Below are 72089 nucleotides of genomic sequence, written 5' to 3'. Positions count from 1 at the left end.
CCTCTATGGGCTTCCAAATATCACTTTGCCAATTCCACAAGAACTGTCTTAGCGAAAGGCTTCTTGAGGGGAAAGCTGTAACTCTGTGAGGTGATTTCACAGAACACAAAGAAGTTTCTCAGAAAGCTTCTTTCTCTTTGTTATCAGAGGATATTTCCTTTGACCCTATAGTCTTCAAAAGGATCCGAAATATCTGTTCTCAGATTCCACAGAAATAAGGCAAGCAAAGAGATCCACGAAATACAGATGTAAGTTTGTAAGTGGAAGTCACACATCACAGAGTATTTACTCAGAAAGCTTCTCTCCAGATTTCATCTAAGTATATTTCCTTTTCACCACAGCCCTCTATGGGCTTCCGAATATCACTTTGCCAATACCACAAGAACTGTCTTAGCGAAAGGCTTCTTGAGGGGAAAGCTGTAACTCTGTGAGATGATTTCACAGAAAACAAAGAAGTTTCTCAGAAAGCTTCTTTCTCTTTGTTATCGGAGGATATTTCCTTTGGCCCTATAGTCTTCAAAGGGATCCGAAATAGCTGTTATCTGATTCCACAGAAATAAGGCTGGCAAAGAGATCCACGAAATACAGATGAAACTCTGTGAGATGAATTAACAGAACACTAAGCATTTTCTCAGAAAGCTGCTTTCCAGAGTTCATCTGAGGATATTTCCTTTTTCACCTCAGCCCTCTAAGGGCTTCCAAATATCACTTTTCCAAATTCACAAGAACTGTCTTAGCAAGCGGCTTCTTGAGGGGAAAGCTGTAACTCTGTGAGATGATTTCACAGAACACAAATAAGATTCCTAGAAAGCTTCTTTCTCTTTGTTATCGGATGATATTTCCTTTGGCCCTGTAGTCTTCAAAGGGATCCGAAATATCTGTTCTCAGATTCCACAGAAATAAGGCTAGCAAAGAGATCCACGAAATACAGATGTAACTCTGTGAGTGGAAGTCACACATCACAGAGAAGTTTCTCAGAAAGCTTCTTTCCAGATTTCATCTGAGGATATTTCATTTTTCACCATAGTCCTCTATGGGCTTCCAAATATCACTTTGCCAATTCCACAAGAACTGTCTTAGCAAAGGCTTCTTGAGGGGAAAGCTGTAACTCTGTGAGATGATTTCACAGAACACAAAGAAGTTTCTCAGAAAGCTTCTTTCTCTTTGTTATCGGAGGATATTTCCTTTGGCCCTATAGTCTTCAAAGGGATCCGAAATATCTATTGTCAGATTCCACAGAAATAAGGTAGCGAAGAGATCCACGAAATACAGATGTGTAACTGGGAGTGGAAGTCACACATCACTGAGCAGTTTCTCAGAAAGCTTGTTTCCAGATTTCATCTGAGGATATTTCCTTTTTCACCTTAGCCCTCTATGGTCTTCCAAATATCACTTTGCCAATTCCACAAGAACTGTCTTACCGAACGGATTCTTGAGGGCAATGCTGTAACTCTCTGAGATGATTTCACAGAACACAAAGAAGTTTCTCAAAAAGCTTCTTTCTCTTTGTTATCGGAGGATATTTCCTTTGGCCCTATAGTCTTCAAAGGGATTCGAAATATCTGTTCTGAAATTCCACAGAAAAAAGGCTAGTAAAGAGATCCACGAAATACACATGTAACTCTGAGAGTGGTAGTCACACATCACAGAGCAGTTTCTCAGAAAGCTTCTTTGCAGATTTCATATGAGGATATTTACTTTTTCACCATAGCCCTCTGTGGGCTTCCAAATATCACTTTGCAAATTCCACAAGAACTGTCTCAGCGAAAGGCTTCTTGAAGGGAAAGCTGTAACTCTGTGAGATGATTTCACAAAACACAAAGAAGTTGCTCAGAAAGCTTCTTTCTCTTTGTAATCTGAGGATATTTCCTTTGGCCCTATAGTCTTCAAAGGGATCCGAAATATCTGTTCTCAGATTCCAGAGAGGTAAGGTTAGCAAAGAAATCCACTAAATAAAGATGTAACTCTGTGAGGTGATTTAACAGAACACTAAGCAGTTTCTCAGAAAGCTTCTTTCCAGATTTCGTCTGAGGATATTACCTTTTTCACCATAGCCCTCTATGGGTTTCCAAATATCACTTTGCCAATTCCACAAGAACTGTCTTAGCGAAAGGCTTCTTGAGGGGAAAACTGTAACTCTGTGAGATGATTTCACAGAACACAAAGAGCTTTCTCTGAAAGCTTCTTTCTCTTTGTTATCGGAGGATATTTCCTTTGGCCCTATAATCTTCAAAGGGATTCGAAATATCTGTTCTCAGATTCCACAGAAATAATGCTACCAAAGAGATCCACGAAATACAGATGTAACTCTGTGAGATGAATTAACAGAACACTAAGCAGTTTCTCAGAAAGCTTCTTTCCAGATTTCATCTGAGGATATTTCCTTTTTCACCATAGCCCTCTATGAGCTTCCAAATATCACTTTGACAATTCCACAAGAACTGTCTTAGCGAAAGGCTTCTTCAGGGGAAAGCTGTAACTCTGTGAGATGATTTCACAGAACACAAAGAAGTTTCTCAGAAAGCTTCTTTCTCTGTGTTATCGGAGGATATTTCCTTTGACCCTATAGTCTTCAAAAGGATCCGAAATATCTGTTTTCAAATTCCACAGAAATAAGGCTAGCAAAGAGATACACGAAATACAGATGTAACTTTGTAAATGGAAGTCACACATCACAGAGCATTTACGCAGAAAGCTTCTCTCCAGATTTCATCTGAGTATATTTCCTTTTCACCATAGCACTTTATGGGCTTCCAAATATCACTTTGCCAATTCCACAAGAACTGTCTTAGCGAAAGGCTTCTTGAAGGGAAAGCTGTAACTCTGTGAGATGATTTCACAGAACACAAAGAAGTTCCTCAGAAAGCTTCCTTCTCTTTGTTATCGCAGGATATTTCCTTTGGCCCTATATTCTTCAAAGGGATCCGAAATATCTGTTCTCAGATTCCACAGAAATAAGGCTAGCAAAGAGATCCACGAAATCAGATGTAACACTGTGAGATGAATTTACAGAAAACTAAGCAGTTTCTCAGAAAGCTTCTTTCCAGATTTCATCTGAGGGTATTTCGTTTTTCACCATAGCCCTCTATGGGCTTCCAAATATCACTTTGCCAATTCCACAAGAACTGTCTTAGCGAAAGGCTTCCTTAGTGGGAAGCTGTATCTCTGTGAGATGATTTCACAGAACACAAAGGAGTTTCTCAGAAAGCTTCTTTCTTTTTGTTATCGGAGGATATTTCCTTTCGCCCTATAGACTTCAAATGGATCCGAAATATCTGTTCTCAGATTCCACAGAAATAAGGCTAGCAAAGAGATCCACGAAATACAGATATAACTTTGTGAGATGAATTAACAGAACACTAAGCAGTTTCTAAGAAAGCTTCTTTCCAGATTTCGTCTGAGGATATTTCCTTTTTCAGCATAGCCCTCTATGGGCTTCCAAATATCACTTTGCCAATTCCACAAGAACTGTCTTAGCGAATGGCTTCTTGAGGGGAAAGCTGTAACTCTGTGAGATGATTTGACAGAACACAAAGAAGTTTCTCAGAAAGCTTCTTTCTCTTTGTTATCGGAGGATATTTCCTTTTGCCCTATATTCTTCAAAGGGATCCGAAATATCTGTTCTCAGATTCCACAGAAATAAGGCTCGCAAAGAGATCCACGAAATACAGATGTAACTCTGTGAGTGGAAGTCACACATCACAGAGCAGTTTCTCAGAAAGCTTCTTTCCAGATTTCATCTGAGGATATTTCCTTTTTCACCATAGCCCTCAACGGGCTTCCTAATATCACTTTTCCGAATCCACAAGAACTGTTTTAGCGAGCGTTTTCTTGAGGGGAAAGCTGTAACTGTGTGAGATGATTTCACAGAACACAAAGAAGTTCCTCAGAAAGCTTCCTTCTCTTTGTTATCGGAGGATATTTCCTTTGGCCCTATAGTCTTCAAAGGGATCCGAAATATCTGTTCTCAGATTCCACAGAAATAAGGTAGCAAAGAGATCCACGAAATACAGATGTAACTCTGTTAGTTGAAGTCACACATCACAGAGCAGTTTCTCAGAAAGTTTCTTTCCAGATTTCATCTGAGGATATTTCCTTTTTCACCTTAGCCCTCTATGGGCTTCGAAATATCACTTTGCCAATTCCACAAGAACTGTCTTACCGAAAGGCTTCTTGAGGGGAACCTGTAACTCTGTGAGATGATTTCACAGAACACAAAGAAGTTTCTCAAAAAGCGTCTTTCTCTTTGTTATCGGAGGGTATTTCCTTTGGCCCTATAGTCTTCAAAGGGATCCGAAATATCTGTTCTCAGATTCCCCAGAAATAAGGCTAGAAAATAGATACACGAAAGACAGATGTAACTCTGTGAGATGAATTAACAGAACACTAAGCAGTGTCTCAGAAAGCTTCTTTCCAGATTTCATCTGAGGATATTTCCTTTTTAACCATAGCCGTCTATGGGCTTCCAAATATCACTTTGCCAATTCCACAAGAACTGTCTTAGCGAAAGGCTTCTTGAGGGGAAGGCTGTAACTCTGTGAGATGATTTCACAGAACACAAAGAAGTTTCTCAGAAAGCTTCTTTGTCTTTGTTATCGGAGGATATTTCCTTTGTCCCTATGGTCTTCAAAGGGATCCGAAATATCTGTTCTCAGATTCCACAGAAATAAGGCTAACAAAGAGATCCACGAAATACGGATGTAACTTTGTGAGATGAATTAACAGAACACTAAGCAGTTTTTCAGAAAGCTTCTTCCCAGATTTCAGCTGAAGATATTTCCTTTTTCAACATAGCCCTCTATGGGCTTCCAAATATCACTTTGCCAATTCCACAAGAACTGTCTTAGCGAAAGGCTTCCTGAGTGGAAAGCTGTAACTCTGTGAGATGATTTCACAGAACACAAAGAAGTTTCTCAGAAAGCTTCTTTCTTTTTGTTATCGGAGGATATTTTCTTTGGCCCTATAGTCTTCAATGTTATCCGAAATATCTCTTCTCAGATTCCACAGAAATAAGGCTAGCAAAGAGATCCACGAAATACAGATATAACTTTGTGAGATGAATTAACAGAACACTTAGCAGTTTCTAAGAAAGCTTCTTTCCAGATTTTGTCTGAGGATATTTCCTTTTTCACCATAGCCGTCTATGGGCTTCCAAATATCACTTTGCCAATTCCACAAGAACTGTCTTAGTGAATGGCTTCTTGTGGGGAAAGCTGTAACTCTGTGAGATGATTTCACAAAACACAAAGAAGTTTCTCAGAAAGCTTCTTTCTCTTTGTTATCGGAGGATATTTCCTTTGGCCCTATAGTCTTCAAAGGGATCCCAAATATCTGTTCTCAGATTCCACAGAAATAAGGCTAGCAAAGAGATCCACGAAATACAGATGTAACACTGTGAGATGAATTTACAGAAAACTAAGCAGTTTCTCAGAAAGCTTCTTTCCAGATTTCATCTGAGGGTATTTCGTTTTTCACCATAGCCCTCTATGGGCTTCCAAATATCACTTTGCCAATTCCACAAGAACTGTCTTAGCGAAAGGCTTCCTTAGAGGAAAGCTGTATCTCTGTGAGATGATTTCACAGAACACAAAGAAGTTTCTCAGAAAGCTTCTTTCTTTTTGTTATCTGAGGATATTTCCTTTCGCCCTATAGACTTCAAATGGATCCGAAATATCTGTTCTCAGATTCCACAGAAATAAGGCTAGCAAAGAGATCCACGAAATACAGATGTAACTCTGTGAGATGAATTAACAGAACACTAAGCAGTTTCTCAGAAAGCTTCTTTCCAGATTTCATCTGAGGATATTTCCTTTTTCACCATAGCCGTCTAAGGGCTCCAAAATGTCACATTTCCAATTCCACAAGAACTGTCTTAGCGAAAGGCTTCTTGAGGTGAAAGCTGTAACTCTGTGAGATGATTTCACAGAACACAAAGAAGTTTCTCAGAAAGATTCTTTCTCTTTGTTATCGGAGGATATTTCCCTTGTCCCTATAGTCTTCAAAGGGATCCGAAATATCTGTTCTCAGATTCCACAGAAATAAGGCTCGCAAAGAGATCCACGAAATACAGATGTAACTCAGTGAGTGGAAGTCACACATCACAGAGCAGTTTCTCAGAAAGCTTCTTTCCAGATTTCATCTGAGGATATTTCCTTTTTCACCATAGCCCTCTATGGGCTTCCAAATATCCCTTTAACAATTCCACAAGAACTGTCTTAGCGAAAGGCTTCTTGAGGGGAAAGCTGTAACTCTGTGAGATGATTTCACAGAACACAAAGAAGTTTCTCAGAAAGCTTCTTTCTCTTTGTTATCGGAGGATATTTCCTTTGGCCCTATAGTCTTCAAAGGGATTCGAAATATCTGTTCTCAGATTCCACAGAAATAAGGATACCAAAGAGATCCACGAAATACAAATGGAACTCTGTGAGATGAATTAACAGAACACTAAGCAGTTTCTCAGAAAGCTTCTTTCCAGATTTCATCTGAGGATATTTCCTTTTTCACCATAGCCGTCTATGGGCTTCCAAATATCACTTTGCCAATTCCACAAGAACTGTCTTAGCGAAAGGCTTCCTGAGGGGAAAGCTGTAACTCTGTGAGATGATTTCACAGAACACAAAGAAGTTTCTCAGAAAGCTTCTTTCTCTTTGTTATCGGAGGACATTTCCTTTGGCTCTATAGTCTTCAAAAGGATCCGAAATATCTGTTTTCAGATTCCACAGAAATAAGTCTAGCAAAGAGATACAGGAAAAACAGATGTAACTTTGTAAATGGAAGTCACACATCACAGAGCATTTACGCAGAAAGCTTCTCTCCAGATTTCATCTGAGGATATTTCCTTTTCACCATAGCCCTCTATGGGCTTCCAAATATCACTTTTACAAATCCACAAGAACTGTCTTAGCGAGCGGCTTCTTGAAGGGAAATCTGTAACTCTGTGAGATGATTTCACAGAACACAAAGAATTTCCTCAGAAAGCTTCTTTCTCTTTGTTATCGGAGGATATTTCCTTTGGCCCTATAGTCTTCAAAGGGATCGTAAATATCTGTTCTCAGATTCCACAGAAATAAAGCTGGCAAAGAGATCCAAAAATACAGATGTAACTCTGTGAGTGGAAGCCACACATCACAGAGAAGTTTCTCAGAAAGCTTCTTTCCATATCTCATCTGAGGATATTTCCTTTTTCACCGTAGCCCTCTATGGGCCTCCAAATATCACTTTTCCAATTCCACAAGAACTGTCTTAGCGAAAGGCTTCTTGAGGGGAAAGCTGTAACTCTGTGAGATGATTTCATGGAACACAAAGAAGTTTCTCAGAAAGCTTCTTTCTCTTTGTTATCGGAGGATATTTCCTTTGGCCCTATAGTCTTCAAAGGGATCCGAAATATCTGTTCTCAGATTCCACAGAAATAAGGCTAGCAAGGAGATCTAAGAAATACAGATGTAACTCTGTGAGATGAATTAACAGAACACTAAGCAGTTTCTCAGAAAGCGTCTTTCCAGATTTCCTCTGAGGATATTTCCTTTTTCACCATAGCCCTCTACGGGCGTCCAAATATCACTTTGCCAATTCCACAAGAACTGTCTTAGCGAAAGGCTTCTTGAGGGGAAAGCTGTAACTCTGTGAGATTATTTCACAGAACACAAAGTAGGTTCTCAGAAAGCTTCTTTCTTTATGTTATCGGAGAATATTTCCTTTGGCCCTATAGTCTTCAAAGGGATCCGAAATATCTGTTCTCAGATACCTCAGAAATAAGGCTAGAAAATAGATACACGAAAGACAGATGCAACTCTGTGAGATGAATTAACAGAACACTAAGCAGTGTCTCAGAAAGCTTCTTTCCAGATTTTGTCTGAGGATATTTCCTTTTTAACCATAGCCGTCTATGGGCTTCCAAATATCACTTTGCCAATTCCACAAGAACTGTCTTAGCGAAAGGCTTCTTGAGGGGAAGGCTGTAACTGTGAGATGATTTCACAGAACACAAAGAAGTTTCTCAGAAAGCTTCTTTGTCTTTGTTATCGGAGGATATTTCCTTTGTCCCTATAGTCTTCAAAGGGATCCGAAATATCTGTTCTCAGATTCCACAGAAATAAGGCTAACAAAGAAATCCACGAAATACAGATGTAACTTTGTGAGATGAATTAACAGAACACTAAGCAGTTTTTCAGAAAGCTTCTTCCCAGATTTCAGCTGAAGATATTTCCTTTTTCAACATAGCCCTCAATGGGCTTCCAAATATCACTTTGCCAATTCCACAAGAACTGTCTTAGCGAAAGGCTTCCTGGGTGGAAAACTGTAATTCTGTGAGATGATTTCACATAACACAAAGAAGTTTCTCAGAAAGCTTCTTTCTTTTTCTTATCGGAGGATATTTTCTTTGGCCCCATAGTCTTCAAAGGTATCCGAAATATCTCTTCTCAGATTCCACAGAAATAAGGCTAGCAAAGAGATCCACGAAATACAGATATAACCTTGTGAGATGAATTAACAGAACACTTAGCAGTTTCTAAGAAAGCTTCTTTCCAGATTTCATCTGAGGGTATTTCCTTTTTCACCATAGCCGTCTATGGGCTTCCAAATATCACTTTGCCAATTCCAAAAGAATTGTCTTAGCGAAAGGCTTCCGTAGTGAAAAGCTGTAACTCTGTGAGATGATTTCACAGAACACAAAGAAGTTTCTCAGAAAGCTTCTTTCTTTTTGTTATCGGAGGATATTTCCTTTGGCCCTATAGACTTCAAAGGGATCCGAAATATCTGTTCTTAGATTCCACAGAAATAAGGCTAGCAAAGAGATCCCCGAAATACAGATATAACTTTGTGAGATGAATTAACAGAACACTAAGCAGTTTCTAAGAAAGCTTCTTTCCAGATTTCGTTTGAGGATATTTCCTTTTTCAGCATAGCCCTCTATGGGCTTCCAAATATCACTTTGCCAATTCCACAAGAACTGTCTTAGCGAATGGCTTCTTGAGGGGAAAGCTGTAACTCTGTGAGATGAATTCAAAAAACACAAAGAAGTTTCTCAGAAAGCTTCTTTCTCTTTGTTATCGGAGGATATTTCCTTTGGCCCTATAGTCTTCAAAGGGATCCGAAATATCTGTTCTCAGATTCCACAGAAATAAGGCTAGCAAAGAGATCCACGAAATACAGATGTAAAACTGGAGGTGAATTAACAAAACACTAAGCAGTTTCTCAGAAAGTTTCTTTCCAGATTTCAACTGAGGATATTTCCTTTTTCACCATAGCCCTCTATGGTCTTCCAAATATCACTTGGCCAATTCCACAAGAACTGTCTTAGCGAAAGGCTTCTTGAGGGGAAAGCTGTACCTCTGTGAGATGATTTCACAGAACACAAAGAAGTTTCTCAGAGGGCTTCTTTCTCTTTGTTATCGGAGCATATTTCCTTTGGCGCTATAGTCTTCAAAGGGATCCGAAATATCTGTTCTCAGTTTCCACAGAAATAAGGATATCAAAGAGATCCACGAAATACAGATGTAAATCTGTGAGATGAATTAACAAAACACTAAGCAGTTTCTCAGAAAGCTTCTTTCCAGATTTCATCTGGGGATATTTCCTTTTTCACCATAGACCTCTTTGGGCTTCCAAATATCACTTTGCCAATTCCACAAGAACTGTCTTAGCGAAAGGCTTCTTGAGGGGAAAGCTGTAACTCTGTGAGATGATTTCACAGAACACAAAGAAGTTTCTCAGAAAGCTTCTTTCTCTTTGTCCTCGGAGGATATTTCCTTTGGCCCTATAGTCTTCAAAGGGATCCGAAATATCTGTTCTCAGTTTCCACAGAAATAAGGCCAGCAAAGTGATCCAGGAAATACAGGTTAACTCTGTGAGTGGAAGTCAAACATCACAGGGCAGTTTCTCAGAAAACCTCTTTCCAGATTTCATCTAAGGATACTTCATTTTTACCATAGCCCTCTAAGGGTTTCCAAATATCCCTTTGCCAATTCCACTTGAAGTGTCTTACGTAAGGCTTCTTGAGGGGAAAGCTGTAACTCTGTAAGATGATTTCACAGAACACAAAGAAGTTTCTCAGAAAGCTTCTTTCTCTTTGTTTTCGTACGATATTTCTTTGTCCCTAGAGTCTTCAAAGGGATCCGAAATATCTGTTCTCAGATTCCACAGAAATAAGGCTCGCAAAGAGATCCACGAAATACAGATGTAACTCTGTGAGTGGAAGTCACACTTCACAGAGCAGTTTCTCAGAAAGCTTTTATCCAGATTTCATCTGAGGATATTTCCTTTTTCACCATTGACCTCTAAGGGCTTCCAAATATCACTTTGCCAATTCCACAAGAACTGTCTTAGCGAAAGGCTTCTTGAAGGGAAAGCTGTAACTCTGTGAGATGATTTCACAGAACACAAAGAATTTTCTCAGAAAGCTTCTTTCTCTTTGTTATCGGATGATATTTCCTTTGGCCCTATAGTCTTCAAAGGGATCCGAAATATCTGTTCTCAGATTCCACAGAAATAAGGCTAGCAAACAGATCCACGAAATACAGATGTAACTCTGTGAGTGGAAGTCACACATCACAGAGCAGTTTCCGGGAAATCTTCTTTCCAGATTTCGTCTGAGGATATTTCCATTTTCACCGTAGCCCTCTATAGGCTTCCAAATATCACTTTGCCAATAACAGAAGAACTATCTTAGCCAAAGGCTCCTTGAGGGAAAAGCTGTAACTCTGTGAGACGATTTCACAGAACAGAAAGAAGTTTCTCAGAAAGTTTCTTTCTCTTTGTTATCGGAGGATATTTCCTTTGGACCTATAGTCTTCAAAGGGATCCGAAATATCTGTTCTCAGATTCCACAGAAATAAGGCTGGCGAAGAGTTCCACGAAATACAGATGTAACTCTGTGAGTGGAAGTCACACATCACAGGGCAGCTTCTCAGAAAGCTTCTTTCCAGATTTCATCTGAGGATATTTCCTTTTTCAACATAGACCACTATGGGCTTCCAAATATCACTTTGCCAATTCCACAAGAACTGTCTTTACGAATGGCTTGTTGAGGGGAAAGCTGTAACTCTGTGAGATGATTTCACAGAACACAAAGAAGTTTCTCAGAAAGCTTCTTTCTCTTTGTTATCGGAGGATATTTCCTTTGGCCCTATAGTCTTCAAAGGGATCCGAAATATCTGTTCTCAGATTCCACAGAAATAAGGCTAGCAAAGAGATCCACGAAATAACGATGTAACTCTGTAAGATGAATTAACAGAACACTAAGCAGTTTCTCAGAAAGCTTCTTTCCAGATTTCATCTGAGGATATTTCCTTTTTCACCATAGCCGTCTATGGGCTTCCAAATATCACTTTGCCAATTCCACAAGAACTGTCTTAGCGAAAGGCTTCCTGAGGGGAAAGCTGTAACTCTGTGAGATGATTTCACAGAACACAAAGAAGTTTCTCAGAAAGCTTCTTTCTCTTTGTTATCGGAGGACATTTCCTTTGGCTCTATAGTCTTCAAAAGGATCCGAAATATCTGTTTTCAGATTCCACAGAAATAAGTCTAGCAAAGAGATACAGGAAAAACAGATGTAACTTTGTAAATGGAAGTCACACATCACAGAGCATTTACGCAGAAAGCTTCTCTCCAGATTTCATCTGAGGATATTTCCTTTTCACCATAGCCCTCTATGGGCTTCCAAATATCACTTTTACAAATCCACAAGAACTGTCTTAGCGAGCGGCTTCTTGAAGGGAAATCTGTAACTCTGTGAGATGATTTCACAGAACACAAAGAATTTCCTCAGAAAGCTTCTTTCTCTTTGTTATCGGAGGATATTTCCTTTGGCCCTATAGTCTTCAAAGGGATCGTAAATATCTGTTCTCAGATTCCACAGAAATAAAGCTGGCAAAGAGATCCAAAAATACAGATGTAACTCTGTGAGTGGAAGCCACACATCACAGAGAAGTTTCTCAGAAAGCTTCTTTCCATATCTCATCTGAGGATATTTCCTTTTTCACCGTAGCCCTCTATGGGCCTCCAAATATCACTTTTCCAATTCCACAAGAACTGTCTTAGCGAAAGGCTTCTTGAGGGGAAAGCTGTAACTCTGTGAGATGATTTCATGGAACACAAAGAAGTTTCTCAGAAAGCTTCTTTCTCTTTGTTATCGGAGGATATTTCCTTTGGCCCTATAGTCTTCAAAGGGATCCGAAATATCTGTTCTCAGATTCCACAGAAATAAGGCTAGCAAGGAGATCTAAGAAATACAGATGTAACTCTGTGAGATGAATTAACAGAACACTAAGCAGTTTCTCAGAAAGCGTCTTTCCAGATTTCCTCTGAGGATATTTCCTTTTTCACCATAGCCCTCTACGGGCGTCCAAATATCACTTTGCCAATTCCACAAGAACTGTCTTAGCGAAAGGCTTCTTGAGGGGAAAGCTGTAACTCTGTGAGATGATTTCACAGAACACAAAGTAGGTTCTCAGAAAGCTTCTTTCTTTATGTTATCGGAGAATATTTCCTTTGGCCCTATAGTCTTCAAAGGGATCCGAAATATCTGTTCTCAGATACCTCAGAAATAAGGCTAGAAAATAGATACACGAAAGACAGATGCAACTCTGTGAGATGAATTAACAGAACACTAAGCAGTGTCTCAGAAAGCTTCTTTCCAGATTTTGTCTGAGGATATTTCCTTTTTAACCATAGCCGTCTATGGGCTTCCAAATATCACTTTGCCAATTCCACAAGAACTGTCTTAGCGAAAGGCTTCTTGAGGGGAAGGCTGTAACTCTGTGAGATGATTTCACAGAACACAAAGAAGTTTCTCAGAAAGCTTCTTTGTCTTTGTTATCGGAGGATATTTCCTTTGTCCCTATAGTCTTCAAAGGGATCCGAAATATCTGTTCTCAGATTCCACAGAAATAAGGCTAACAAAGAAATCCACGAAATACAGATGTAACTTTGTGAGATGAATTAACAGAACACTAAGCAGTTTTTCAGAAAGCTTCTTCCCAGATTTCAGCTGAAGATATTTCCTTTTTCAACATAGCCCTCAATGGGCTTCCAAATATCACTTTGCCAATTCCACAAGAACTGTCTTAGCGAAAGGCTTCCTGGGTGGAAAACTGTAATTCTGTGAGATGATTTCACATAACACAAAGAAGTTTCTCAGAAAGCTTCTTTCTTTTTCTTATCGGAGGATATTTTCTTTGGCCCCATAGTCTTCAAAGGTATCCGAAATATCTCTTCTCAGATTCCACAGAAATAAGGCTAGCAAAGAGATCCACGAAATACAGATATAACCTTGTGAGATGAATTAACAGAACACTTAGCAGTTTCTAAGAAAGCTTCTTTCCAGATTTCATCTGAGGGTATTTCCTTTTTCACCATAGCCGTCTATGGGCTTCCAAATATCACTTTGCCAATTCCAAAAGAATTGTCTTAGCGAAAGGCTTCCTTAGTGAAAAGCTGTAACTCTGTGAGATGATTTCACAGAACACAAAGAAGTTTCTCAGAAAGCTTCTTTCTTTTTGTTATCGGAGGATATTTCCTTTGGCCCTATAGACTTCAAAGGGATCCGAAATATCTGTTCTTAGATTCCACAGAAATAAGGCTAGCAAAGAGATCCCCGAAATACAGATATAACTTTGTGAGATGAATTAACAGAACACTAAGCAGTTTCTAAGAAAGCTTCTTTCCAGATTTCGTTTGAGGATATTTCCTTTTTCACCATAGCCCTCTATGGGCTTCCAAATATCACTTTGCCAATTCCACAAGAACTGTCTTAGCGAATGGCTTCTTGAGGGGAAAGCTGTAACTCTGTGAGATGAATTCAAAAAACACAAAGAAGTTTCTCAGAAAGCTTCTTTCTCTTTGTTATCGGAGGATATTTCCTTTGGCCCTATAGTCTTCAAAGGGATCCGAAATATCTGTTCTCAGATTCCACAGAAATAAGGCTAGCAAAGAGATCCACGAAATACAGATGTAAAACTGGAGGTGAATTAACAAAACACTAAGCAGTTTCTCAGAAAGTTTCTTTCCAGATTTCAACTGAGGATAATTCCTTTTTCACCATAGCCCTCTATGGTCTTCCAAATATCACTTGGCCAATTCCACAAGAACTGTCTTAGCGAAAGGCTTCTTGAGGGGAAAGCTGTACCTCTGTGAGATGATTTCACAGAACACAAAGAAGTTTCTCAGAGGGCTTCTTTCTCTTTGTTATCGGAGCATATTTCCTTTGGCGCTATAGTCTTCAAAGGGATCCGAAATATCTGTTCTCAGTTTCCACAGAAATAAGGATATCAAAGAGATCCACGAAATACAGATGTAAATCTGTGAGATGAATTAACAAAACACTAAGCAGTTTCTCAGAAAGCTTCTTTCCAGATTTCATCTGGGGATATTTCCTTTTTCACCATAGACCTCTTTGGGCTTCCAAATATCACTTTGCCAATTCCACAAGAACTGTCTTAGCGAAAGGCTTCTTGAGGGGAAAGCTGTAACTCTGTGAGATGATTTCACAGAACACAAAGAAGTTTCTCAGAAAGCTTCTTTCTCTTTGTCCTCGGAGGATATTTCCTTTGGCCCTATAGTCTTCAAAGGGATCCGAAATATCTGTTCTCAGTTTCCACAGAAATAAGGCCAGCAAAGTGATCCAGGAAATACAGGTTAACTCTGTGAGTGGAAGTCAAACATCACAGGGCAGTTTCTCAGAAAACCTCTTTCCAGATTTCATCTAAGGATACTTCATTTTTACCATAGCCCTCTAAGGGTTTCCAAATATCCCTTTGCCAATTCCACTTGAAGTGTCTTACGTAAGGCTTCTTGAGGGGAAAGCTGTAACTCTGTAAGATGATTTCACAGAACACAAAGAAGTTTCTCAGAAAGCTTCTTTCTCTTTGTTTTCGTACGATATTTCTTTGTCCCTAGAGTCTTCAAAGGGATCCGAAATATCTGTTCTCAGATTCCACAGAAATAAGGCTCGCAAAGAGATCCACGAAATACAGATGTAACTCTGTGAGTGGAAGTCACACTTCACAGAGCAGTTTCTCAGAAAGCTTTTATCCAGATTTCATCTGAGGATATTTCCTTTTTCACCATTGACCTCTAAGGGCTTCCAAATATCACTTTGCCAATTCCACAAGAACTGTCTTAGCGAAAGGCTTCTTGAAGGGAAAGCTGTAACTCTGTGAGATGATTTCACAGAACACAAAGAATTTTCTCAGAAAGCTTCTTTCTCTTTGTTATCGGATGATATTTCCTTTGGCCCTATAGTCTTCAAAGGGATCCGAAATATCTGTTCTCAGATTCCACAGAAATAAGGCTAGCAAACAGATCCACGAAATACAGATGTAACTCTGTGAGTGGAAGTCACACATCACAGAGCAGTTTCCGGGAAATCTTCTTTCCAGATTTCGTCTGAGGATATTTCCATTTTCACCGTAGCCCTCTATAGGCTTCCAAATATCACTTTGCCAATAACAGAAGAACTATCTTAGCCAAAGGCTCCTTGAGGGAAAAGCTGTAACTCTGTGAGACGATTTCACAGAACAGAAAGAAGTTTCTCAGAAAGTTTCTTTCTCTTTGTTATCGGAGGATATTTCCTTTGGACCTATAGTCTTCAAAGGGATCCGAAATATCTGTTCTCAGATTCCACAGAAATAAGGCTGGCGAAGAGTTCCACGAAATACAGATGTAACTCTGTGAGTGGAAGTCACACATCACAGGGCAGCTTCTCAGAAAGCTTCTTTCCAGATTTCATCTGAGGATATTTCCTTTTTCAACATAGACCACTATGGGCTTCCAAATATCACTTTGCCAATTCCACAAGAACTGTCTTTACGAATGGCTTGTTGAGGGGAAAGCTGTAACTCTGTGAGATGATTTCACAGAACACAAAGAAGTTTCTCAGAAAGCTTCTTTCTCTTTGTTATCGGAGGATATTTCCTTTGGCCCTATAGTCTTCAAAGGGATCCGAAATATCTGTTCTCAGATTCCACAGAAATAAGGCTAGCAAAGAGATCCACGAAATAACGATGTAACTCTGTAAGATGAATTAAGAGAACACGAAGCAGTTTCTCAGAAAGCTTCTTTCCAGATTTCATCTGAGGATATTTCCTTTTTCACCATAGCCCTCTATGAGATTCCAAATATCACTTTTCCAATTCCACAAGAACTGTATTAGCGAAAGGCTTCTTGAGGGGAAAGCTGTAACTCTTTGAGATGATTTCACAGAACACAGAGGAGTTTCTGAGAAAGCTTCTTTCTCTTTGTTATCGGAGAATATTTCCTTTGGCCCTATATTCTTCAAAGGGATCCGAAACATCTGTTCTCAGATTCCACAGAAATAAGGCTAGCAAAGAGATTTACGAAATACAGATGTAACTCTGTGAGGTGAATTAACAGAACACTAAGCAGTTTCTCAGAAAGCTTCTTTCCAGATTTCATCTGAGGATATTTCCTTTATCACCATAGCCCTCTATGGGCTTCCAAATACCACTTTGCCAATTCCACAAGAACTGTCTTAGCGAATGGCTTCTTGAGGGGAAAGCTGTACCTCTGTGAGATGATTTCACAGAACACAAAGAAGTTTCTCAGAAAGCTTCTTTCTTTTTGTAATCAGAGGATATTTCCTTTGGCCCTATAGTCTTAAAAGGGATCCCAAATATCTCTTCTCAGATTTCACAGATATATGGGTAGCAAAGAGATCCACGAAATACAGATGTAACTTTGTGAGATGAATTAACAGAACACTAAGCAGTTTCTAAGAAAGCTTCTTTCCAGGTTTTATTCTGAGGATATTTCCTTTTTCACCATAGCCGTCTATGGGCTTCCTAATATAACTTTGCCAATTCCACAAGAACTGTCTTTGCGAAAGGCTTCTTGAGGGGAAAGCTGTATATCTGTGAGATGATTTCACAGAACACAAAGAAGTTTCTCAGAAAGCTTCTTTCTCTTTGTTATCGGAGGATTTTTCCTTTGGCCCTATTGACTTAAAAGGGATCCGTAATATCTGTTCTCAGATTCCACAGAAATAAGGCTAGCAAAGAGATCCACGAAATACAGATGAAACTCTGTGAATGGAAGCCACACATCACAGAGCAGTTTCTCAGAAAGCTTCTTTCCAGATTTCATCTGAGGATATTTCTTTTTCATCATAGCCCTCTATGGGCTTCCTAATATAACTTTGCCAATTCCACAAGAACTGTCTTTGTGAAAGGCTTCTTGAGGGGAAAGCTGTAAATCTGTGAGATGATTTCACAGAACACAAAGAAGTTTCTCAGAAAGCTTCTTTCTCTTTGTTTAGGAGGATTTTTCCTTTGGCCCTATTGACTTAAAAGGGATCCGTAATATCTGTTCTCAGATTCCACAGAAATAAGGCTAGCAAAGAGATCCACGAAATACAGATGAAACTCTGTGAGTGGAAGCCACACATCACAGAGCAGTTTCTCAGAAAGCTTCTTTCCAGATTTCATCTGAGGATATTTCCTTTTTCATCATAGCCCTCTATGGGCTTCCAAATATCACTTTGCCACTTCCACAAGAACTGTCTTTGCGAATGGCTTCTTCAGGGAAAGCTGTAACTCTGTGCGATGATTTCACAGAACACAAAGAAGTTTCCCAGAAAGCTTCTTTCTCTTTGTTATCGGAGGATATTTCCTTTGGCGCTATAGCCTTCAATTGGATCCGAAATATCTGTTCTCAGATTCCACAGAAATAAGGCTAGCAAAGAGATCCACGAAATACAGATGTAACTCTGTGAGATGAATTAACAGAACACTAAGCAGTTTCTCAGAAAGCTTCTCTCCAGATTTCATCTGAGGATATTTCCTTTTTCACCATAGCCCCCTAAGGGCTTCCAAATATCACTTTGCCAATTCCACAAGAACTGTCTCAGCGAAAGGATTCTTGAGGGGAAAGCTGTAACTCTGTGAGATGATTTCACAGAACACAAAGAAGTTTCTCAAAAAGCTTCTTTCTTTTTGTAATCGGAGGATATTTCCTTAGGCCCTATAGTCTTCAAAGGGATCCGAAATATCTGTTCTCAGATTCCACAGAAATAAGGGTAGCAAAGAGATCCACGAAATACAGATATAACTTTGTGAGGTGAATTAACAGAACACTAAGCAGTTTCTAACAAAGCTTCTTTCCAGATTTCTTCTGAGGATATTTCCTTTTTCACCGTAGCCGTCTATGGGCTTCCTAATATCACTTTGCCAATTCCACAAGAACTGCCTTTGCGAAAGGCTTCTTCAGGGGAAAGCTGTAAATCTGTGAGATGATTTCACAGAACACAAAGAAGTTTCTCAGAAAGCTTCTTTCTCTTTGTTATCGGAGGATATTTCCTTTGGCCCTATTGACTTAAAAGGGATCCGTAATATCTGTTCTCATATTCCACAGAAATAAGGCTAGCAAAGAGATCCGTGAAATACAGATGTAACTCTGTGAGTGGAAGCCACACATCACAGAGCAGTTTCTCAGAAAGCTTCTTTCCAGATTTCATCTGAGGATATTTCCTTTTCCACCATTGCCCACTATGGGCTTCCAAATATCACTTTTCCAATTCCACAAGAACTGTCTTAGCGAATAGCTTCTTGAGGGGAAAGCTGCAACTCTGTGAGATGATTTCACAGAACACAAAGAAGTTTCTCAGAAAGCTTCTTTCTCTTTGTTATCGGAGGATATTCCCTTTGGCCCTATAGCTTTCAAATGGATCCGAAATATCTGTTCTCAGATTCCACAGAAATAAGGCTAGCAAAGAGATCCATGAAATACAGATGTAACTCTGTGAGTGGAAGTCTAACATCACAGAGCAGTTTCTCAGAAATCTTCTTTCCAGATTTCATCTGAGGATATTTCCTTTTTCACCATAGCCGTCTATGGGCTTCCTAATATAACTTTGCCAATTCCACAAGAACTGTCTTTGCGAAAGGCTTCTTGAGGGGAAAGCTGTAAATCTGTGAGATGATTTCAGAGAACACAAAGAAGTTTCTCAGAAAGCTTCTTTCTCCTTGTTATCGGAGGATATTTCCTTTGGCCCTACTGACTTAAAAGGGATCCGTAATATCTGTTCTCAGATTCCACAGAAATAAGGCTAGCAAAGAGATCCACGAAATACAGATTTAACTCTGTAAGGTGAATTAACAGAACACTAAGCAGTTTCTCAGAAAGCTTCTTTCCAGATTTCATCTGAGGATATTTCCTTTTTCGTCACAGCCGTCTATGGGCTTCCAAATATCACTTTGCCAATTCCACAAGAACTGTCTTAGCGAAAGACTTCTTTAGGGGAAAGCTGTAACTCTGTGAAATGATTTCACAGAACACAAAGCAGTTTCTCAGAAAGCTTCTTTCTCTTTGTTATCGGAGGATATTTCCTTTGGCCCTGTAGCCTTCAAATGGATCCGAAATATCTGTTTTCAGATTCCACAGAAATAAGGCCAGCAAAGAGATCCACGAAATACAGTTGTAACTCTGTGAAATGAATTAGCAGAACACTAAGCAGTTTCTCAGAAAGCTTCTCTCCAGATTTCATCTGAGGATATTTCCTTTTTCACCATAGCCCTCTATGGGCTTCCAAATATCACTTTGCCAATCCCACAAGAACTGTCTTAGAGAAAGGATTCTTGAGGGGAAAGCTGTAACTCTTTGAGATGATTTCACAGAACACAAAGAAGTTTCTCAGAAAGCTGGTTTCTCTTTGTTATCGGAGGATATTTCCTTTGGCCCTATAGTCTTCCAAGGGATCTGAAATATCTCTTCTCAGATTCCACAGAAATAAGGGTAGCAAAGAGATCCACGAAATACAGATATAACTTTGTGAGATGAATTAACAGAACATTAAGCAGATTCTAAGAAAGCTTCTTTCCAGGTTTTATTCTGAGGATATTTCCTTTTTCACCATTGCCGTCTATGGGATTCCTAATATAACTTTGCCAATTCCACAAGAACTGTCTTTGCGAAAGGCTTCTTGAGGGGAAAGCTGTAAATCTGTGAGATGATTTCACAGAACACAAAGAAGTTTCTCAGAAAGCTTCTTTCTCTTTGTTATCGGAGGATATTTCCTTTGGCCCTATTGACTTAAAAGGGATCCGTAATATCTGTTCTCAGATTCCACAGAAATAAGGCTAGCAAAGAGATCCACGAAATACAGATGAAACTCTGTGATTGGAAGCCACACATCACAGAGCAGTTTCTCAGAAAGCTTCTTTCCAGATTTCATCTGAGGATATTTCCCTTTTCACCATAGCCCTCTATGGGCTTCCAAATATCACTTTGCCAATTCCACCAGAACTGTCCTAGGGAAAGGATTCTTGAGCTGAAAGCTGTAACTCCGTGAGATGATTTCACAGAAAACAAAGAAGTTTCTCAGAAAGCTTCTTTCTCTTTGTTATCGGAGGATATTTTCTTTGGCCCTATAGTCTTCAAAGGGATCCGAAATATCTCTTCTCAGATTCCACAGAAATAAGGCTAGCGAAGAGATCCACGAAATACAGATATAACTTTGTGAGATGAATTAACAGAACACTAAGCAGTTTCTCAGAAAGGTTTCTTTCCAGATTTCATCTGAGGATATTTCCTTTTTCACCAGAGCCGTCTATGGGCTTCCTAATATCACATTGCAATTTCCACAAGAACTGTCTTTGCGAAAGGCTTCCTGAGGGGAAAGCTGTAAATCTGTGAGATGATTTCACAGAACACAAAGAAGTTTCTCAGAAAGCTTCTTTCTCTTTGTTATCGGAGGATATTTCCTTTGGCCCTATTGACTTAAAAGGGATCCGTAATATCTGTTCTCAGATTCCACAGAAATAAGGCTAGCAAAGAGATCCACGAAATACAGATGAAACTCTGTGAGTGGAAGCCACACATCACAGAGCAGTTTCTCAGAAAGCTTCTTTCCAGATTTCATCTGAGGATATTTCCCTTTTCACCATAGCCCTCTACGGGCTTCCAAATATCACTTTGCCAATTCCACAAGAACTGTCTTTGCGAATGGCTTCTTGAGGGGAAAGCTGTAACTCCGTTAGATGATTTCACAGAACACAAAGAAGTTTCTCAGAAAGCTTCTTTCTCTTTGTTATCGGAGGATATTTCCTTTGGCCCTATAGTCTTCAAAGGGATCCGAAATATCTCTTCTCAGATTCCACAGAAATAAGGCTTGCAAAGAGATCCACGAAATACAGATGTAACTCTGTAAGATGAATTAAGAGAACACTAAGCAGTTTCTCAGAAAGCTTCTTTCCAGATTTCATCTGAGGATATTTCCTTTTTTACCATTGCCCTCTATGGGCTTCCAAATATCACTTTGCCAATTCCACAAGAACTGCCTTAGCGAAAGGCTTCTTGAGGGGAAAGCTGTAACTCTGTGAGATGATTTCACAGAACAGAAAGGATTTTCTCAGAAAGCTTCTTTCTCTTTCTTATCGGAGGATATTTCCTTTGGCCCTATTGACTTAAAAGGGATCCGTAATATCTGTTCTCAGATTCCACAGAAATAAGGCTAGCAAAGAGATCCACGAAATACAGATGAAACTCTGTGAGTGGAAGCCACACATCACAGAGCAGTTTCTCAGAAAGCTTCTTTCCAGATTTCATCTGAAGATATTTCCTTTTTCACCATAGCCCTCTATGGGCTTCCAAATATCACCTTGCCAATTCCACAAGAACTGTCTTTGCGAATGGCTTCTTGAGGGGAAAGCTGTAACTCCGTTAGATGATTTCACAGAACACAAAGAAGTTTCTCAGAAAGCTTCTTTCTCTTTGTTATCGGAGGATATTTCCTTTGGCCCTATAGTCTTCAAAGGGATCCGAAATATCTCTTCTCAGATTCCACAGAAATAAGGCCTGCAAAGAGATCCACGAAATACAGATGTAACTCTGTAAGATGAATTAAGAGAACACTAAGCAGTTTCTCAGAAAGCTTCTTTCCAGATTTCATCTGATGATATTTCCTTTTTCACCATTGCCCTCTATGGGCTTCCAAATATCACTTTGCCACTTCCACAAGAACTGTCTTAGCGAAAGGCTTCTTGAGGGGAAAGCTGTAACTCTGTGTGTTGATTTCAAAGAACACAAAGGAGTTTCTCAGAAAGCTTCTTTCTCTTTGTTATCGGAGGATATTTCCTTTGGCCCTATAGTCTTCCAAGGGATCCGAAATATCTGTTCTCAGACTACACAGAAATAAGGCTAGCAAAGAGATCCACGAAAAACAGATGTAACTCTGTGAGGTGAATTAACAGAACACTAAGCAGTTTCTCAGAAAGCTTCTTTCCAGATTTCATCTGAGGATATTTCCTTTTTCATCATAGCCGTCTATGGGCTTCCAAATATCACTTTGCCAATTCCACAACAACTGTCTTAGCGAAAGGCTTCTTGAGGGGAAAGCTGTAACTCTGTGAGATGATTTCAGAGAACACAAAGAAGTTTCTCAGAAAGCTTCTTTCTCGTTAATATCGGAGGGTATTTCCTTTGGCCCTATAGCCTTCAAATGGATCCGAAATATCTGTTCTCAGATTCCACAGAAATAAGGCTAGGAAAGAGATCCACAAAATACAGATGTAATTCTGTGAGATAAATTAACAGAACACTAAGCAGTTTCTCAGAAAGCTTCTCTCCAGATTTCATCTGAGAATATTTCCTTTTTCACCATAGCCCTCTATGGGCTTCCAAATATCACTTTGCCAATTCCACAAGAACCGTCTTAGCGAAAGGCTTCTTGAGGGGAAAGCTGTAACTCCGTGAGATGATTTCACAGAACACAAAGAAGTTTCTCAGAAAGCTTCATTCTCTTTGTTATCGGAGGATATTTCCTTTGGCCCTATACTCTTCAAAGGGATCCGAAATATTTGTTCTCAGATTACACAGAAATAAGGCTTGAAAAGAGATCCACGAAATACAGATGTAACTCTCTAGGATGAATGAACAGAACACTAAGCAGTTTCTCAGAAAGCTTCTTTCCAGATTTCATCTGAGGATATTTCCTTTTTCAACCTTGACCTCTATGGGCTTCTAAATATCACTTTGCCAATTCCACAAGAACTGTCTTAGCGAAAGGCTTCTTGAGGGGAAAGGTGTAACGCTGTGAGATGATTTCACAGAACAAAAAGAAGTTTCTCAGAAAGCTTCTTTCTCTTCCTTATCGCAGGATATTTCCTTTGGCCCTATAGACTTCAAAGGGATCCGAAATATCTGTTCTCAGATTCCACAGAAATAAGGCTACCAAAGAGATCCATGAAATACATATGTATATCTGTGAGATGAATTAACAGAACACTAAGCAATTTCTCAGAAAGCTTCTTTCCAGATTTCATCTGAGGATATTTCCTTTTTCACCATAGCCGTATCGGGGCTTCCAAATATCACTTTGCAAATTCCACAAGAACTGTCTTAGCGAAGGGCTTCTTGAGGGGAAAGCTGTAACGCTGTGAGATGATTTCACAGAACACAAAGAAGTTTCTCAGAAAGCTTCTTTCTCTATGTTATGCGAGGATATTTCCTTTGGACCAATAGTCTTCAAAGGGATCCGAAATATCTGTTCTCAGATTCCACAGAAATAAGGCTAGCAAAGAGATCCACGAAATACAGATGTAACTCTTTGCGTGGAAGTCACACATCACAGAGCATTTTCTCAGAAAGCTTCTTTCCAGATTTCATCTGAGGATATTTCCTTTTTCACCATAGCCCTCTATGGGCTTCCAAATATCACTTTGCCAATTCCACAAGAAATGTCTTAAAGAAAGGCTTCTTGAGGGGAAAGCTGTAACTCTGAGATGATTTCACAGAACACAAAGAAGTTTCTCAGAAAGATTTTTTCTCTTTGGTATCGGAGGATATTTCCTTTGGCCCTATAGTCTTTAAAGGGATCCGAAATATCTGTTCTCAGATTCCACAGTAATAAGTCTAGCAAAGAGATCCACGAAATACAGATGTAACTCTGTGAGATGAATTATCAGAACACTAAGCAGTTTCTCAGAAAGCTTCTTTCCAGATTTCTTCTGTGGATATTTCCTTTTTCACCATAGCCCTCTATGAGCTTCCAAATATCACTTTGCCAATTCCACAATAACTGTCTTAGCGAAAGGCTTCTTGAGCAGAAAGCTGTAATCCTGTGAGACGATTTCACAGAACACAAAGAAGTTTCTCAGAAAGCTCCTTTCATTTGTTATCGGAGGATATTTCCTTTGGCCCTATAGTCTTAAAAGGGATCCGAAATATCTGTTCTCAGATTCCACAGAAATAAGGCTAGCAAAGACATCCACGAAATCCAGATGTAACTCTGTGAGATGAATTAACAGAACACTAAGTAGTTTCTCAGAAAGCTTCTTTCCGGATTTCATCTGAGGATATTTCCTTTTTCAACATAGCCGTCTAGGGGCTTCCAAATATCACTTTGCCAATTCCACAAGAACTGTCATAGCGAAGGGCTTCTTGAGGGGAAAGCTGTAACGCTGTGAGATGATTTCACAGAACACAAAGAAGTTTCTCAGAAAGCTTCTTTGTCTTTGTTATGGGAGGATATTTCCTTTGGACCAATAGTCTTCAAAGGGATCCGAAATATCTGTTCTCAGATTCCTCAGAAATAAGGCTAGCAAAGAGATCCACGAAATACAAATGTAATTCTGTGAGTGGAAGTCTCACATCACAGAGCATTTTCTCAGAAAGCTTCTTTCCAGATTTCATCTGAGGATATTTCTATTTTCACCGTAGCCCTCTATGGTCTTCCAAATATCACTTTGCCAATTCCACAAGAACTGTCTCAGGGAAAGGCTTCTTGAGGGGAAAGCTGTAACTCTGTGAGATGATTTCACAGAACACAAAGAAGTTTCTCAGAAAGCTTCTTTCTCTTTGTTAACAGAGAATATTTCCTTTGGCCCTATAGTTTTCAAAGGGATCCGAAAAATCTGTTCTCAGATTCCACAGAAATAAGGCTAGCAAAGACATCCACGAAATACAGATGTAACTCTGTGAGTGGAAGTCACACATCACAGAGAAGTTTCTCAGAAAGCTTTTTTACAGATTTCATCCGAGGATATTTCCTTTTTCACCATAGCCCTCTGTGGGCTTCCAAATATCACTTTGCCAATTCCACAAGAAGTGTCTTAGCGAAAGGCTTATGGGGCAAAGCTGTAACTCTGTGAGATGATTTCACAGAACACAAAGAAGTTTCTCAGAAAGCTTCTTTCTCTTTGTTTTTGGAGAATATTTCATTTGTCCCCATACTCTTAAAAGGGATCCGAAATATCTGTTCTCAGATTCCACAGAAATAAGGCTAGCAAAGAGATCCACGAAATACGGATGTAACTCTGTGAGTGGAAGTCACACATCACAGAGCATTTTCTCAGAAAATTTCTTTCCAGATTTCAACTGAGGATATTTCCTTTTCCACCATAGCCCTCAATGGGCTTCCAAATATCACTTTGCCAATTCCACAAGAACTGTCTTAGCGAAGGGCTTCTTGAGGGGAAAGCTGTAACGCTGTGAGATGATTTCACAGAACACAAAGAAGTTTCTCAAAAAGCTTCTTTCTCTTTGTTATGCGAGGATATTTCCTTTGGACCAATAGTCTTCAAAGGGATCCGAAATATCTCTTCTCAGATTCCACAGAAATAAGGCTAGCAAAGAGATACACGAAATACAGATGTAACTCTGTGCGTGGAAGTCACACATCACAGAGCATTTTCTCAGAAAGCTTCTTTCCAGATTTCATCTGAGGATATTTCCTTTTTCACCATAGCCCTCTATGGGCTTCCAAATATCACTTTGCCAATTCCACAAGAACGGTCTTAGCGAAAGGCTTTTTGAGGGGAAAGCTGTAACTCTGTGAGATGATTTCAAAGAACACAAAGAAGTTTCTCAGAAGGCTTCTTGCTCTTTGTTATCCGAGGATATTTCCTTTAGACCTAGAGTCTTCAAAGGGATGCGAAATATCTGTTCTCAGATTCCACAGTAATAAGGCTAGCAAACAGATCAACGAAATACAGATGTAACCCTGTGAGATGAATTAAGAGAACACTAAGCAGTTTCTCAGAAATAGTCTTTCCAGATTTCATATGAGGATATTTCCTTTTTCACCACAGCCATCTATGGGCTTCCATATATCACTTTGGCAATTCCACAAGAACTGTCTTAGCGAGCGGCTTCTTGAGGGGAAAGCTGTAACGCTGTGAGATGATTTCACAGAACACAAAGAAGTTTCTCAGAAAGCTTCTTTCTCTTTGTTATCGGAGGATATTTCCTTTGGCCCTACAGTCTTCCAAGGGATCCGAAATGTCTGTTCTCAGATTCCAGAGAAATAAGGTTAGCAAAGAGATCCACTAAATAAAGATGTAACACTGTGAGGTGAATTAACAGAACACTAAGCAGTTTCTCAGAAAGCTTCTTTCCCGATTTCGTCTGAGGATATTTCCTTTTTCACCATAGCCCTCTAAGGGCTTCCAAATATCACTTTGCCAATTCCACAAGAACTGTCTTAGCGAAAGGCTTCTTGAGGGGAAAGCTGTAACGCTGTGAGATGATTTCAAAGAACACGAAGAAGTTTCTCTGAAGGCTTCTTTCTCTTTGTTAACGGAGGATATTTCCTTTTGCTCTATAGTCTTCAAAGGGATCCGAAATATCTGTTCTCAGATTCCACAGAAATAAGGCTAGCAAAGAGATCCACTAAATAAAGATGTAACTCTGTGAGGTGAATTAACAGAACACTAAGCAGTTTCTCAGAAAGCTTCTTTCACGATTTCGTCTGAGGATATTTCCTTTTTCACCATAGCCCTCTATGGGCTTCCAAATATCACTTTGCCAATTCCACAAGAACTGTCTTAGCGAAAGGCTTCTTAAGGGGAAAGCTGTAACTCTGTGAGATGATTTCACAGAACACAAAGAAGTTTCTCAGAAAGCTTCATTCTCTTTGTTATCGGAGGATATTTCCTTTGACCCTATAGTCTTCAAAAGGATCCGAAATATCTGTTTTCAGATTCCACAGAAATAAGGCTAGCAAAGAGATACACGAAATACAGATGTAACTTTGTAAATGGAAGTCACACATCACAGAGCATTTACTAAGAAAGCTTCTCTCCAGATTTCATCTGAGGATATTTCCTTTTCACCTTATCCCTCTATGGGCTTCCAAATATCACTTTTCCCATTCCACAAGAACTGTCTTAGCAAAAGGCTTCCTGAGGGGAAAGCTGAAACTCTGTGAGATGATTTCACAGAACACAAAGAAGTTTCTCAGAAAGCTTCTTTCTCTTTGTTATCGGAGGATATTTCCTTTGGCCCTATGGTCTTCAAAGGGATCCGAAATATCTGTTCTCAGATTCCACAGAAATAAGGCTAGCAAAGAGATCCACGAAACACAGATGTAACTCTGTGAGTGGAAGTCACACATCACAGAGCAGTTTCTCAGAAAGCTTCTTTCCGGATTTCATCTGAGGATATTTCTTTTTTCACGATAGCTCTCTTTGGGCTTCCATATATCACTTTAACAATTCCACAAGAACTGTCTTAGCGAAAGGCTTCTTGAGGGCAAAGCTGTAATTCTGTCAGATGATTTCACAAAACACAAAGAAGTTTCTTAGAAAGCTTCTTTCTCTTTGGAATCGGAGGATATTTCCTTTGACCCTATAGTCTTCAAAGGGATCGTAAATATCTGTTCTCAGATTCCACAGTAATAAGGCTAGCAAAGAGATCCACGAAATACAGATGTATCTCTGTGAGATGAATTAACAGAACACTAAGCAGTTTCTCAGAAACTTCTTTCCCGATTTCATCTGAGGATAATTCCGTTTTCACCATTGCCGCCTAGGGGCTTCCAAATATCACTTTGCCAATTCCACAGGAACTGACATAGCGAAAGACTTCTTGAGCGAAAGCTGTAACTCTGTGAGATGATTTCACAGAACACAAAGAAGTTTCTCAGAAAGCTTCTTTCTCTTTGTTATCGGAGGATATTTCCTTTTGCCCTATAGTCTTCAAAGGGATCCGAAATATTTGTTCTCAGATTCCACAGAAATAAGGCTATCAAAGAGATCCACGAAATACAGATGTAACTCTGTGAGATGAATTAACAGAACACTAAGCAGTTTCTCAGAAAGCTTCTTTCCAGATTTCATCTGAGTATATTTCCTTTTTCACCGTAGCCCTCTATGGGCTTTCAAATATCACTATGCAAATTCCACAAGAACTGTCTTAGCGAAAGGCTTCTTGAGGGGAAAGCTGTAACTCTGTGAGATGATTTCACAGAACACAAAGAAGTTCCTCAGAAAGCTTCCTTCTCTTTGTTATCGGAGGATATTTCCTTTGTCCCTATAGACTTCAAAGGGATCCGAAATATCTGTTCTCAGATTCCACAGAAATAAGGCTAGCTAAGAGATCCACGAAATACAGATGTAATTCTGTGAGTGGAAGTCACACATCATAGAGGAGTTTCTCAGAAAGCTTCTTTCCTGATTTCATCTGAGGATATTTCCTTTTTCACCATAGCCCTCTATGGGCTTCCAAATATTACTTTGCCAATTCCACAAGAACTGTCTTAGCGAAAGGCTTCTTGAGGGGAAAGCTGTAACGCTGTGAGATGATTTCACAGAACACAAAGAAGTTTCTCAGAAAGCTTCTTTCTCTTTGTTATCGGAGGATATTTCCTTTGGCTCTATAGTCTTCAAAGGGATCCGAAATGTCTGTTCACAGATTCTAGAGAAATAAGGTTAGCAAAGAGATCCACTAAATAAAGATGTAACACTGTGAGGAGAAATAACAGAACACTAAGCAGTTTCTCAAAAAGCTTCTTTCCCGATTTCGTCTGAGGATATTTCCTTTTTCACCATAGCCCTCTATGGGCTTCCAAATATCACTTTGCCAATTCCACAAGAACTGTCTTAGCGAAAGGCTTCTTGAGGGGAAAGCTGTAACTCTGTGAGATGATTTCACAGAACACAAAGAATTTCCTCAGAAAGCTTCTTTCTCTTTGTTATCGGAGGATATTTCCTTTGGCCCTATAGTCTTCAAAGGGATCCGAAATATCTGTTCTCAGATTCCACAGAAATAAGGCCAGCAAAGATATCCACGAAATACAGATGTAACTCTGTGAGTGGAAGTCACACAACACAGAGCAGTTTCTCAGAAAGCTTCTTTCCAGATTTCATCTGAGGATATTTCCTTTTCGCCATAGCCCTCCATGGGCTTCCAAATATCACTTTGCCAATTCCACAAGAACTGTCTTAGCGAAAGGCTTCTTGAGGGTAAAGCTGTAACTCTGTGAGATGATTTCACAGAACACAAAGAAGTTTCTCAGAAAGCTTCTTTCTCTTTGTTATCGGAGGATATTACCTTTGGCCCAATAGTTTTCAAAGGGATCCGAAATATCTGTTCTCAGATTCCACAGAAAGAAGGCTAGCAAAGAGATCCACAAAATACAGATGCAACTCTGTGAGATGAGTTAACAGAACACTAAGCAGTTTCTCAGAAATCTTCTTTCCGGATTTCATCTGAGGATAATTCCGTTTTCACCATAGCCGCCTAGGGGCTTCCAAATATCACTTTGCAAATTCCACAGGAACTGACGTAGCGAAAGACTTCTTGAGGGGAAAGCTGTAACTCTGTGAGATGATTTCACAGAACAAAAAGAAGTTTCTCAGAAAGGTTCTTTCTCTTTGTTATCGGAGGATATTTCCTTTGGCCCTATAGTCTTCAAAGGGATCCGAAATATCTGTTCTCAGATTCCACAGAAATAAGGCTAGCAAAGAGATCCACGAAATACAGATGTAACTCTGTGAGGTGAATTAACAGAACACTAAGCAGGTTCTCAGAAAGCTTCTTTCCAGATTTCATCTGAGGATATTTCCTTTTTCATCATAGCCGTCTATGGGCTTCCAAATATCACTTTGCCAATTCCACAAGAACTGTCTTAGCAAAAGGCTTCTTGAGGGGAAAGCTGTAACTCTGTGAGATGATTTCACGGAACACAAAGAGGTTTCTCAGAAAGCTTCTTTCTCTTTGTTATCGGAGGATATTTCCCTTGTCCCTATAGTCTTCAAAGGGATCCGAAATATCTGTTCTCAGATTCCACAGAAAAAAGGCTAGTAAAGAGATCCACGAAATACACATGTAACTCTGTGAGTGGTAGTCACACATCACAGAGCAGTTTCTCAGAAAGCTTCTTTCCAGATTTCATCTGAGGATATTTACTTTTTCACCATAGCCTTCTGTGGGCTTCCAAATATCACTTTGCCAATTCCACAAGAACTGTCTTTGCGAAAGGCTTCTTGAGTGTAAAGCTGTAACTCTGTGAGATGATTTCACAGAACACAAAGAAGTTTCTCAGAAAGCTTCTTTCTCTTTGTTATCGGAGGATATTTCCTTTGGCCCTATGGTCTTCAAAGGGATCCGAAATATCTGTTCTCAGATTCCACAGAAAATAGGCTAGCAAAGAGATCCACGAAATACAGATGTAACTCTGTGAGATGAATTAACAGAACACTAAGCAGTTTCTCAGAAAGCTTCTTTCCAGATTTCATCTGAGTATATTTCCTTTTTCACCGTAGCCCTCTATGGGCTTTCAAATATCACTATGCAAATTCCACAAGAACTGTCTTAGCGAAAGGCTTCTTGAGGGGAAAGCTGTAACTCTGTGAGATGATTTCACAGAACACAAAGAAGTTCCTCAGAAAGCTTCCTTCTCTTTGTTATCGGAGGATATTTCCTTTGTCCCTATAGACTTCAAAGGGATCCGAAATATCTGTTCTCAGATTCCACAGAAATAAGGCTAGCTAAGAGATCCACGAAATACAGATGTAATTCTGTGAGTGGAAGTCACACATCATAGAGGAGTTTCTCAGAAAGCTTCTTTCCTGATTTCATCTGAGGATATTTCCTTTTTCACCATAGCCCTCTATGGGCTTCCAAATATTACTTTGCCAATTCCACAAGAACTGTCTTAGCGAAAGGCTTCTTGAGGGGAAAGCTGTAACGCTGTGAGATGATTTCACAGAACACAAAGAAGTTTCTCAGAAAGCTTCTTTCTCTTTGTTATCGGAGGATATTTCCTTTGGCTCTATAGTCTTCAAAGGGATCCGAAATGTCTGTTCACAGATTCTAGAGAAATAAGGTTAGCAAAGAGATCCACTAAATAAAGATGTAACACTGTGAGGAGAAATAACAGAACACTAAGCAGTTTCTCAAAAAGCTTCTTTCCCGATTTCGTCTGAGGATATTTCCTTTTTCACCATAGCCCTCTATGGGCTTCCAAATATCACTTTGCCAATTCCACAAGAACTGTCTTAGCGAAAGGCTTCTTGAGGGGAAAGCTGTAACTCTGTGAGATGATTTCACAGAACACAAAGAATTTCCTCAGAAAGCTTCTTTCTCTTTGTTATCGGAGGATATTTCCTTTGGCCCTATAGTCTTCAAAGGGATCCGAAATATCTGTTCTCAGATTCCACAGAAATAAGGCCAGCAAAGATATCCACGAAATACAGATGTAACTCTGTGAGTGGAAGTCACACAACACAGAGCAGTTTCTCAGAAAGCTTCTTTCCAGATTTCATCTGAGGATATTTCCTTTTCGCCATAGCCCTCCATGGGCTTCCAAATATCACTTTGCCAATTCCACAAGAACTGTCTTAGCGAAAGGCTTCTTGAGGGTAAAGCTGTAACTCTGTGAGATGATTTCACAGAACACAAAGAAGTTTCTCAGAAAGCTTCTTTCTCTTTGTTATCGGAGGATATTACCTTTGGCCCAATAGTTTTCAAAGGGATCCGAAATATCTGTTCTCAGATTCCACAGAAAGAAGGCTAGCAAAGAGATCCACAAAATACAGATGCAACTCTGTGAGATGAGTTAACAGAACACTAAGCAGTTTCTCAGAAATCTTCTTTCCGGATTTCATCTGAGGATAATTCCGTTTTCACCATAGCCGCCTAGGGGCTTCCAAATATCACTTTGCAAATTCCACAGGAACTGACGTAGCGAAAGACTTCTTGAGGGGAAAGCTGTAACTCTGTGAGATGATTTCACAGAACAAAAAGAAGTTTCTCAGAAAGGTTCTTTCTCTTTGTTATCGGAGGATATTTCCTTTGGCCCTATAGTCTTCAAAGGGATCCGAAATATCTGTTCTCAGATTCCACAGAAATAAGGCTAGCAAAGAGATCCACGAAATACAGATGTAACTCTGTGAGGTGAATTAACAGAACACTAAGCAGGTTCTCAGAAAGCTTCTTTCCAGATTTCATCTGAGGATATTTCCTTTTTCATCATAGCCGTCTATGGGCTTCCAAATATCACTTTGCCAATTCCACAAGAACTGTCTTAGCAAAAGGCTTCTTGAGGGGAAAGCTGTAACTCTGTGAGATGATTTCACGGAACACAAAGAGGTTTCTCAGAAAGCTTCTTTCTCTTTGTTATCGGAGGATATTTCCCTTGTCCCTATAGTCTTCAAAGGGATCCGAAATATCTGTTCTCAGATTCCACAGAAAAAAGGCTAGTAAAGAGATCCACGAAATACACATGTAACTCTGTGAGTGGTAGTCACACATCACAGAGCAGTTTCTCAGAAAGCTTCTTTCCAGATTTCATCTGAGGATATTTACTTTTTCACCATAGCCTTCTGTGGGCTTCCAAATATCACTTTGCCAATTCCACAAGAACTGTCTTTGCGAAAGGCTTCTTGAGTGTAAAGCTGTAACTCTGTGAGATGATTTCACAGAACACAAAGAAGTTTCTCAGAAAGCTTCTTTCTCTTTGTTATCGGAGGATATTTCCTTTGGCCCTATGGTCTTCAAAGGGATCCGAAATATCTGTTCTCAGATTCCACAGAAAATAGGCTAGCAAAGAGATCCACGAAATACAGATGAAACTCTGTGAGATGATTTAACAGAATACTAAGCAGTTTTTCAGAAAGCTTCTTTCCAGATTTCATCTGAGGATATTTCCTTTTTCACCATAGACTTCTATGGGCTTCCAAATATCACTTTGCCAATTCCACAAGAACTGTCTTGGCAAAAGGCTTCTTGAAGGGAAAGCTGAAACTCTGTGAGATGATTTCACAGAACACAAAGAAGGTTCTCAAAAAGGTTCTTTCTCTTTGTTATCGGAGGATATTTCCTTTGGCCCTATAGTCTTCAAAGGGATCCGAAATATCTGTTCTCAGATTCCACAGAAAAAAGGCTTGCAAAGAGATCCACGAAATACAGATGTAACTCTGTGAGTGGAAGTCACACATCACAGAGAAGTTTCTCAGAAAGCTTCTTTCCAGATTTCATCTGAGGATATTTGCTTTTTCACGATAGCCCTCTATGGGCTTCCAAATATCACTTTCTCAATTCCACAAGAACTGTCTTAGCGAAAGGCTTCTTGAGGGTAAAGCTGTAACTCTGTGAGATGATTTCACAGAACACAAAGAAGTTTCTCAGAAAGCTTCTTCCTCTTTTTTATCGGAGGATATTTCCTTTGGCCCTATAGTCTTCAAAGGGATCCGAAATATCTGTTCTCAGATTCCACAGAAATAAGGCTAGCAAAGAGATCCACGAAATACAGATGCAACTCTGTGATTGGAAGTCACACATCAGAGCAGTTTCTCAGAAAGCTTCTTTCCAGATTTCATCTGAGGATATTTCCTTTTTCACCATAGCCCTCTATGGGCTTCCAAATATCACTTTTCCAAATCCACAAGAACTGTCTTAGCGAGCGGCTTCTTGAGGGGAAAGCTGTAACTCTGTGAGATGATTTCACAGAACACAAAGAATTTCCTCAGAAAGCTCCTTTCTCTTTGTTATCGGAGGATATTTCCTTTGGCCCTATAGTCTTCAAAAGGTTCCGAAATATCTGTTCTCAGATTCCACAGAAATAAGGCTAGCAAAGAGATCCACGAAATACAGATGTAAATCTGTGAGTGGAAGTCACACATCACAGAGAAGTTTCTCAGAAAGCTTCTTTCCAGATTTCATCTGAGGATATTTTCTTTTCGCCATAGCCCTCTAGGGGCTTCCAAATATCACTTTGCCAATTCCACAACAACTGTCTTAGCGAAAGGCTTCTTGAAGGGAAAGCTGTAACTCTGTGAGATGATTTCTCCGAAAACATAGAAGTTTCTCAGAAAGCTTCTTTCTCTTTGTTATCGTAGGATATTTCTTTTAGCCCTATAGTCTTCAAAGGGATCTGAAATATCAGTTCCAATATTCTGCAGAAATAAGGCTAGCAAAGAGATCCACGATATAGAGATGTAACACTCTGATATGAATTAACACAACACTAAGCAGTTTCTCAGACAGCTTCCTTCCAGATTTCATCTGAGGATGTTTCCTTTTTCACCGTAGCCCTCTATGGACATCCAAATATCACTTTGCCAATTCCACAAGAACTGTCTTAGCGAGCGGCTTCTTGAGGGGAAAGCTGTTACTCTGTGAGATGATTTCACAGAACACAAAGAAGTTTCTCAGAAAGCTTCTTTCTCTTTGTTATCGGAGGATATTTCCTTTGGCCCTATAGTCTTCCAAGGGATTCGAAATATCTGTTCTCAGATTCCACAGAAATAAGGCTAGCAAAGAGATTCATGAAATACAGATGTAACTCTGTGAGGTGAATTAAGAGAACACTAAGCAGTTTCTCAGAAAGCTTCTTTCCAGATTTCATCTGAGGATATTTCCTTTTTTACCATAGCCCCCTATGGGCTTCCAAATATCACTTTGCCAATTCCACAAGAACTGTCTTACTGAAAGGCTTCTTGAGGGCAATGCTGTAACTCTGTTAGATGATTCCACAGAACAAAAAAAAGTTTCTCAGAAAGCTTCTTTCTCTTTGTTATCGGAGGATATTTCCTTTGGCCCTATAGTCTTCAAAGGGATTCGAAATATCTGTTCTCAAATTCCACACAAAAAAGGCTAGTAAAGAGATCCACGAAATACACATGTAACTCTGTGTATGGTAGTCACACATCACAGAGCAGTTTCTCAGAAAGCTTCTTTCCAGATTTCATCTGAGGATATTTACTTTTTCACCATAGACCTCTGTGGGCTTCCAAATATCACTTTGCAAATTCCACAAGAACTGTCTTAGCGAAAGGCTTCTTGAGGCTAAACCTGTAACTCTGTGAGATGATTTCACAGAACACAAAGAAGTTTCTCAGAAAGCTTCTTTCTCTTTGTAATCTGAGGATATTTCCTTTTGCCCTATAGTCTTCAAAGTGATCCGAAATATCTGATCTCAGATTCCACAGAAATAAGGGTAGCAAAGAGATCCACGAAATACAGATGTAACTCTGTGAGGTGAATTAACAGAACACTAAGCAGTTTCTCAAAAAGCTTCTTTCCAGATTTCATCTGAGGATATTTCCTTTTTCACCATAGCCCTCTACGGGCTTCCAAATATCACTTTGCCAATTCCACAAGAACTGTCTTAGCGAAAGGCTTCTTCAGGAGAAAGCTGTAACTCTGTGAGATGATTTCACAGAACACAAAGAAGTTTCTGAGAAAGCTTCTTTCTCTTTGTTATCGGAGGATATTTCCTTTGGCCCTAAAGTCTTCAAAGTGTTCCGAAATATCTGTTCTCAGATTCCACAGAAATAAGCGTAGCAAAGAGATCCACGAAATTCAGATGTAACTCTGTGAGATGAATTAACAGAACACTAAGCATATTCTCAGAAAGCTGCTTTCCAGATTTCATCTGAGGATATTTCCTTTTTCACCATAGCCCTCTATGGGCTTCGAAATATCACTTTGCCATTTCCACGAGAAATGTCTTAGCGAAAGGCTTATTGAGGGGAAAGCTGTAACTCTGTGAGATGATTTCACAAAACACAAAGAAGTTTCTCAGAAAGCTTCTTTCTATTTTTTTTCGGTGGATATTTCCTTTGACCCTATGGTCTTCAAAAGGATCCGAAATATCTGTTCTCAGATTCCACAGAAATAAGGCTAGGAAAGAGATCCACGAAATACAGATGTAACTTTTTAAGTGGAAGTCACACATCACATAGCATTTACTCAGAAACTTCTCTCAAGATTTCATGTGAGGATATTTCCTTTTCACCATAGCCCTCTATGGGCTTCCAAATATCACTTTGCCAATTCCACAAGAACTGTCTTAGCGAAAGGCTTCCTGCGGGGAAAGCTGGAACTCTGTGAGATGATTTCACAGAACACAAAGAAATTTCTCACAAATCTTCTTTCTCTTTGTTATCGGAGGATATTTCCTTTTGCCCTATAGTCTTCAAAGGGATCCGAAATATCTGTTCTCAGATTCCACAGAAATAAGGCTAGCAAAGAGATCCACGAAATACAGATGTAACTCTGGGAGTGGAAGTCACACATCACAGAGCAGTTTCTCAGAAAGCTGCTTTCCAGATTTCATCTGAGGATATTTCCTTTTCACCATAGCCCTCTATGGGCTTCCAAATATCACTTTTCCAAATCCACAAGAACTGTCTTAGCGAGCGGCTTCTTGAAGGGAAAGCTGTTACTCTGTGAGATGATTTCACAGAACACAAAGAAGTTTCTCAGAAAGCTTCTTTCTCTTTGTTATCGGAGGATATTTCCTTTGGCCCTATAGTCTTCAAAGGGATCGGAAATATCTGTTCTCAGATTCCACAGAAATAAGGCTGGCAAAGACATCCACAAAATACAGATGTACCTCTGTGAGTGGAAGTCACACATCACAGAGAATTTTCTCAGAAAGCTTCTTTCCAGATTTCATCTGAGGATATTTCCTTTTTCACCATAGCCCTCTATGGGCTTCCAAATATCACTTTGCCAATTCCACAAGAACTGTCTTAGCGAAAGGCTTCTTGAAGGGAAAGCTGTAACTCTGTGAGATGATTTCACCGAAAACATAGAAGTTTCTCAGAAAGCTTCTTTCTCTTTGTTATCGAAGGATATTTCCTTTAGCCCTATAGTCTTCAAAGGGATCTGAAATATCTGGTCTCAAATTCCGAGAAGTAAGGATAGCTAAGAGATCCACGATATACAGAAGTAACTGTGTGAGTCGAATTAATATAACACTAAGCAGTTTCTCAGAAAGCTTCTTTCCAGATTTCATCTGAGGATATTTCCTTTTTCACCATAGCCCTCTATGGGCTTCCAAATATCACTTTGCCAATTCCACAAGAACTGTATTAGCGAAAGGCTTCTTGAGGGGAAAGCTGTAACTCTGTGAGATGATTTCACAGAACACAAAGGATTTTCTCAAAAAGCTTCTTTCTCTTTGTTATCGGAGGATATTTCCATTGGACCTATAGTCTTCAAAGGGATCCGAAATATCTGTTCTCATATTCTACAGAAATAAGGCTAGCAAAGAGATCCAAGAAATACAGATGCAACTCTCTGAGATGAATTAACACAACACTAAGCAGTTTCTCAGAAAGCTTCTTTCCAGATTTCATCTGAGGATATTTCTTTTTCACAGTAGCCGTCTATGGGCTTCCAAATATCACTTTGCCAATTCCACAAGACCTGTCTTAGCGAAAGGTTTCTTGAAGGGAAAGATGTAACTCTGTGAGATGATTTCACAGAACACAAAGAAGGTTCTCAGAAAGGTTCTTTCTCTTTGTTATCGGAGGATATTTTCTCTGGCCCTATAGTCTTCAAAGGGATTCGAAATATCTGTTCTCAAATTCCACACAGAAAAGGCTAGTAAAGAGATCCACGAAATACACATGTAACTCTGTGTATGGTAGTCACACATCACAGAGCAGTTTCACAGAAAGCTTCTTTCCAGATTTCATTTGAGGATATTTACTTTTTCACCATAGACCTCTGTGGGCTTCCAAATATCACTTTGCAAATTCCACAAGAACTGTCTTAGCGAAAGGCTTCTTGAGGCTAAACCTGTAACTCTGTGAGATGATTTCACAGAACACAAAGAAGTTTCTCAGAAAGCTTCTTTCTCTTTGTAATCTGAGGATATTTCCTTTTGCCCTATAGTCTTCAAAGTGATCCGAAATATCTGTTCTCAGATTCCACAGAAACAAGGGTAGCAAAGAGATCCACGAAATACAGATGTAACTCTGTGAGGTGAATTAACAGAACACTAACCAGTTTCTCAGAAATCTTCTTTCCAGATTTCATCTGAGGATATTTCCTTTTTCACCATAGCCCTCTATGGGCTTCCAAATATCACTTTGCCAATTCCACAAGAACTGTCTTAGCGAAAGGCTTCTTCAGGAGAAAGCTGAAACTCTGTGAGATGATTTCACAGAACACAAAGAAGTTTCTCAGAAAGCTTCTTTCTCTTTGTTATCGGAGGATGTTTCCTTTGGCCCTATAGTCTTCAAAGTGATCCGAAATATCTGTTCTCAGATTCCACAGAAATAAGTGTAGCAAAGAGATCCACGAAATACAGATGTAACTCTGTGTGATGAATTAACAGAACACTAAGCATATTCTCAGAAAGCTGCTTTTCAGATTTCATCTGAGGATATTTCCTTTTTCACCACAGCCCTCTACGGGCTTCGAAATATCACTTTGCCATTTCCACAAGAACTGTCTTAGCGAAAGGCTTCTTGAGGCGAAAGCTGTACCTCTGTGAGAAGATTTCACAGAACACAAAGAAGTTTCTCAGAAAGCTTCTTTCTCTTTGTTATCGGAGGATATTTCCTTTGGCCCTATAGTCTTCTAAGTGATCCGAAATATCTGTTCTCAGATTCCACAGACATAAGGCTAGCAAAGAGATCCACGAGAAACAGATGTAACTCTGTGAGTGGAAGTCACACATCACAGGGCAGTTTTTCAGAAAGCTTTTTTCCAGATTTCATCTGAGGATATTTCCTTTTTCACCATAGCCCTCTAAGGGCTTCCAAATATCGCTTTGCCAATTCCACAAGAACTGTCTTAGCGAAAGGCTTCTTGGTGGAAAGCTGTAACTCTGTGAGATGATTTGACAGAACACAAAGAATTCTCTCAGAATTCTTCTTTGTCTTTGTTCTCGGAGGATATTTCCTTTGGCCCTATACTCTTCAAAGGGATCCGAAATATCTGTTCTCAGATTCCACAGAAATAAGGCTAGCAAAGAGATCCACGAAATACAGATGTAACTCTGTGAGATGAATTAACAGAACACTAAGCAGTTTCTCAGAAAGCTTCTTTCCAGATTTCATCTGAGGATATATCCTTTTTCAACATAGCCGTCTAGGGGCTTCCAAATATCACTTTGCCAATTCCACAAGAACTGTCATAGCGAAGGGTTTCTTGAGGGGAGAGCTGTAACGCTGTGAGATGATTTCATAGAACACAAAGAAGTTTCTCAGAAAGCTTCTTTCTCTTTGTTATGGGAGGATATTTCCTTTGGACCAATAGTCTTCAAAGGGATCCGAAATATCTGTTCTCAGATTCCACAGAAATAAGGCTAGCAAAGAGATCCACGAAATACAAATGTAACTCTGTGAGTGGAAGTCACATATCACAGAGCATTTTCTCAGAAAGCCTCTTTCCAGATTTCATCTGAGGATATTTCCTTTTTCACTGTAGCCCTCTAAGGGCTTCCAAATATCACTTTGCCAATTCCACAAAAACTGTCTTAACGAAAGGCTTCTTGTGAGGAAAGCTGTAACTCTGTGAGATGATTTCACAGAACACAAAGAAGTTTCTCAGAAAGCTTCTTTCTCTTTGTTGTCGGAGGATACTTCTTTGGCCCAAGAGTCTTCAAAGGGATCCGAAATATCTGTTCCCGGATTCCACAGAAATAACGCCAGCAAAGTGATCCACGAAATACAGATGTAACTCTGTGAGTGGAAGTCACGTATCACAGAGCAGTTTCTAGGAAAGCTTCTTTCCAGATTTCATCTGAGGATATTTACATTTTCACCGTAGCCTTCTATAGGCTTCCAAATATCACTTTGCCAATAACAGAAGAACTGTCTTAGCAAAAGGCTCCTTGAGGGGAAAGCTGTAAATCTGTGAGATGATTTCACAGAACAGAAAGTAGTTTCTCAGAAAGCTTCTTTCTCTTTGTTATCGGGGGATATTTCCTTTGGCCCTATAGTCTTCAAAGGGATCTGAAATATCTGTTCTGAGATTCCACAGAAACAAGGCTAGCAAAGAGATCAACGAAATACAGATGTAACTCTGTGAGATGAATTAACAGAACACTAAGCAGTTTCTCAGAAAGCTTCTTTCCAGATTTCAAATGAGGATATTTCCTTTTTCACCAGAGCCCTCTATGGGCTTCCATATAACACTTTGCCAATTCCACAAGAACTGTCTTAGCGAAAGGCTCCTTGAGGGGAAAGCTGTAACTCTGTGAGATGATTTCACAGAAAACAAAGACGTTTCTCAGAAAGCTTCTCTCTCTTTGCTATAGGAGGATATTTCCTTTGGCCCTATGCTCTTCAAAGGGATCCGAAATATCTGTTCTCAGATTCCACAGAAATAAGGCTAGCAAAGAGATCCACGAAATACAGATGTAACTCTGTGAGTGGAAGTCACACATCAGAGAGCAGTTTCTCAGAAAGCTTTTTTCCAGATTTCACCTGAGGATATTTCCTTTTTCACCATTGACCTCTAAGGACTTCCAAATATCACTTTGACAATTCCACAAGAAGTGTCTTAACGAAAGGTTTCTTGAGGGGAAAGCTGTAACTCTGTGAGATGATTTCACAGAACACAAAGAATTTTATCAGAAAGCTTCTTTCTCTTTGTTATCGCAGGATATTTCTTTGGCACTAGAGTCATCAAAGGGATCCGAAATATCAGTTCCCAGATTCCTCAGAAATAAGGCTAGCAAAGTGATCCACGAAAAACAGATGTAACTCTGTGAGTGGAAGTCACACATCACAGGGCAGTTTCCCAGGAAACTTCTTTCCAGATTTCATCTGAGGATATTTCCTTTTTACCCTAGCCCTCTATGGGCTTCCAAATATCACGTTGCCAATTCCACAAGAACTGTCTTAGCGAAAGGCTTCTTGAGGTGAAAGCTGTACCCCTGAGAGATGATTTCACAGAACACAAAGAAGTTTCTCAGAAAGCTTCTTTCTCTTTGTTATCGGTGGATATTTCCTTTGGCCCTATAGTCTTCAAAGGGATCCGAAAAATCTGTTCTCAGATTCCACAGAAATAAGGCTAGCGAAGAGATCCACGAAATACAGATGTAACTCGGTGAGTGGAAGTCACACATCACAGGGCAGTTTCTCAGAAAACTTCTTTCCAGATTTCATCTGAGGATATTTCCATTTTACCCTAGCCCTCTATGGGCTTCCAAATATGACATTGCCAATTCCACAAGAACAGTCTTAGCGAAAGGCTTCTTGAGGTGAAAGCTGTAACCCTGTGAGATGATTTCACAGAACACAAAGAAGTTTCTCAGAAAGCTTCTTTCTCTTTGTTATCGGAGGATATTTGCTTTGGCCTTATAGTCTTCAAAGGGATACGAAATATCTGTTCTCAGATTCCACAGAAATAAGGCTAGCAAAGAGATCCACGAAATACAGATGTAACTCTGTGAGATGAATTAACAGAACACTAAGCAGTTTGTCAGAAAGCTTCTTTCCAGATTTCATCTGAGGATGTTTCCTTTTTCACCATAACCCTCTACGGGCTTCCAAATATCACTTGGCCAATTCCACAAGAACTGTCTTAGCGAAAGGCTTCTTGAGGGGAAAGCTGTAACTCTGTGAGATGATTTCACAGAACACAAAGAAATTTCTCAGAAAGTTTCTTTCTCTTTGTTATCGGAGGATATTTCCTATGGCCCTATAGTCTTCAAAGGGATCCGAAATATCTGTTCTCAGATTCCACACAAATAAGGCTATCAAAGAGATCCACGAAATACAGATGTAACTCTGTGAGTGGAAGTCACACATCACAGAGCAGTTTCTCAAAAAGCTTCTTTTCAGATTTCATCTGAAGATATTTCCTTTTTCACCATAGCCCTCTAAGGGCTTCCAAATATCACTTTGCCAATACCACAAAACTGTCTTAACGAAAGTCTTCTTGAGGGCAACGCTGTAACTCTGTGAGATGATTTCACAGAACACAAAGAAGTTTCTCAGAAAGCTTCTTTCTGTTTGTTATTGGAGGATATTTCTTTGGCCCTATAATCTTCAAAGGGATCCGAAATATCTGTTCCCAGATTCCACAGAAATAAGGCTAGCAAAGAGATCCACGAAATACAGATGTAACTCTGTGAGTGGAAGTCACACATCACAGAGCAGTTTCCGGGAAAGCTTCTTTCCAGATTTCATCTGAGGATATTTCCATTTTCACAGGATCCCTCTATAGGCTTCCAAATATCACTTTGCCAATAACAGAAGAACTGTCTTAGCAAAAGTCTTCTTGTGGGGAAAGCTGTAACTCTGTGAGATGATTTCACAGAACACAAAGAATTTTCTCAGAAAGCTTCTTTCTCTTTGTTATCGGAGGATATTTCCTTTGGCCCTATAGTCTTCAAAGGGATCCGAAATATCTGTTCTCAGATTCCACAGAAATAAGGCTAGCAAAGTGATCCACGAAATACAGATGTAACTCCGTGAGACGAATTAACAGAACACTTAGCAATTTCTCAGAAAGCTTCTTCCCAGATTTCATCTGACGATATTCCCTTTTTCACCATAGCCCTCTATGAGCTTCCAAATATCACTTTGCCAATTCCACAAGAACTGTCTTAGCGAAAGGCTTCTTGAGCAGAAAGCTGTAATCCTGTTAGATGATTTCACAGAACACAAAGAAGTTTCTCAGAAAGCTTCTTTCTCTTTGTTATCGGAGGATATTTCCTTTGGCCCCATACTCTTCAAAGGGATCCGAAATATCTGTTCTCAGATTCCACAGAAATAAGGCTAGCAAAGAGATCCACGAAATACAGATGTAACTCTGTGAGATGAATTAACAGAACACTAAGCAGTTTCTCAGAAAGCTTCTTTCCAGATTTCATCTGAGGATATATCCTTTTTCAACATAGCCGTCTAGGGGCTTCCAAATATCACTTTGCCAATTCCACAAGAACTGTCATAGCGAAGGGTTTCTTGAGGGGAGAGCTGTAACGCTGTGAGATGATTTCATAGAACACAAAGAAGTTTCTCAGAAAGCTTCTTTCTCTTTGTTATGGGAGGATATTTCCTTTGGACCAATAGTCTTCAAAGGGATCCGAAATATCTGTTCTCAGATTCCACAGAAATAAGGTTAGCAAAGAAATCCACGAAATACAAATGTAACTCTGTGAGTGGAAGTCACATATCACAGAGCATTTTCTCAGAAAGCTTCTTTCCAGATTTCATCTGAGGATATTTCCTTTTTCACTGTAGCCCTCTATGGTCTTCCAAATATCACTTTGCCAATTCCACAAGAACTGTCTTAGCGAAAGGCTTCTTCAGGGGAAAGCTGTAACTCTGTGAGATGATTTCACAGAGAACAAAGAAGTTTCTCAGAAAGCTTCCTTCTCTTTGTTATCAGAGAATATTTCCTTTGGCCCTATACTCTTCAAACGGGTCCGAAATATCTATTCTCAGATTACACAAAAATAAGGCTAGCAAAGAGATCCACGAAACACAGATGTAACTCTTTGAGGTGAATTAACAGAACACTAAGCAGTTTCTCAGAAAGCTTCTTTCCAGATTTCATCTGAGGATATTTCCTTTTTCACCATAGCCGTCTAAGGGCTCCAAAATGTCACTTTGCCAATTCCACAAGAACTGTCTTAGCGAAAGGCTTCTTGAGGGGAAAGCTGTAACTCTGTGAGATGATTTCACAGAACAGAAAGAAGTTTCTCAGAAAGCTTCTTTCTCTTTGTTATCGGAGGATATTTCCCTTGTCCCTATAGTCTTCAAAGGGATCCGAAATATCTGTTCTCAGATTCCACAGAAATAAGGCTAGCAAAGAGATCCACGAAATACAGATGTAACTCTGTGAGTGGAAGTCAAACATCACAGAGCTGTTTCTCAGAAATCTTCTTTTCAGATTTCATCTGAGGATATTTCCTTTTTCACCATAGCCCTCTATGGGCTTCCAAATATCACTTTTCGAAAACCACAAGAACTGTCTTAGCGAGCGGCTTCTTGAGGGGAAAGGTGTACCCGTGTGAGATGATTTCACAGAACACAAAGAAGTTCCTTAGAAAGCTTCTTTCTCTTTGTTGTCGGAGCATATTTCCTTTGGCCCTATAGCCTTCAAAGGGATCCGAAATATCTGTTCTCAGATTCCACAGAAATAAGGCTAGCAAAGAGATCCACGAAATACAGATGTAACTCTGTTAGTGGAAGTCACACATCACAGAGAAGTTTTTCAGAAAGCTTCTTTCCAGATTTCATCTGAGGATATTTCCTTTTCACCATAGCCCTCTATGGGCTTCCAAATATCACTTTGCCAATTCCACAAGAACTGTCTTAGCGAAAGGCTTCTTGAGGTGAAAGCTGTAATCCTGTGAGATGATTTCACAGAACACAAAGAAGTTTCTCAGAAAGCTTCTTTCTCTTTGGTATCTGAGGATATTTCCTTTGGCCCTATAGTCTTCAAAGGGATCCTAAATATCTGTTCTCAGATTCCACAGTAATAAGGCTAGGAAAGAGATCCGCGAAATACAGATGTAACTCTGTGAGATGAATTAACAGAACACTAATCAGTTTCCCAGAAAGCTTCTTTCCGGATTTCATCTGAGGATAATTCCGTTTTCACCGTAGCCGTCTAAGGGCTTACAAATATCACTTTGACAATTCCAGAAGAACTGACTTAGCGAAAGACTTCTTGAGGGAAAAGCTGTAACTCGGGGAGATGATTTCACAAACAAAAAGAAGTTTCCCAGAAAGCTTCTTTCTCTTTGTTATCGGAGGATATTTCCTTTGGCCCTATAGTCTTCAAAGGGATCTGAAATATCTTTCTCAGATTCCACAGAAATAAGGCTAGCAAAGAGATCCACCAAATACAGATGTAACTCTGTGAGATGAATTAATAGAACACTAAGCATTTTCTCAGAAAGCTTCCTTAAAATTTCATCTGAGGATATTTCCTTTTTCACTATAGCCATCTATGGGCTTCCAAATATCACTTTGCCAATTCCACTAGAACTGTCTTAGCGAAAGGCTCCTTGAGGAGAAAGGTGTAACTCTGTGAGATGATTTCAGAGAACACAAAGAAGTTTCTCAGAAAGCTTCTTTCTCTTTGTTATAGGAGGATATTTCCTTTGGCCCTGTAGTCTTCAAAGGGAACCGAAATATCTATTGTCAGATTCCACAGAAATAAGGTAGCAAATAGATCCACGAAATACAGATTTAACTCTGTGAGATGAATTAACAGAACACTAAGCAGTTTCTCAGAAAGTTTCTTTCCAGATTTCATCTGAGGATATTTCCTTTTTCACCATTGCCCTCTATGGGCTTCCAAATATCACTTTGCCAATTCCACAAGAACGGTCTTAGCGAAAGGCTTTTTGAGGGGAAAGCTGTAACTCTGTGAGATGATTTCACAGAACACAGAGAACTTTCTCAGAAGGCTTCTTTCTCTTTGTTATCGGAGGATATTTCCTTTGGCCCTATAGAATTCAAAGGGATGCGAAATATCTGTTCTCAGATACCACAGAAATAAGGCTAGCAAAGAGATCCACGAAATACAGATGTAACTCTGTGAGTGGAAGTCACGATTCACAGAGCAGTTTCCAGGAAAGATTCTTTCCAGATTTCATCTGAGGATATTTCCATTTTCACCGTAGCCCTCTATAGGCTTCCAAATATCACTTTGCCAATAACAGAAGAACTGTCTTAGCAAAAGGCTCCTTGAGGGGAAAGCTGTAACTCTGTGAGATGATTTCACAGAACAGAAAGAAGTTTCTCAGAAAGCTTCTTTCTCTTTGTTATCGGGGGATATTTCCTTTGGCCCTATAGTCTTCAAAGGGATCTGAAATATCTGTTCTGAGATTCCACAGAAACAAGGCTAGCAAAGAGATCAACGAAATACAGATGTAACTCTGTGAGATGAATTAACAGAACACTAAGCAGTTTCTCAGAATGCTTCTTTCCAGATTTGCACTGAGGATATTTCCTTTTTCACCAGAGCCCTCTATGGGCTTCCATATATCACTTTGCCAATTCCACAAGAACTGTCTTAGCGAAAGGCTCCTTGAGGGGAAAGCTGTAACTCTGTGAGATGATTTCACAGAATACAAAGACGTTTCTCAGAAAGCTTCTCTCTCTTTGCTATAGGAGGATATTTCCTTTGGCCCTATACTCTTCAAAGGGATCCGAAATATCTGTTCTCAGATTCCACAGAAATAAGGCTAGCAAAGAGATCCACGAAATACAGATGTAACTCTGTGAGTGGAAGTCACACATCAGAGAGCAGTTTCTCAGAAAGCTTTTTTCCAGATTTCATCAGAGGATATTTCCTTTTTCACCTTTGACCTCTAAGGACTTCCAAATATCACTTTGTACATTCCACAAGAACTGTCTTAACGAAAGGTTTCTTGAGGGGAAAGCTGTAATTCTGTGAGATGATTTCAGAGAACACAAAGAAGTTTCTCAGAAAGCTTCTTTCTCTTTGTTATCGGAGGATATTTCTTTGGCACTAGAGTCATCAAAGGGATCCGAAATATCTGTTCCCAGATTCCTCAGAAATAAGGCTAGCAAAGTGATCCACGAAAAACAGATGTAACTCTGTGAGTGGAAGTCACACATCACAGAGCAGTTTCCGGGAAAGCTTCTTTCCAGATTTCATCTGAGGATATTTCCATTTTCACAGGATCCCTCTATAGGCTTCCAAATATCACTTTGCCAATAACAGAAGAACTGTCTTAGTAAAAGTCTTCTTGTGGGGAAAGCTGTAACTCTGTGAGATGATTTCACAGAACAAAGAATTTTCTCAGAAAGCTTCTTTCTCTTTGTTATCGGAGGATATTTCCTTTGGCCCTATAGTCTTCAAAGGGATCCGAATTATCTGTTCTCCGATTCCACAGAAATAAGGCTAGCGAAGAGATCCACGAAATACAGATGTAACTCTGTGAGTGGAAGTCACACATCACAGGGCAGTTTCTCAGAAATCTTCTTTCCAGATTTCATCTGAGGATATTTCTTTTTTCAACATAGCCCTCTTTAGGCTTCCAAATATCAGTTTGCCAATTCCATAAGAACTGTCTTAGCGAAAGACTTCTTGAGGTGAAAGCTGTAACACTGTTAGATGATTTCACAGAACACGAAGAAGTTTCTCAGAAAGCTTCTTTCTCTTTGTTATCGGAGGATATTTCCTTTGGCCCTATAGTCTTCTAAGTGATCCGAAATATCTGTTCTCAGATTCCACAGACATAAGGCTAGCAAAGAGATCCACGAAAAACAGATGTAACTCTGTGAGTGGAAGTCACACATCCGAGAGCAGTTTCTCAGAAAGCTTTTTTCCAGATTTCATCTGAGGATATTTCCTTTTTCACCATTGACCTCTAAGGACTTCCAAATATCACTTTGACAATTCCACAAGAACTGTCTTAACGAAAGGTTTCTTGAGGGGAAAGGTGTAACTCTGTGAGATGATTTCACAGAACACAAAGAAGTTTCTCAGAAAGCTTCTTTCTCTTTGTTATCGGAGGATATTTCTTTGGCACTAGAGTCATCAAAGGGATCCGAAATATCTGTTCCCAGATTCCTCTGAAATAAGGCTAGCAAAGTGATCCACGAAAAACAGATGTAACTCTGTGAGTGGAAGTCAAACATCATAGAGCAGTTTCCGGGAAAGCTTCTTTCCAGATTTCATCTGAGGATATTTCCATTTTCACCGTAGCCTTCTATAGGCTTCCAAATATCACTTTGCCAATAACAGAAGAACTGTCTTAGCAAAAGGCTCCTTGAGGGGAAAGCTGTAACTCTGTGAGATGATTTCTGAGAACAGAAAGAAGTTTCTCAGAAAGCTTCTTTCTCTTTGTTATCGGAGGATATTTCCTTTGGCCCTATAGTCTTCAAAGGGATCCGAAAAATCTGTTCTCAGATTCCACAGAAATAAGGCTAGCGAAGAGATCCACGAAATACAGATGTAACTCTGTGAGTGGAAGTCACACATCACAGGGCAGTATCTCAGAAAACTTCTTTCCAGATTTCATCTGAGGATATTTCCTTTTTACCCTAGCCCTCTATGGGCTTCCAAATATCACTTTGCCAATTCCACAAGAAGTGTCTTAGCGAAAGGCTTCTTGAGGTGAAAGCTGTAACACTGTGAGATGATTTCACAGAACACAAAGAAGTTTCTCAGAAAGCTTCTTTCTCTTTGTTATCGGAGGATACTTCCTTTGGCCCTATAGTCTTCAAAGGGATCCGAAAAATCTGTTCTCAGATTCCACAGAAATAAGGCTAGCGAAGAGATCCACGAAATACAGATGTAACTCTGTGCGTGGAAGTCACACATCACAGGGTAGTTTCTCAGAAAACTTCTTTCCAGATTTCATCTGAGGATATTTCCATTTTACCCTAGCCCTCTATGGGCTTCCAAATATGACATTGCCAATTCCACAAGAACTGTCTTAGCGAAAGGCTTCTTGAGGTGAAAGCTGTAACCCTGTGAGATGATTTCACAGAACACAAAGAAGTTTCTCAGAAAGCATCTTTCTCTTTGTTATCGGAGGATATTTCCTTTGGCCCTATAGTCTTCAAAGGGATCCGAAATATCTGTTCTCAGATTCCACAGAAATAACGCTAGCAAAGAGATCCACGAAATACAGATGTAACTCTGTGAGATGAATTAACAGAACACTAAGCAGTTTGTCAGAAAGCTTCTTTCCAGATTTCATCTGAGGATGTTTCCTTTTTCACCGTAACCCTCTACGGGCTTCCAAATATCACTTGGCCAATTCCACAAGAACTGTCTTAGCGAAAGGCTTCTTGAGGGGAAAGCTGTAACTCTGTGAGATGATTTCACAGAACACAAAGAAATTTCTCAGAAAGTTTCTTTCTCTTTGTTATCGGAGGATATTTCCTATGGCCCTATAGTCTTCAAAGGGATCCGAAATATCTGTTCTCAGATTCCACACAAATAAGGCTATCAAAGAGATCCATGAAATACAGATGTAACTCTGTGAGTGGAAGTCACACATCACAGAGCAGTTTCTCAGAAAGCTTCTTTTCAGATTTCATCTGAAGATATTTCCTTTTTCACCATAGCCCTCTAAGGGCTTCCAAATATCACTTTGCCAATACCACAAAACTGTCTTAACGAAAGTCTTCTTGAGGGCAACGCTGTAACTCTGTGAGATGATTTCACAGAACACAAAGAAGTTTCTCAGAAAGCTTCTTTCTTTTTGTTATTGGAGGATATTTCTTTGGCCCTATAATCTTCAAAGGGATCCGAAATATCTGTTCCCAGATTCCACAGAAATAAGGCTAGCAAAGAGATCCACGAAATACAGATGTAACTCTGTGAGTGGAAGTCACACATCACAGAGCAGTTTCCGTGAAAGCTTCTTTCCAGATTTCATCTGAGGATATTTCCATTTTCACAGGATCCCTCTATAGGCTTCCAAATATCACTTTGCCAATAACAGAAGAACTGTCTTAGCAAAAGTCTTCTTGTGGGGAAAGCTTTAACTCTGTGAGATGATTTCACAGAACACAAAGAATTTTCTCAGAAAGCTTCTTTCTCTTTGTTATCGGAGGATATTTCCTTTGGCCCTATAGTCTTCAAAGGGGTCCGAATTATCTGTTCTCCGATTCCACAGAAATAAGGCTAGCGAAGAGATCCACGAAATACAGATGTAACTCTGTGAGTGGAAGTCAAACATCACAGGGCAGTTTCTCAGAAAGCTTCTTTCCAGATTTCATCTGAGGATATTTCTTTTTTCACCATAGCCCTCTTTAGGCTTCCAAATATCAGTTTGCCAATTCCACAAGAACTGTCTTAGCGAAAGACTTCTTGAGGTGAAAGCTGTAACACTGTTAGATGATTTCACAGAACACGAAGAAGATTCTCAGAAAGCTTCTTTCTCTTTGTTATCGGAGGATATTTCCTTTGGCCCTATAGTCTTCTAAGTGATCCGAAATATCTGTTCTCAGATTCCACAGACATAAGGCTAGCAAAGAGATCCACGAAATAGAGATGTAACTCTGTGAGTGGAAGTCACACATCAGAGAGCAGTTTCTCAGAAAGCTTTTTTCCAGATTTCATCTGAGGATATTTCCTTTTTCACCATTGACCTCTAAGGACTTCCAAATATCACTTTGACAATTCCACAAGAACTGTCTTAACGAAAGGTTTCTTGAGGGGAAAGCTGTAACTCTGTGAGATGATTTCACAGAACACAAAGAAGTTTCTCAGAAAGCTTCTTTCTCTTTGTTATCGGAGGATATTTCTTTGGCACTAGAGTCATCAAAGGGATCCGAAATATCTGTTCCCAGATTCCTCAGAAATAAGGCTAGCAAAGTGATCCACGAAAAACAGATGTAACTCTGTGAGTGGATGTCAAACATCATAGAGCAGTTTCCGGGAAAGCTTCTTTCCAGATTTCATCTGAGGATATTTCCATTTTCACCGTAGCCTTCTATAGGCTTCCAAATATCTCTTTGCCAATAACAGAAGAACTGTCTTAGCAAAAGGCTCCTTGAGGGGAAAGCTGTAACTCTGTGAGATGATTTCTGAGAACAGAAAGAAGTTTCTCAGAAAGCTTCTTTCTCTTTGTTATCGGAGGATATTTCCTTTGGCCCTATAGTCTTCAAAGGGATCCGAAAAATCTGTTCTCAGATTCCACAGAAATAAGGCTAGCGAAGAGATCCACGAAATATAGATGTAACTCTGTGAGTGGAAGTCACACATCACAGGCAGTTTCTCAGAAAACTTCTTTCCAGATTTCATCTGAGGATATTTCCTTTTTACACTAGCCCTCTATGGGCTTCCAAATATCACTTAGCCAATTCCACAAGAAGTGTCTTAGCGAAAGGCTTCTTGAGGTGAAAGCTGTAACCCTGTGAGATGATTTCACAGAACACAAAGAAGTTTCTCAGAAAGCTTCTTTCTCTTTGTTATCGGAGGATATTTCCTTTGGCCCTATAGTCTTCAAAGGGATCCGAAAAATCTGTTCTCAGATTCCACAAAAATAAGGCTAGCGAAGAGATCCACGAAATACAGATGTAACTCTGTGAGGTGAATTAACAGAACACTAAGCAGTTTCACAGAAAGGTTCTTTCCAGATTTCATCTGAGGATATTTCCTTTTTCACAATAGCCGTCTAAGGGCTCCAAAATGTCACTTTGCCAATTCCACAAGAACTGTCTTAGCGTAAGGCTTCTTGAGGGGAAAGCTGTAACTCTGTGAGATGATTTCACAGAACACAAAGAAGTTTCTCAGAAAGCTTCTTTCTCTTTGTTATCGGAGGATATTTCCCTTGTCCCTAAGTCTTCAAAGGGATCCGAAATATCTGTTCTCAGATTCCACAGAAATAAGGCTAGCAAAGAGATCCACGAAATACAGATGTAACTCTGTGAATGGAAGTCACACATCACAGAGCAGTTTCTCAGAAATCTTCTTTTCAGATTTCATCTGAGGATATTTCCTTTTTCACCATAGCCCTCTATGGGCTTCCAAATATCACTTTTTGAAAACCACAAGAACTGTCTTAGCGAGCGGCTTCTTGAGGGGAAAGGTGTAACTCTGTGAGATGATTTCACAGAACACAAAGAAGTTCCTTAGAAAGCTTCTTTCTCTTTGTTATCGGAGCATATTTCGTTTGGCCCTATAGTCTTCAAAGGGATCCGAAATATCTGTTCTCAGATTCCACAGAAATAAGGCTAGCAAAGAGATCCACGAAATACAGATGTAACTCTGTGAGATGAATTAACAGAACACTAAGCAGTTTCTCAGAAAGCTTCTTTCCAGATTTCATCTGATTATATTTCCTTTTTCACCATAGTCCTCTATGGGTTTCCAAATATCACTTTGCCAATTCCACAAGAACTGTCTTAGCGAAAGGCTTCTTGAGGGGAAAGCTGTAACTCTGTGAGATGATTTCACAGAACACAAAGAAGCTTCTCAGAAAGCTTCTTTCTCTTTGTTATCGGAGGATATTTCCTTTGGCCCTAAACTCTTCAAAGGGATACGAAATATCTGTTCTCTGATTCCACAGAAATAATGTTAGCAAAGAGATCCACTAAATAAAGATGTAACTCTCTGAGGTGAATTAAGAGAACACTAAGCAGTTTCTCAGAAAGCTTTTTCCAGATTTCGTCTGAGGAAATTTCCTTTTTGACGATAGCCCTCTATGGGCTGCCAAATATCACTATGCCAATTCCAGAAGAACTGTCTTAGCGAAAGGCTTCTTGAGGGAAAGCTGTAACTCTGTGAGATGATTTCACAGAACACAAAGAAGTTTCTCAGAAAGCTTCTTTCTCTTTTTTATCGGACTATATTTCCTTTGGCCATATAGTCTTCAAAGGGATTCGAAATATCTGTTCTCAGATTCCACAGAAATAAGGCTAGTAAAGATATCCACGAAATACAGCTGTAACTCTGTGAGATGAATTAACAGAACACTAAGCAGTTTCTCAGAAAGCTACTTTCCAGATTTCATCTGAGGATATTTCCTTTTTCAACATAGCCCTCTATGGGCTTCCAAATATCACTTTGCAATTTCCACAAGAACTGTCTTAGCGAAAGGCTTCTTGAGGGGAAAGCTGTAACTCTGTGAGATGATTTCACAGAACACAAAGAAGTTTCTCAGAAAGCTTCTTTCTCTTTGTTATCGGAGGATATTTTCTTTGGCCCTATAGTCTTCAAAGGGATCCGAAATATCTGTTCTCAGATTCCACAGAAATAAGGCTAGCAAAGAGATCCGCGAAATACAGATGTAACTCTGTGAGATGAATTAACAGAACACTAAGCAGTTTCTCAGAAAGCTTCTTTCCGGATTTCATCTGAGGATAATTCCGTTTTCACCGTAGCCGTCTAAGGGCTTACAAATATCACTTTGCCAATTCCAGAAGAACTGACTTAGCGAAAGACTTCTTGAGGGAAAAGCTGTAACTCGGTGAGATGATTTCACAAACAAAAAGAAGTTTCCCAGAAAGCTTCTTTCTCTTTGTTATCGGAGGATATTTCCTTTGGCCCTATAGTCTTCAAAGGGATCTGAAATATCTTTCTCAGATTCCACAGAAATAAGGCTAGCAAAGAGATCCACCAGATACAGATGTAACTCTGTGAGATGAATTAATAGAACACTAAGCATTTTCTCAGAAAGCTTCCTTAAAATTTCATCTGAGGATATTTCCTTTTTCACCATAGCCATCTATGGGCTTCCAAATATGACATTGCCAATTCCACAAGAACTGTCTTAGCGAAAGGCTTCTTGAGGTGAAAGCTGTAACCCTGTGAGATGATTTCACAGAACACAAAGAAGTTTCTCAGAAAGCATCTTTCTCTTTGTTATCGGAGGATATTTCCTTTGGCCCTATAGTCTTCAAAGGGATCCGAAATATCTGTTCTCAGATTCCACAGAAATAACGCTAGCAAAGAGATCCACGAAATACAGATGTAACTCTGTGAGATGAATTAACAGAACACTAAGCAGTTTCTCAGAAAGCTTCTTTCCAGATTTCATCTGAGGATGTTTCCTTTTTCACCGTAACCCTCTACGGGCTTCCAAATATCACTTGGCCAATTCCACAAGAACTGTCTTAGCGAAAGGCTTCTTGAGGGGAAAGCTGTAACTCTGTGAGATGATTTCACAGAACACAAAGAAATTTCTCAGAAAGTTTCTTTCTCTTTGTTATCGGAGGATATTTCCTATGGCCCTATAGTCTTCAAAGGGATCCGAAATATCTGTTCTCAGATTCCACACAAATAAGGCTATCAAAGAGATCCATGAAATACAGATGTAACTCTGTGAGTGGAAGTCACACATCACAGAGCAGTTTCTCAGAAAGCTTCTTTTCAGATTTCATCTGAAGATATTTCCTTTTTCACCATAGCCCTCTAAGGGCTTCCAAATATCACTTTGCCAATACCACAAAACTGTCTTAACGAAAGTCTTCTTGAGGGCAACGCTGTAACTCTGTGAGATGATTTCACAGAACACAAAGAAGTTTCTCAGAAAGCTTCTTTCTTTTTGTTATTGGAGGATATTTCTTTGGCCCTATAATCTTCAAAGGGATCCGAAATATCTGTTCCCAGATTCCACAGAAATAAGGCTAGCAAAGAGATCCACGAAATACAGATGTAACTCTGTGAGTGGAAGTCACACATCACAGAGCAGTTTCCGTGAAAGCTTCTTTCCAGATTTCATCTGAGGATATTTCCATTTTCACAGGATCCCTCTATAGGCTTCCAAATATCACTTTGCCAATAACAGAAGAACTGTCTTAGCAAAAGTCTTCTTGTGGGGAAAGCTTTAACTCTGTGAGATGATTTCACAGAACACAAAGAATTTTCTCAGAAAGCTTCTTTCTCTTTGTTATCGGAGGATATTTCCTTTGGCCCTATAGTCTTCAAAGGGGTCCGAATTATCTGTTCTCCGATTCCACAGAAATAAGGCTAGCGAAGAGATCCACGAAATACAGATGTAACTCTGTGAGTGGAAGTCAAACATCACAGGGCAGTTTCTCAGAAAGCTTCTTTCCAGATTTCATCTGAGGATATTTCTTTTTTCACCATAGACCTCTTTAGGCTTCCAAATATCAGTTTGCCAATTCCACAAGAACTGTCTTAGCGAAAGACTTCTTGAGGTGAAAGCTGTAACACTGTTAGATGATTTCACAGAACACGAAGAAGATTCTCAGAAAGCTTCTTTCTCTTTGTTATCGGAGGATATTTCCTTTGGCCCTATAGTCTTCTAAGTGATCCGAAATATCTGTTCTCAGATTCCACAGACATAAGGCTAGCAAAGAGATCCACGAAATAGAGATGTAACTCTGTGAGTGGAAGTCACACATCAGAGAGCAGTTTCTCAGAAAGCTTTTTTCCAGATTTCATCTGAGGATATTTCCTTTTTCACCATTGACCTCTAAGGACTTCCAAATATCACTTTGACAATTCCACAAGAACTGTCTTAACGAAAGGTTTCTTGAGGGGAAAGCTGTAACTCTGTGAGATGATTTCACAGAACACAAAGAAGTTTCTCAGAAAGCTTCTTTCTCTTTGTTATCGGAGGATATTTCTTTGGCACTAGAGTCATCAAAGGGATCCGAAATATCTGTTCCCAGATTCCTCAGAAATAAGGCTAGCAAAGTGACCCACGAAAAACAGATGTAACTCTGTGAGTGGATGTCAAACATCATAGAGCAGTTTCCGGGAAAGCTTCTTTCCAGATTTCATCTGAGGATATTTCCATTTTCACCGTAGCCTTCTATAGGCTTCCAAATATCTCTTTGCCAATAACAGAAGAACTGTCTTAGCAAAAGGCTCCTTGAGGGGAAAGCTGTAACTCTGTGAGATGATTTCTGAGAACAGAAAGAAGTTTCTCAGAAAGCTTCTTTCTCTTTGTTATCGGAGGATATTTCCTTTGGCCCTATAGTCTTCAAAGGGATCCGAAAAATCTGTTCTCAGATTCCACAGAAATAAGGCTAGCGAAGAGATCCACGAAATATAGATGTAACTCTGTGAGTGGAAGTCACACATCACAGGCAGTTTCTCAGAAAACTTCTTTCCAGATTTCATCTGAGGATATTTCCTTTTTACACTAGCCCTCTATGGGCTTCCAAATATCACTTAGCCAATTCCACAAGAAGTGTCTTAGCGAAAGGCTTCTTGAGGTGAAAGCTGTAACCCTGTGAGATGATTTCACAGAACACAAAGAAGTTTCTCAGAAAGCTTCTTTCTCTTTGTTATCGGAGGATATTTCCTTTGGCCCTATAGTCTTCAAAGGGATCCGAAAAATCTGTTCTCAGATTCCACAAAAATAAGGCTAGCGAAGAGATCCACGAAATACAGATGTAACTCTGTGAGGTGAATTAACAGAACACTAAGCAGTTTCACAGAAAGGTTCTTTCCAGATTTCATCTGAGGATATTTCCTTTTTCACAATAGCCGTCTAAGGGCTCCAAAATGTCACTTTGCCAATTCCACAAGAACTGTCTTAGCGTAAGGCTTCTTGAGGGGAAAGCTGTAACTCTGTGAGATGATTTCACAGAACACAAAGAAGTTTCTCAGAAAGCTTCTTTCTCTTTGTTATCGGAGGATATTTCCCTTGTCCCTAAGTCTTCAAAGGGATCCGAAATATCTGTTCTCAGATTCCACAGAAATAAGGCTAGCAAAGAGATCCACGAAATACAGATGTAACTCTGTGAATGGAAGTCACACATCACAGAGCAGTTTCTCAGAAATCTTCTTTTCAGATTTCATCTGAGGATATTTCCTTTTTCACCATAGCCCTCTATGGGCTTCCAAATATCACTTTTTGAAAACCACAAGAACTGTCTTAGCGAGCGGCTTCTTGAGGGGAAAGGTGTAACTCTGTGAGATGATTTCACAGAACACAAAGAAGTTCCTTAGAAAGCTTCTTTCTCTTTGTTATCGGAGCATATTTCGTTTGGCCCTATAGTCTTCAAAGGGATCCGAAATATCTGTTCTCAGATTCCACAGAAATAAGGCTAGCAAAGAGATCCACGAAATACAGATGTAACTCTGTGAGATGAATTAACAGAACACTAAGCAGTTTCTCAGAAAGCTTCTTTCCAGATTTCATCTGATTATATTTCCTTTTTCACCATAGTCCTCTATGGGTTTCCAAATATCACTTTGCCAATTCCACAAGAACTGTCTTAGCGAAAGGCTTCTTGAGGGGAAAGCTGTAACTCTGTGAGATGATTTCACAGAACACAAAGAAGCTTCTCAGAAAGCTTCTTTCTCTTTGTTATCGGAGGATATTTCCTTTGGCCCTAAACTCTTCAAAGGGATACGAAATATCTGTTCTCTGATTCCACAGAAATAATGTTAGCAAAGAGATCCACTAAATAAAGATGTAACTCTCTGAGGTGAATTAAGAGAACACTAAGCAGTTTCTCAGAAAGCTTTTTCCAGATTTCGTCTGAGGAAATTTCCTTTTTGACGATAGCCCTCTATGGGCTGCCAAATATCACTATGCCAATTCCAGAAGAACTGTCTTAGCGAAAGGCTTCTTGAGGGAAAGCTGTAACTCTGTGAGATGATTTCACAGAACACAAAGAAGTTTCTCAGAAAGCTTCTTTCTCTTTTTTATCGGACTATATTTCCTTTGGCCATATAGTCTTCAAAGGGATTCGAAATATCTGTTCTCAGATTCCACAGAAATAAGGCTAGTAAAGATATCCACGAAATACAGCTGTAACTCTGTGAGATGAATTAACAGAACACTAAGCAGTTTCTCAGAAAGCTACTTTCCAGATTTCATCTGAGGATATTTCCTTTTTCAACATAGCCCTCTATGGGCTTCCAAATATCACTTTGCAATTTCCACAAGAACTGTCTTAGCGAAAGGCTTCTTGAGGGGAAAGCTGTAACTCTGTGAGATGATTTCAGAGAACACAAAGAAGTTTCTCAGAAAGCTTCTTTCTCTTTGTTATCGGAGGATATTTTCTTTGGCCCTATAGTCTTCAAAGGGATCCGAAATATCTGTTCTCAGATTCCACAGAAATAAGGCTAGCAAAGAGATCCGCGAAATACAGATGTAACTCTGTGAGATGAATTAACAGAACACTAAGCAGTTTCTCAGAAAGCTTCTTTCCGGATTTCATCTGAGGATAATTCCGTTTTCACCGTAGCCGTCTAAGGGCTTACAAATATCACTTTGCCAATTCCAGAAGAACTGACTTAGCGAAAGAATTCTTGAGGGAAAAGCTGTAACTCGGTGAGATGATTTCACAAACAAAAAGAAGTTTCCCAGAAAGCTTCTTTCTCTTTGTTATCGGAGGATATTTCCTTTGGCCCTATAGTCTTCAAAGGGATCTGAAATATCTTTCTCAGATTCCACAGAAATAAGGCTAGCAAAGAGATCCACCAAATACAGATGTAACTCTGTGAGATGAATTAATAGAACACTAAGCATTTTCTCAGAAAGCTTCCTTAAAATTTCATCTGAGGATATTTCCTTTTTCACCATAGCCATCTATGGGCTTCCAAATATCACTTTGCCAAATCCACAAGAACGGTCTTAGCGAAAGGCTTTTTGAGGGGAAAGCTGTAACTCTGTGAGATGATTTCACAGAACACAAAGAACTTTCTCAGAAGGCTTCTTTCTCTTTGTTATCGGAGGATATTTCCTTTGGACCTAGAGTCTTCAAAGGGATGCGAAATATCTGTTCTCAGATTCCACAGTAATGAGGCTAGCAAAGAGATCCACGAAATATAGATGTAACCCTGTGAGATGAATTAACAGAACACTAAGAAGTTTCTCAGAAAGCCTCTTTCCAGATTTCAACTGAGGATATTTCCTTTTTCACCATAACCCTCTATGGGCTTCCAAATATCACTTTGCCAATTCCACATGAACTTTCTTAGAGAAAGGCTTCTTGAAGGGAAACCTGTAACTCTGTGAGATGATTTCACAGAACACAAAGAAGTTTCTCAGAAAGCTTCTTTCTCTTTGTTATCGGAGGATATTTCCTTGGGCCCTATAGTCTTCAAGGGATCCGAAATATCTGTTCTCAGATTCCACAGAAATAAGGCTAGCAAAGAAATCCACGAAATACAGATGTAACTCTGTGAGATGAATAAACAGAACACTAAGCATTTTCTCAGAAAGCTGCTTTCCACATTTCATCTGAGGGTATTTCCTTTTTCACCATAGCCCTCTATGGGCTTCCAAATATCACTTTTCCAAATCCACAACAACTGTCTTAGCGAGCGGCTGCTTGAGGGGAAAGCTGTAACTCTGTGAGATGATTTCACAGAACACAAAGAAGTTCCTTAGAAAGCTTCTTTCTCTTTGTTATCGGAGGATATTTCCTTGGGCCCTATAGTCTTCAAAGGGATCCGAAATATCTGTTCTCAGATTCCACATAAATAAGGCTAGCAAAGAGATCCACGAAATACAGATGTAACTCTGTGAGTGTAAGTCACACATCACAGAGAAGTTTCTCAGAAAGCTTCTTTCCAGATTTCATCTGAGGATATTTCCTTTTCACCATAGCCCTCCATGGGCTTCCAAATATCACTTTGCCAATTCCACAAGAACTGTCTTAGCGAAAGGCTTCTTTAGGGGAAAGCTGTAACTCAGTGAGATGATTTCACGTAACACAAAGAAGTTTCTCAGAAAGCTTCTTTCTCTTTGTTATCGGAGGATATTTCCTTTGGCCCTATAGTCTTCAAAGGGATCCGAAATATCTGTTCTCAGATACCACAGAAATAAGGCTAGCAAAGAGATCCAGGAAATACAGATGTAACTCTGTGAGATGAATTAACAGAACACTAAGCAGTTTCTCAGAAAACTTCTTTCCAGATTTCACCTGAGGATATTTCCTTTTTCACCATAGCCCTCTAAGCGCTTCCAAATATCACTTTGCCAAATCCACAAGAACTGTCTTAGCGAAAGGCTTCTTGAGGGGAAAGCTGTAACTCTGTGAGATGATTTCACAGAACACAAAGAAGTTTCTCAGAAAGCTTCTTTCTCTTTGTTATCGAAGATATTTCCTTTGGCCCAATAGTTTTCAAAGGGATTCGAAATATCTGTTCTCAGATTACAAAGAAATAAGGCTAGCAAAGTGATCCACGAAATGCAGATGTAACTCTGTGAGTGGAAGTCACACATCACAGAGCAGTTTCTCAGAAAGCTTCTTTACAGATTTCACCTGAGAATATTTCCTTTTTCAGCGTAGCCATCTATGGGCTTCCCAATATCACATTTCCAAATCCATAAGAAGTGTCTTAGCGAGCGGCTTCTTGAGGGGAAAGTTGTAACTCTGTGAGATGATTTCACAGAACAAAAAGAAGTTCCTCAGGAAGCTTCTTTCTCTTTGTTATCGGAGGATATTTGCTTTGGCCCTATAGTCTTCAAAGGGTTCCGAAATATCTGTTCTCAGATTCCAAAGAAATAAGGCTAGCAAAGAGATATAAGAAATACAGATGTAACTCTGTGAGTCGAAGTCACATATCACAGAGCAGTTTCTCAGAAAGCTTCTTTCCAGATTTCATCTGAGGATATTTCCTTTTTCACCATAGCCCTCTATGGGCTTCCAAATATCACTTTAACAATTCCACAAGAACTGTCTTAGCGAAAGGCTTCTTGAGGGAAAACCTGTAATTCTGTCAGATGATTTCACAAAACACAAAGAAGTTTCTTAGAAAGCCTCTTTCTCTTTGGAATCGGAGGATATTTCCTTTGGCCCTATAGTCTTCAAAGGGATCCTAAATATCTGTTCTCAAATTCCACAGTAATAAGGCTAGCAAAGAGATCCAGGAAATACAGATGTAACACTGTGAGATGAATTAACAGAACACTAAGCAGTTTCTCAGAAAGCTTCTTTCCGGATTTCATCTGAGGATAATTCCGTTTTCACCATAGCCGTCCAAGGGCTTCCAAATATCACTTTCCAATTCCAGAAGAACTGACTTAGCGAAAGACTTCTTGAGGGAAAAGCTGTAACTCGGTGAGATGATTTCACAGAACAAAAAGAAGTTTCCCAGAAAGATTCTTTCTCTTTGTTATCGGAGGATATTTCCTTTGGCCCTATAGTCTTCAAAGGGATCTGAAATATCTTTCTCACATTCCACAGAAATAAGGCTAGCAAAGAGATCCACGAAATACAGATGTAACTCTGTGAGATGAATTAACAGAACACTAAGCATTTTCTCAGAAAGCTTCCTTAAAATTTCATCTGAGGATATTTCCTTTTTCTCCATAGCCATCTATGGGCTTCCAAATATCACTTTGCCAATTCCACAAGAACTGTATTAGCGAAAGTCTCCTTGAGGTGAAAGGTGTAACTCTGTGAGATGATTTCACAGAACACAAAGAAGTTTCTCAGAAAGCTTCTTTCTCTTTGTTATCGGAGGATATTTCCTTTGGCCCTATAGTCTTCAAAGGGATCCGAAATATCTGTTCTCAGATTTCACAGAAATAAGGCTAGCAAAGAGATCCACGAAATACAGTGGTAACTCTGTGAGATGAATTAACAGAACACTAAGCAGTTTCTCAGATAGCTTCTTTCCAGATTTCATCTGAGGATATTTCCTTTTTCACCAGTGCCCTCTATGGGCTTCCAAATATCACTTTGCCAATTCCACAAGAACGGTCTTAGCGAAAGGCTTTTTGAGGGGAAAGCTGTAACTCTGTGAGATGATTTCACAGAACACAAAGAACTTTCTCAGAAGGCTTCTTTCTCTTTGTTATCGGAGGATATTTCCTTTGGACCTATAGTCTTCAAAGGGATGCGAAATATCTGTTCTCAGATTCCACAGTAATGAGGCTAGCAAAGAGATCCACGAAATATAGATGTAACCCTGTGAGATGAATTAACAGAACACTAAGCAGTTTCTCAGAAAGCCTCTTTCCAGATTTCATCTGAGGATATTTCCTTTTTCACCACAGCCGTCTATGGGCTTCCAAATATCACTTTGCCAAATCCAAAAGAATTGTCTTAGCGAAAGGCTTCTTAAGGGGAAAGCTGTATCTCTGTGAAATGATTTCAGAGAATACAAAGAAGTTTCTCAGAAAGCTTCTTTCTCTTTGTTATCGGAGGATATTTCCTTTGGCCCTTAGTCTTCAAACGGATCCGAAATATCTTTTCTCAGATTCGACAGAAATAAGGCTAGCAAAGAGATCCACGAAATACAGATGTAACTTTGTGAGATGAATTAACAGAACACTAAGCAGTTTCTCAGAGAGCTTCTTTCCAGATTTCACCTGAGGATATTTCCTTTTTCACCGTAGCCCTCTATGGGCTTTCAAATATCACTTTGAAAATTCCAGAAGAACTGTCTTAGCCAAAGACTTCTTGAGGGGAAAGCTGTAACTCTGTGAGATGATTTCACAGAACACAAAGAAGTTTCTCAGAAAGCTTCTTTCTCTTTGTTATCGGTGGGTATTTCCTTTGGCCCTATAGTCTTCAAAGAGATCCGAAATATCTGTTCTCAGATTCCACAGAAATAAGGCTAGCAAAGAGATTCACGAAATACAGATGTAACTCTGTGAGATGAATTAACAGAATACTAAGCAGTTTCTCAGAGAGCTTCTTTCCAGATTTCATCTGAATATATTTCCTTTTTCACATTGCCCTCTATGGCCTTTCAAATATCACTATGCAAATTCCACAAGAACTGTCTTAGCGAAAGGCTTCTTGAGGTGAAAGCTGTAACCCTGTGAGATGATTTCACAGAACACAAAGAAGTTTCTCAGAAAGCTTCTTTCTCTTTGTTATCTGAGGATATTTCCTTTGGCCCTTAGTCTTCAAAGGGATCCGAAATATCTATTGTCAGATTCCACAGAAATAAGGTAGCAAAGAGATCCACGAAGTACAGATGTAACTCTGTGAGTGGAAGTCACACATCACAAAGCAGTTTCTCAGAGAGTTTCCTTTCAGATTTCATCTGAGGATATTTCCTTTTCACCATAGCCCTCTATGGGCTTCCAAATATCACTTTGCAAATTCCAGAAGAACTGTCTTAGCAAAAGGCTCCTTGAGGGGAAAGCTGTAACTCTGTGAGATGATTTCACAGAACAGAAAGAATTTTCTCAGAAAGCTTCTTTCTCTTTGTTATCGGGGGATATTTCCTTTGGCCCTATAGTCTTCAAAGGGATCTGAAATATCTGTTCTGAGATTCCACAGAAACAAGGCTCGCAAAGAGATCAACGAAATACAGATGTAACTCTGTGAGATGAATTAACAGAACACTAAGCAGTTTCTCAGAAAGCTTCTTTCCAGATTTGCACTGAGGATATTTCCTTTTTCACTAGAGCCCTCTATGGGCTTCCATATATCACTTTGCCAATTCCACAAGAACTGTCTTAGCGAAAGGCTCCTTGAGGGGAAAGCTGTAACTCTGTGAGATGATTTCACAGAATACAAAGACGTTTCTCAGAAAGCTTCTCTCTCTTTGCTATAGGAGGATATTTCCTTTGGCCCTATACTCTTCAAAGGGATCCGAAATATCTGTTCTCAGATTCCACAGAAATAAGGCTAGCAAAGAGATCCACGAAATACAGATGTAACTCTGTGAGTGGAAGTCACACATCAGAGAGCAGTTTCTCAGAAAGCTTTTTTCCAGATTTCATCAGAGGATATTTCCTTTTTCACCTTTGACCTCTAAGGACTTCCAAATATCACTTTGAAAATTCCACAAGAACTGTCTTAACGAAAGGTTTCTTGAGGGGAAAGCTGTAACTCTGTGAGATGATTTCACAGAACACAAAGAAGTTTCTCAGAAAGCTTCTTTCTCTTTGTAATCGGAGGATATTTCTTTGGCACTAGAGTCATCAAAGGGATCCGAAATATCTGTTCCCAGATTCCTCAGAAATAAGGCTAGCAAAGTGATCCACGAAAAACAGATGTAACTCTGTGAGTGGAAGTCACACATCATAGAGCAGTTTCCGGGAAAGCTTCTTTCCAGATTTCATCTGAGGATATTTCCATTTTCACCGTAGCCTTCTATAGGCTTCCAAATATCACTTTGCCAATAACAGAAGAACTGTCTTAGCAAAAGGCTCCTTGAGGGGAAAGCTGTAACTCTGTGAGATGATTTCTGAGAACAGAAAGAAGTTTCTCAGAAAGCTTCTTTCTCTTTGTTATCGGAGGATATTTCCTTTGGCCCTATAGTCTTCAAAGGGATCCGAAAAATCTGTTCTCAGATTCCACAGAAATAAGGCTAGCGAAGAGATCCACGAAATACAGATGTAACTCTGTGAGTGGAAGTCACACATCACAGGGCAGTTTCTCAGAAAACTTCTTTCCAGATTTCATCTGAGGATATTTCCTTTTTACCCTAGCCCTCTATGAGCTTCCAAATATCACTTTGCCAATTCCACAAGAACTGTCTTAGCGAAAGGCTTCTTGAGGTGAAAGCTGTAACCCTGTGAGATGATTTCACAGAACACAAAGAAGTTTCTCAGAAAGCTTCTTTCTCTTTGTTATCGGAGGATATTTCCTTTGGCCCTATAGTCTTCAAAGGGATCCGAAAAATCTGTTCTCAGATTCCACAGTAATAAGGCTAGCGAAGAGATCCACGAAATACAGATGTAACTCGGTGAGTGGAAGTCACACATCACAGGGCAGTTTCTCAGAAAACTTCTTTCCAGATTTCATCTGAGGATATTTCCATTTTACCCTAGCCCTCTATGGGCTTCCAAATATGACATTGCCAATTCCACAAGAACTGTCTTAGCGAAAGGCTTCTTGAGGTGAAAGCTGTAACCCTGTGAGATGATTTCACAGAACACAAAGAAGTTTCTCAGAAAGCTTCTTTCTCTGTGTTATCGGAGGATATTTCCTTTGGCCCTATAGTCTTCAAAGGGATCCGAAATATCTGTTCTCAGATTCCACAGAAATAAGGCTAGCAAAGAGATCCACGAAATACAGATGTAACTCTGTGAGATGAATTAACAGAACACTAAGCAGTTTCTCAGAAAGCTTCTTTCCAGATTTCCTCTGAGGATATATCCTTTTTCAACATAGCCGTCTAGGGGCTTCCAAATATCACTTTGCCAATTCCACAACAACTGTCACAGCGAAGGGTTTCTTGAGGGGAGAGCTGTAACGCTGTGAGATGACTTCATAGAACACAAAGAAGTTTCTCAGAAAGCTTCTTTCTCTTTGTTATGGGAGGATATTTCCTTTGGACCAATAGTCTTCAAAGGGATCCGAAATATCTGTTCTCAGATTCCACAGAAATAAGGCTAGCAAAGAGATCCACGAAGTACAAATGTAACTCTGTTAGTGGAAGTCACATATCACAGAGCATTTTCTCAGAAAGCTTCTTTCCAGATTTCATCTGAGAATATTTCCTTTTTCACTGTAGCCCTCTATGGTCTTCCAAATATCACTTTGCCAATTCCACAAGAACTGTCTTAGCGAAAGGCTTCTTCAGGGGAAAGCTGTAACTCTGTGAGATGATTTCACAGAGAACAAAAAGTTTCTCAGAAAGCTTCCTTCTGTTTGTTATCAGAGAATATTTCCTTTGGCCCTATACTCTTCAAAGGGATCCGAAATATCTGTTCTCAGATTCCACAGAAATAAGGCTAGCAAAGAGATCCACGAAATACAGATGTAACTCTGTGAGGTGAATTAGCAGAACACTAAGCAGTTTCTCAGAAAGGTTCTTTCCAGATTTCATCTGAGGATATTTCCTTTTTCACAATAGCCGTCTAAGGGCTCCAAAATGTCACTTTGCCAATTCCACAAGAACTGTCTTAGAGAAAGGCTTCTTGAGGGGAAAGCTGTAACTCTGTTAGATGATTTCACAGAACACAAAGAAGTTTCTCAGAAAGCTTCTTTCTCTTTCTTATCGGAGGATATTTCCCTTGTCCCTAGAGTCTTCAAAGGGATCCGAAATATCTGTTCTCAGATTCCACAGAAATAAGGCTAGCAAAGAGATCCACGAAATACAGATGTAACTATGTGAGATGAATTAACAGAACACTAAGCAGTTTCTCAGAAAGCTTCTTTTCAGATTTCATCTGAGGATATTTCCTTTTTCACCATAGCCCTCTATGGGCTTCCAAATATCACTTTTTGAAAACCACAAGAACTGTCTTAGCGAGCGGCTTCTTGAGGGGAAAGGTGTAACTCTGTGAGATGATTTCACAGAACACGAAGAAGTTCCTTAGAAAGCTTCTTTCTCTTTGTTATCGGAGCATATTTCCTTTGGCCCTATAGTCTTCAAAGGGATCCGAAATATCTGTTCTCAGATTCCACAGAAATAAGGCTAGCAAAGAGATCCACGAAATACAGATGTAACTCTGTGAGTGGAAGTCACACATCACAGAGAAGTTTCTCAGAAAGCTTCTTTCCAGATTTCATCTGAGGATATTTCCTTTTCACCATAGCCCTCTATGGGCTTCCAAATATCACTTTGCCAATTCCACAAGAACTGTCTTAGCGAAAGGCTTCTTGAGGTGAAAGCTGTAACCCTGTGAGATGATTTCACAGAACACAAAGAAGTTTCTCAGAAAGCTTCTTTCTCTTTGGTATCGGAGGATATTTCCTTTGGCCCTATAGTCTTCAAAGGGATCAGAAATATCTGTTCTCAGATTCCACAGAAATAAGACTAGCAAAGAGATCCACGAAATACAGATGTAACTCTGTGTGACGAATTAACAGAACACTAAGCAGTTTCTCAGAAAGCTTCTTTCCAGATTTCATCTGAGGATATTTCCTTTTTCACCATAGTCCTCTATGGGTTTCCAAATATCACTTTGCCAATTCCACAAGAACTGTCTTAGCGAAAGGCTTCTTGAGGGGAAAGCTGTAACTCTGTGAGATGATTTCACAGAACACAAAGAAGTTTCTCAGAAAGCTTCTTTCTCTTTGTTATCGGAGGATATTGCCTTTGGCCCTAAACTCTTCAAAGGGATACGAAATATCTGTTCTCTGATTCCACAGAAATAATGTAAGCAAAGAGATTCACTAAATAAAGATGTAACTCTCTGAGGTGAATTAAGAGAACACTAAGCAGTTTCTCAGAAAGCTTTTTCCAGATTTCTTCTGAGGAAATTTCCTTTTTGAACATAGCCCTCTATGGGCTGCCAAATATCACTATGCCAATTCCAGAAGAACTGTCTTAGCGAAAGGCTTCTTGAGGGAAAGCTGTAACTCTGTGAGATGATTTCACAGAACACAAAGAAGTTTCTCAGAAAGCTTCTTTCTCTTTTTTATCGGACTATATTTCCTTTGGCCATATAGTCTTCAAAGGGATTCGAAATATCTGTTCTCAGATTCCACAGAAATAAGGCTAGTAAAGATCTCCACGAAATACAGCTGTAACTCTGTGAGATGAATTAACAGAACACTAAGCAGTTTCTCAGAAAGCTTCTTTCCAGATTTCATCAGAGGATATTTCCTTTTTCAACATAGCCCTCTACGGGCTTCCAAATATCAATTTGCAAATTCCACAAGAACTGTCTTAGCGAAAGGCTTCTTGAGGGGAAAGCTGTAATTCTGTGAGATGATTTCACAGAACACAAAGAAGTTTCTCAGAAAGCTTCTTTCTCTTTGTTATCTGAGGATATTTCCTTTGGCCCTATAGTCTTCAAAGGGATCCGAAAAATCTGTTCTCATATTCCACAGAAATAAGGCTAGCGAAGAGATCCACGAAATACAGATGTAACTCTGTGAGTGGAAGTCACACATCACAGGGCAGTTTCTCAGAAAACTTCTTTCCAGATTTCATCTGTGGATATTTCCTTTTTACCCTAGCCCTCTATGGGCTTCCAAATATCACTTTGCCAATTTCACAAGAACTGTCTTAGCGAAAGGCTTCTTGAGGTGAAAGCTGTAACCCTGTGAGATGATTTCACAGAACACAAAGAAGTTTCTCAGAAAGCTTCTTTCTCTTTGTTATCGGAGGATATTTCCTTTGGCCCTATAGTCTTCAAAGGGATTCTAAATATCTGTTCTCAGATTCCACAGTAATAAGGCTAGGAAAGAGATCCGCGAAATACAGCTGTAACTCTGTGAGATGAATTAACAGAACACTAAGCAGTTTCTCAGAAAGCTTCTTTCCGGATTTCATCTGAGGATAATTCCGTTTTCACCGTAGCCCTCTAAGGGCTTACAAATATCACTTTGCCAATTCCACAAGAACTGTCTTAGCGAAAGGCTCCTTGAGGGGAAAGCTGTAACTCTGTGAGATGATTTCACAGAATACAAAGACGTTTCTCAGAAAGCTTCTCTCTCTTTGCTATAGGAGGATATTTCCTTTGGCCCTATACTCTTCAAAGGGATCCGAAATATCTGTTCTCAGATTCCACAGAAATAAGGCTAGCAAAGAGATCCACGAAATACAGATGTAACTCTGTGAGTGGAAGTCACACATCAGAGAGCAGTTTCTCAGAAAGCTTTTTTCCAGATTTCATCAGAGGATATTTCCTTTTTCACCTTTGACCTCTAAGGACTTCCAAATATCACTTTGAAAATTCCACAAGAACTGTCTTAACGAAAGGTTTCTTGAGGGGAAAGCTGTAACTCTGTGAGATGATTTCACAGAACACAAAGAAGTTTCTCAGAAAGCTTCTTTCTCTTTGTAATCGGAGGATATTTCTTTGGCACTAGAGTCATCAAAGGGATCCGAAATATCTGTTCCCAGATTCCTCAGAAATAAGGCTAGCAAAGTGATCCACGAAAAACAGATGTAACTCTGTGAGTGGAAGTCACACATCATAGAGCAGTTTCCGGGAAAGCTTCTTTCCAGATTTCATCTGAGGATATTTCCATTTTCACCGTAGCCTTCTATAGGCTTCCAAATATCACTTTGCCAATAACAGAAGAACTGTCTTAGCAAAAGGCTCCTTGAGGGGAAAGCTGTAACTCTGTGAGATGATTTCTGAGAACAGAAAGAAGTTTCTCAGAAAGCTTCTTTCTCTTTGTTATCGGAGGATATTTCCTTTGGCCCTATAGTCTTCAAAGGGATCCGAAAAATCTGTTCTCAGATTCCACAGAAATAAGGCTAGCGAAGAGATCCACGAAATACAGATGTAACTCTGTGAGTGGAAGTCACACATCACAGGGCAGTTTCTCAGAAAACTTCTTTCCAGATTTCATCTGAGGATATTTCCTTTTTACCCTAGCCCTCTATGAGCTTCCAAATATCACTTTGCCAATTCCACAAGAACTGTCTTAGCGAAAGGCTTCTTGAGGTGAAAGCTGTAACCCTGTGAGATGATTTCACAGAACACAAAGAAGTTTCTCAGAAAGCTTCTTTCTCTTTGTTATCGGAGGATATTTCCTTTGGCCCTATAGTCTTCAAAGGGATCCGAAAAATCTGTTCTCAGATTCCACAGTAATAAGGCTAGCGAAGAGATCCACGAAATACAGATGTAACTCGGTGAGTGGAAGTCACACATCACAGGGCAGTTTCTCAGAAAACTTCTTTCCAGATTTCATCTGAGGATATTTCCATTTTACCCTAGCCCTCTATGGGCTTCCAAATATGACATTGCCAATTCCACAAGAACTGTCTTAGCGAAAGGCTTCTTGAGGTGAAAGCTGTAACCCTGTGAGATGATTTCACAGAACACAAAGAAGTTTCTCAGAAAGCTTCTTTCTCTGTGTTATCAGAGGATATTTCCTTTGGCCCTATAGTCTTCAAAGGGATCCGAAATATCTGTTCTCAGATTCCACAGAAATAAGGCTAGCAAAGAGATCCACGAAATACAGATGTAACTCTGTGAGATGAATTAACAGAACACTAAGCAGTTTCTCAGAAAGCTTCTTTCCAGATTTCCTCTGAGGATATATCCTTTTTCAACATAGCCGTCTAGGGGCTTCCAAATATCACTTTGCCAATTCCACAACAACTGTCACAGCGAAGGGTTTCTTGAGGGGAGAGCTGTAACGCTGTGAGATGACTTCATAGAACACAAAGAAGTTTCTCAGAAAGCTTCTTTCTCTTTGTTATGGGAGGATATTTCCTTTGGACCAATAGTCTTCAAAGGGATCCGAAATATCTGTTCTCAGATTCCACAGAAATAAGGCTAGCAAAGAGATCCACGAAGTACAAATGTAACTCTGTTAGTGGAAGTCACATATCACAGAGCATTTTCTCAGAAAGCTTCTTTCCAGATTTCATCTGAGAATATTTCCTTTTTCACTGTAGCCCTCTATGGTCTTCCAAATATCACTTTGCCAATTCCACAAGAACTGTCTTAGCGAAAGGCTTCTTCAGGGGAAAGCTGTAACTCTGTGAGATGATTTCACAGAGAACAAAAAGTTTCTCAGAAAGCTTCCTTCTGTTTGTTATCAGAGAATATTTCCTTTGGCCCTATACTCTTCAAAGGGATCCGAAATATCTGTTCTCAGATTCCACAGAAATAAGGCTAGCAAAGAGATCCACGAAATACAGATGTAACTCTGTGAGGTGAATTAGCAGAACACTAAGCAGTTTCTCAGAAAGGTTCTTTCCAGATTTCATCTGAGGATATTTCCTTTTTCACAATAGCCGTCTAAGGGCTCCAAAATGTCACTTTGCCAATTCCACAAGAACTGTCTTAGAGAAAGGCTTCTTGAGGGGAAAGCTGTAACTCTGTTAGATGATTTCACAGAACACAAAGAAGTTTCTCAGAAAGCTTCTTTCTCTTTCTTATCGGAGGATATTTCCCTTGTCCCTAGAGTCTTCAAAGGGATCCGAAATATCTGTTCTCAGATTCCACAGAAATAAGGCTAGCAAAGAGATCCACGAAATACAGATGTAACTATGTGAGATGAATTAACAGAACACTAAGCAGTTTCTCAGAAAGCTTCTTTTCAGATTTCATCTGAGGATATTTCCTTTTTCACCATAGCCCTCTATGGGCTTCCAAATATCACTTTTTGAAAACCACAAGAACTGTCTTAGCGAGCGGCTTCTTGAGGGGAAAGGTGTAACTCTGTGAGATGATTTCACAGAACACAAAGAAGTTCCTTAGAAAGCTTCTTTCTCTTTGTTATCGGAGCATATTTCCTTTGGCCCTATAGTCTTCAAAGGGATCCGAAATATCTGTTCTCAGATTCCACAGAAATAAGGCTAGCAAAGAGATCCACGAAATACAGATGTAACTCTGTGAGTGGAAGTCACACATCACAGAGAAGTTTCTCAGAAAGCTTCTTTCCAGATTTCATCTGAGGATATTTCCTTTTCACCATAGCCCTCTATGGGCTTCCAAATATCACTTTGCCAATTCCACAAGAACTGTCTTAGCGAAAGGCTTCTTGAGGTGAAAGCTGTAACCCTGTGAGATGATTTCACAGAACACAAAGAAGTTTCTCAGAAAGCTTCTTTCTCTTTGGTATCGGAGGATATTTCCTTTGGCCCTATAGTCTTCAAAGGGATCAGAAATATCTGTTCTCAGATTCCACAGAAATAAGACTAGCAAAGAGATCCACGAAATACAGATGTAACTCTGTGTGACGAATTAACAGAACACTAAGCAGTTTCTCAGAAAGCTTCTTTCCAGATTTCATCTGAGGATATTTCCTTTTTCACCATAGTCCTCTATGGGTTTCCAAATATCACTTTGCCAATTCCACAAGAACTGTCTTAGCGAAAGGCTTCTTGAGGGGAAAGCTGTAACTCTGTGAGATGATTTCACAGAACACAAAGAAGTTTCTCAGAAAGCTTCTTTCTCTTTGTTATCGGAGGATATTGCCTTTGGCCCTAAACTCTTCAAAGGGATACGAAATATCTGTTCTCTGATTCCACAGAAATAATGTAAGCAAAGAGATTCACTAAATAAAGATGTAACTCTCTGAGGTGAATTAAGAGAACACTAAGCAGTTTCTCAGAAAGCTTTTTCCAGATTTCTTCTGAGGAAATTTCCTTTTTGAACATAGCCCTCTATGGGCTGCCAAATATCACTATGCCAATTCCAGAAGAACTGTCTTAGCGAAAGGCTTCTTGAGGGAAAGCTGTAACTCTGTGAGATGATTTCACAGAACACAAAGAAGTTTCTCAGAAAGCTTCTTTCTCTTTTTTATCGGACTATATTTCCTTTGGCCATATAGTCTTCAAAGGGATTCGAAATATCTGTTCTCAGATTCCACAGAAATAAGGCTAGTAAAGATCTCCACGAAATACAGCTGTAACTCTGTGAGATGAATTAACAGAACACTAAGCAGTTTCTCAGAAAGCTTCTTTCCAGATTTCATCAGAGGATATTTCCTTTTTCAACATAGCCCTCTACGGGCTTCCAAATATCAATTTGCAAATTCCACAAGAACTGTCTTAGCGAAAGGCTTCTTGAGGGGAAAGCTGTAATTCTGTGAGATGATTTCACAGAACACAAAGAAGTTTCTCAGAAAGCTTCTTTCTCTTTGTTATCTGAGGATATTTCCTTTGGCCCTATAGTCTTCAAAGGGATCCGAAAAATCTGTTCTCATATTCCACAGAAATAAGGCTAGCGAAGAGATCCACGAAATACAGATGTAACTCTGTGAGTGGAAGTCACACATCACAGGGCAGTTTCTCAGAAAACTTCTTTCCAGATTTCATCTGTGGATATTTCCTTTTTACCCTAGCCCTCTATGGGCTTCCAAATATCACTTTGCCAATTTCACAAGAACTGTCTTAGCGAAAGGCTTCTTGAGGTGAAAGCTGTAACCCTGTGAGATGATTTCACAGAACACAAAGAAGTTTCTCAGAAAGCTTCTTTCTCTTTGTTATCGGAGGATATTTCCTTTGGCCCT

This window comes from Macaca nemestrina, chromosome 12, assembly GCF_043159975.1.
Source record: "Macaca nemestrina isolate mMacNem1 chromosome 12, mMacNem.hap1, whole genome shotgun sequence".
Taxonomy (NCBI): Eukaryota; Metazoa; Chordata; class Mammalia; order Primates; family Cercopithecidae; genus Macaca; species Macaca nemestrina.
The sequence above is the reverse complement of the archived record's forward strand: the minus strand, read 5'-3'. Positions refer to the sequence as shown.